Source organism: Magnolia sinica, chromosome 4 (assembly GCF_029962835.1).
Source record: "Magnolia sinica isolate HGM2019 chromosome 4, MsV1, whole genome shotgun sequence".
Classification (NCBI taxonomy): domain Eukaryota; kingdom Viridiplantae; phylum Streptophyta; class Magnoliopsida; order Magnoliales; family Magnoliaceae; genus Magnolia; species Magnolia sinica.
In genome coordinates, this window is record NC_080576.1 from 82,562,270 (window position 1) to 82,634,358 (window position 72,089).

Genomic DNA, 72,089 nt, shown 5'->3' on the forward strand with positions numbered 1-72,089 from the left:
CCTTTGTGATGGACCCCATAGCCTGTGATACTACGTACTATTATCTTGGCTTCACACTCCAACTTGGTCTTTTCATTCACACCATATATTACATTACATACGCGGCATATGGTATTTTAGGTTGCTATGTTTCTGCATTTATAATGTCTAGATATGGCTAACAGTGTTCGTGGACTTGTTAGGATTTGTATATTGCATTGCATCTCAGTATATGATATTTGGCTTACTATATCTCCGCATTACATAGCTGTTTTACATTACTTCCTTAGTATATGATATTGGCTTATTATGTTTTTGCATTGCATAACCTAGATAAGGCTGATGGTATTTATAGACTTACCAATATGTTTCTGCATTGCTCTGATATTGCATACTTTTTACTTACCTTGCGCACACACTTACACCACCCTCTAAGCTTTCTATAAGCTTATGCACGATAGATGCGTGCAGGTGGCGTTAGGTCATAGCAGCATTAAGCTTGGAGCGTGCAGCCATCTTTTGGAGCTTTGATTTTTGATATAGGTATTTCCCTTTCAGAACTGTATTCAAATGTTTATATTAGTGGATATGTGATGATGATGTTGCCTTTGTGATTTGGGTATACTTATGGTTATGCTTCTTATGAGATAAATGTACATTGGAAAATCCTCTTTATAGGTTCCTAGGATCGGAACCTAGTGTATGGGTACTGGGAGCCGAGAATGAAGTACTAAGGAGGTTGTCAACACCGGATTCGGTGATCGAGAATTTTGTGAGCACGCTTTTCGAGTTTGGGGCGTGACACTAGCAACTGGACTAACGTAAGCAAGTTTTGTGGCCCCACTGTGAGGCACGTGTATATCCAAACTGTTCATCCATTGGGCAGCCATGTGAGGCCCACCCCACATGTGATGCACATGCGGGTGGGACCCACCTTGTTGTTTGTTTTCTACATCTACACCGTCCATGGATTGGGACGGTGTTGAAGGGCCAGCATGATGTGTGTGTTTTAAATACAAACCGTCCATTTGATTAGGGTGTGGACCCACCCCACACGTGTGACACGTGTGGGCGGGTGGGACCCACCTTCATGTATCTATTTTATATCCACACCATCCATTTGTCCAAGATGGTGGGACCCCTTGTAATCTATGTGTTTTATACACACCGTTCATCTATCTTGGATGTGGGCCCACCCCATATGTGTGGCACGTATGGGGGTGGAACCCACCTTGCTATATATATTTTATCCCCACACCCTCCATGCATGGGGGGGGGGGGGGCAGGTAGCTGTGATGTATGCGTCTTATACATGCCATCCATCTGCCAGTTGAATGGGACATACCATGAAGTATGTGCACTATTTGCACCGTCCATATGATGGATGGGTAAGGCCCTCCTTGCAATGTGTTCTATATTCACATCGTCCTTCCTCGTGGCCTTGGCATGATGTGCGTATCTTATTAGCATGTCCAGTCCGTGGACCTCACATGGTGATGTTTATGAGGCCTTTGAATGAGGTGCAATGTGATGTATTTATGGCCCATATGTGAGGCCTAATTTGATGTGTATGAGGCCCAGATGTGAGGCCCGATCTAATGTGTGTGAGGCCCGATCTGATGTGTATGAGGCCCATATGTGAGGCCCGATCTGATGTGTTTAAGGCCCATGAGATGTGGCCAATTGTGATGTACTAGTGGCCCATTTGATGAGGCCCAATGTGATGTAATTAGGGCCTAGGCATGAGGCCCAATGAGATGTATTTAAGGCCCAAGTGAGAGGCCCATTGTGATGTATTTAAGGCCCAGATATCAGGCCCCAATGTGATGTATTTAAGGCCCAGATATCAGGCCCCAATGTGATGTATATGCAGCCCATTTAATGAGACCCATTATGATTGTATGAGGCCCGATATGATGTATGAGTGGCCCATATGTGCGGCCCAATGGGATGTGTATGAGGCCCTTATGTGATGCCATGAGCCCACTATATGTTTGGCTCTATGAGGGCCACTCCTTGGGAGCAATGTTGGTTAAATGTCCACATTGATTGGCAGTGATGGTTAAATGTCTATATTATGACTTTCCTTTAAGCCCTTTGTTAGGTTGATTATCGAGGCCGATTATCGATGCTAATTATCGGTGCCGATTATCAATACTGATTATTGAGGCTGATCCTTTTGTTATGGTTTAGATCGGTTGTCCATCTGTGGACCCCACCTTGTATATAGGCCGGTTATTACCGATTATGAGTATGTGACAGCATAACATCATGATACATGCCCATACACATCATCTGCATGTTTGTTATGAGATGTGGTTGACCATTGCATATGCCATATGATAGGTTGTTCATGAGACTCCTTGATAGGTGAAATCGTCCCACATGAGAGCATGATATGCGCAGGATTGATGCATGATTGGACTATGTAACTCATGCATCTTTCATTTTATGATATGGCTATTGTATGCCCTAGCGATATCAGGGTCGTAGCCTCCACAGGCATATCGTGGATGGTTAGATGGGACAACAAAAATAATTAGTTCTAGTAATGTAGGTACATAGGATGTCCTTGGGTGAGAGTTCCAGAATCCTTTGGTACCGAAGGAGACTCCAACGTCTAGACCGAGTGGATACATGAGCGCCTGGGTGCCGAATACCAGTAAACGGCGTCTCCCACTATGTCGTGGTCGGTTGGAAAGGGGTGTGGCCTTATCCGCCCGAGTGAGGGGGTTATAAGTTAGGCTGTGTTTGACCAGCTCTAAATGGGTCTGCTATCAACAAGCTAGGTAGGTATTGGTATACTGCTAGTAAGCAGATAATGTGATCTCTTTAACTCGTCGAGCTATGCGGCTAGGGATGCGGTAGTCAGTGTGGAGTGTACTAGACCCCGGTGATGATCCCATAGATGTACAGTACTGATATGTAGACTTATTGAGTAGGAGTTGCATACTCAACATTTTTCTCATTCATTCATTCATTCACCATCCACTCAGGCTTTTGGTGGGCAAATAATTGTTACTTACCTTCGCAATGGCTAGGATTTCAGTTGTTACTCCGATATTGCTTAGTTGACGCTTACTTATGCATACACTTACACCACTCTTTATGATTTATATAAGCTTATGCACGATAGATGCGTGCAGGTGGCGTTAGGTCACAACACTGTTGAGCTTGGAGTGTGTAGCTATCTTCTGGAGTTTTGATTTTTGATATACATATTTTTCTTTCAGCACTGTATTCAACTGTTTATATTAGTGGATGTGTGATGATGATGTTACCTTTATGATTTGGATAAACTTGTGGTTATACTTCTTACGAGATAAATGTACATGGAAAATCTTCCTCGTAGGATCCCAGGATCTAAATCTGACGTGTGGGCACTGGGAGCCGAGAATGGGGTACTATGGAGGCTGTCGGCACCGAATTCTGTGATCAGGAATTTTGTAAGCCCGGTTTCTGAATTTGGGGCGTGACACAGTTAATTTAGGTATATGGTATCCACATGATACTAATGTTCAATTAGTTGGATACTGAGATGTTGATTGGGTTAGGAATGTTGACGATCGAAAATCCACTAGTGGTGGTTATTTTTATGTTGGGAATTGCTTGGTATCCTGGCATAGAAAGAAACAAAGTGTCGTATCCCTATCCACAGCTGAGAGTGAATATATAACTACTAGAAATGCCTGCACTCAACTTTTGTGGATGAAATGAATGCTGAACGATTACAGAATTGCGTAAGACACAATGATTCTATATTGCGATAACTCTAGCGCAATCAATATTTCTAAGAATCCCATCCAGCATTCACATACCAAACATATTGACATTAGGTATCACTACATTTGGAAATTAGTGGAAGAGAAAATTATTTCTTTAGATTATGTACAAACTGAAAACCAACTTGTCGACATATTCACTAAACCACTTAACAAAAACAGGTTTTCCAAATTAAAATTGGATATTGGTATGTGTAATTCTTCTTGAAATATTCATGATTACATACTTGTACTATTGTGTATTTTTGTGTGATTTTATTTCATTATATATATATATATATATATATATGGAAGAGAAAATTATTTCTTTAGATTATGTACAAACTGAAAACCAACTTTTCGACATATTCACTAAACCACTTAACAAAAACAGGTTTTCCAAATTAAAATTGGATATTGGTATGTGTAATTCTTCTTGAAATATTCACGATTACATACTTGTACTATTGTGTATTTTTGTGTGATTTTATTTCATTTTAATATATATATATATATATATATATATATATATATATACACATATATATACATTTTGTACTCTCACGACCGGTAGAGAACATACTCGACCAGTCGTGGTGCATGGGCCAAACCCCTTTTAGGGTGAAAAATAGTTTTTTCTCCAAAATCTTCTTCTTCTTCTCTAGCCCCTTCTCCGACCCGTCGAACCCACCTTCGATTCTTGCAAGTAAGTGGTCCATTTTCGATTTCCTTTTGGATTTAAGATCTTTTGGTCTCATCTTGCTTGAATCTTACTTTTATTTCAAATTTTATTATGGTTGGTTGGGTTTTCTTCCTAAAAATCTATTGGGTTTGAAATCCTTAAATCATTTCTTGCATTTTCTTGTTTACTCTTGCAATGAAAGGTAGATCGAAGAAGAAACTTACTCGAGCATCTTCTTCTCATTCCATTTCGGTACGTACTCTTCGACCACCCGAAGAGGACCCAGAATATGTGTGGGATATCCATCTCCACAACATTATTGTTGAGTGGACCGTCAATGCTAACCATCTTGTTCAATTCGATATTATTCCCCACCTTGTTGCCGTAAGATGGGATAACATTCTGAATTGGGGTGGACCGGCATATCGCTCCATTACACAAGCTATGTATGAGTGCATAAATGATGTATCTATTGAAGAATTGACCTTCACTATCATGTTTAGAGAAGGCTCATATAAAGTTGATCGTCACTTAATTTCTGGGTTGATGGACATTCTAGTGAATGATGAAGGAATTCCTATTCCAACGTTGGCTGAAAAATTGTATGAGTCAGAAAGATGTTTATTAACCGAAAATTTATATAACGTGGACTTGGAATGGAGTTCCGGGAATACGCTTTAGGCTAATTAGATGTTGCCCAAATACAGAGTTTTACATCGCATTTTCATTTTCAATGTATACCCTAGATCTAGTAATAAGGCTGAACTGACTACCTTCATGGTGCGTATTTTGCATCCAGTTGTATCTAACATTCCAGTGTGTCTTCCTTCATTAATCTGCTATTTTATTATCCAATTTCGACTTCATCCAAGGCATAGTGATATTCCTTTTGTTTTTTTGATGACCACTCATGTTTTACATTGTTCTATGGTCATGACACTTGGAGAAGCTCCTACTTCTCATTTACCTTTCAACAACTCAAATATCAACAAAATGAACTTGAAGTCAGCACCTAGTCAAATTGAAAGGGATGCTGGAGAAGTTAGAGAAGAAGTTAGAGAGGAAGATGTGCTACTAACTAAAGCTAATATGGAAGATATTTTTAATGAATTAGAATCTGATGATGTTGAAGCTGATCCTGATTTTTAACCTTCTGGTTTTGATGAGTGCCTTCGCTCACTAGAAGAGAAGGTGGATAACTGAAATTTTCCCAAGATAAACAAATGAAGTATACGCCTAAATATTTTAGATGCATAAATAAGGGATTACACTATATTGATCCATCCATTCCACCTCCCTCTTCATCTAGTTCTGATTAGTTTGTTTACTTTTGTTAGCCTTGTAATACTTAACTTCACTTTACTATGCTTGGTGACTCTGAATTTTGGACATGTTTAAGTTTGTTTGATGTTGATACTCCTTTTATTATGGTTTACATTACTAACTCTTTCTTTCTCTCTTCCCTTGTTAGCTACCACATTCACATATTTTTATCTTTTCTTCCTTTGTCATTTTGTGACAAAAAGGGGGAGAAATTGGGTATTTGATTGCTTATACTGTTTATACCATTTTATGATAATGTGATTATTTAAATGAGATGTAGAGATGTGAATAAGCATGTATTGTGTGGAAAAATAGATTTATTTTTTATTGTTTTGGAAATGTGTATGTATCTCTTAATACAAGTCTCTACTAAGCTTAAGTTGAAGGGGAGTTGATTGAGGGGGAGTTTTGTGGTTGTTAGATTTTGTTTGAACTGAGTGAACCTGTGTATTAGAATAGGTTAATCTTCTATAAGTTGGTTTTGTCACAATTTGACAAAGTGGGAGATTGTTAGTGCTAAGTTGTAAGTCTAGCATCCTGAGTTGTCAAATTTTGTTGTGCCAAAACACTTCAGTATGGTTGACTTGTTTTGATAAATGGATAGTTCACCTTCAAGTTCAAATTGATGGAAAGTTCACCTTCATCTGAAGATGGGCATGGTGTTATCTACATCAACGTTATATATGCTACAAGTATGCATGTTCAACTACTACAACAAGTTGAAGTTCATCAAGTCTCTAATTTAAGCTCAAGTACACTACTTCAAGCTCAAGTCACAAGAACAAGCTCATGTACTTTTGCTCAAGTCTCAAGACACAAGTTCGAGACAAATTCAATAATTCAAGGTCAAGCTTCATGTGCTTCAAAGTGCCTTATCTACCGAAGCGACCAATGGTTCAATTTCAATACTCACATCTAAGGTATACATGACCCTAGAAAGACCTTAGTTTTAGGTCATTATCATTGCTATTTACTTTGGGTTATTGTACTTAATTTATGCTTTACTTCGACTAGTCCTTATCTTGATTCGACTAGTCCAGGCACTGGCTCGACCAGTCCAGATTTAAATTCAAATTTTCAAAATTTTCTGTTAGCTCCTCAACCAGTCAAGTAACCTACTCGATTGGTCATGGAGACTATTTTGACTAATCGAGTGTGACTCGACTCGAACTCCAATAACACAATTTTTATTCACTCGACTAATTGAGGGTTTATTTTATCTGATCGCACCAGAAAAATTTTAAATGTCATTCGGCTAGGACCAGTTGAGCCGAACCCAAGACCAGTTGAGTGAACTGATTTGCAGCCTATAAATTGAGGACATTTCTTAGAGATTTCAACTCATTCCATTCCAAATCAAGCAATCACTCTGAGAGATAAGTCCCCACTATTGTGAAGCTATTGGTCGGTGATTTTAGATTCTTTTATTGCTTTTCTATTTGATTTTATTGATCTCCTTATTCAAATCTATTCTATTAAAAGGGAACTTTACTTTAGCATTTGAGATCTAAAATCAAATTCAAGCTAGCCTTAGGTTGATTTAATTTAAAATTTATCTAGACCTAGAACCCTTCCACTTGTGAGATTGAACATTGAACATCTACATCTACAAGGAATCAGTTCTATCAGGCTATAATAAAGAAGAATTTTTAAATAAGTATTATTTCAATTTTCTGTATTTTTGATTTGTGAGATTCAGTCAGGAAAATCTCACCTTTTGGTTTTATTTGAGATTAGTCAGGAAATCTCAGAGTGGGTTTTTTTTTTTGTAATTGTGCAAGCCCATTTGAAAAACATAATTGTGAAGGTTTCAAGGTGAACCTTGAAAAACCTTATTTCATAGTGAAAGCCAACATCCTATGGTGGTGAATATTGGGAGTGGAGTAGTTGTGTGGCTGTTTTCGAACAATTGGTGTACACACATGAACCACTATAATTTCTGGAGTTGTGGTGGATGATTGTATTTTTTTATGTGTGAATGCTGTAATTTATTTTATGCTTTGTGGTGAATGTTGTAATAACTAGGATTATTTCTTTTGCCTCTGTTTAAGTTTAAGTTTTTGATACTCATAGACGTGTTAGAAATTAGGTTGTCCTACCATAAGTCATTGATTTTTGGTATAAGGTTGTCCTTAGAACAACGTTTGTATCAACCTCTCAATACTTGTGCATTTGAGGTTGCTTTATATTTCTGCTATCTGTGTTATATTCCTGCACTTTATTTTTATTTAGCATAGTCCTGTTCACCCCCCCCCCCCCCTCCCTCTCTAGGACTTGGAGCTCGCCCTTTTCATGAGTTGCATGCAATATAGATTAAGCATACCTTGGGGAATTTGTTCCTCTAAGCATGAAGGGTGATTGGCTAGAAAGTCAGCTATGGCACGACCCTTTATTGCTTTTTATAGGATGTAATCAAGATCAAATTAAGATAAAGCCAAAACCCATTTACCAATTTAGCCATTCAAAATTGGCTGGTTCAGCATATATTTCACTAAATCGGTCACTGCTAATACATTTACTCTCTCGGCCAACAAGTAATGTCTCAACTTGGTGGCCGTAAAATACAATGACAAGCATAATTTTTTCATGGCCAAATACCGTCTTTCGGCATCGAGCAGTGTCCTACTCAGATAGTAGATTGTGCACTCCTTTCTATTGTCATCATCTTGTGCTAGAAGGGCACCGATCGACTCTGCCAGGCTACAACATATTGCATGAGTAGTCAACCTTAAATTGGTGGCATGAGCATGGGTGGCTTCATTAGATATTCTTTAATCTTTTCAAAAGTCAACTGGTGTTTCGCCTCCCAAATGAATTCAGACCCCTACTTCAATTTTATTAATAGAGAAAAAATGTTAGTTTTACCTGCACAGTTAGATATGAATCTCCTCAAGAAATTAAGGTGGCCTAAGAATTTTTGTAGCCCAACCTTGCTTCTTGGTGGGTGAGCATTAATCATAGCTAGAGCATTGTTCTGATCGACTTCGATCCCTCTTTGGTGTACAAGGAAACCCAAGAAGTTACTAGACAATAACTCCAAAAGCGATTTCAAGGGGTTAATCTTCAATTTATAGAGCCACATTAGTTCAAAGGACTTGCACATGTGGGCCAGATGTTCAATCACATCAGTCAATTTCACAACTACATTATCCACGTAAATTTTCATGAAGCAGTCGATCATATCATGGAAGATAGAGTTCATTGCCCTTTAGTTTGTGGCCCCAGCATTTTTTAATCCGAAGGGCATCACTACTTAGCAGTAGGTTCCCAATGGCCCCGGACACCTGAATGTCATTTTTAGTACATCATCTAATGCAATGTAGATTTGATTATATCCAGAACGTTTGTCCATGAAGGATACAATCCAATGTCCAGCAGCCTGATTGATGAGCTGATCAGCCATTGACATGGGATATTCATCCGTAGGAGTGGCCACGTTTTATTCCTAAAGTCAATACATACCTTCAACTTATCATTCTTTTTCATCATCGTGATCACATTTGACATCTATTCAACATATTTGATCGTTCGGATAAAATCGGGCTTCAAGAGTTGTTTGATTTGTTCCCTGATCTTGCGAGTGACTTCAGCCGTGATTCGCCTAGGCGACTGCTTATATGGCCGATAGCCTTCCTTTGTAGGAAATTTATGTTCAACCAAGGATCGATCAAGCCCTAGCATTTTATGATAATCCCAAGCAAAATAGTCAGCGAATTTAGAGAGTATCTTTATCAACTGCTCCCTTTTCGAAGGCTATAACAAACTGATTATTAATGTGTGTCTTAGGTCTTGTTCCGTTCCTAGATTGATTTCGACTAGTGGGTCCTAAATCTACGGTCAAAAGTCTTCTAACTTTTCTGACACTGGCTCAAACCTATTGTTGTCTTCATCAGCTGACTCTTTTAACTCTGCCAGATTCACAAAATAGCCATTACCTATTTCCTTAAGGCTTTCTTCGAGCCTCTTTATTTTGGCCGTTAAATCAGCCCAGTTCACTTCTTCCCTTGACATTTTAATCATGGTACCTCTTCAATAGTGCAGAGGGAGACAGACCAACAAGGGATGGTATCACTCAACCGGGCGTCATTGGCTTGAATGATCCCCAGGATAGCCTGCACAATACTATCCGGGTCCTTTTTAACTGTAATCCCCGTAGGGCGGCCAAACTTATTTCTCTTAGTGAATCTAATGGGTCCAACTTCTTCACTGCAGTAGTAAGGCTCATTGGCATTTGAAGTGCCCAAGAATGTCTTATTGTCGGCCAAGAAAAGCTCAACTTTATTTTGGTTACAAAAAATTACAAACTAGTGCTATGAGGATGGAATACATGCAAATGAGTGGATCTAATCCCTCCTCAATAGCGTGTTATAGCTTGAGGAGGTGTCGATTACAAAAAATGGTGCTAAAATTGTTTTGGTGCCTACAGTCAGATCGATCGGCAAGACACCATGCGCATTTGTAACATGGCTCGTAAAATTGCTTCCAGTCAGTTTTGATGGAATTATATCAGTCGTGGTCTTTCCCAACTTAGCCATCACCTCCATGGCAACAAATTCATGGTGGCTCCATTGTCAACCAAAATCCTTGTCACAAGGCACCTCTCCAAATGGGCCGATATATACAACGGCTTGAGATGTTGTGTCATGTCACTGGTAGGCTCGTCGATGATTACCCTTTTGGATACATCCCTAGCCGCAACAGTAACTGTGCTAACATGTGGTACTTTGTTATCCTTAAACTTGCTTCTATTGCCCCCCTCGAATGGGAAAGAGGCATGTTGTATGATCATCGGGGAAGTATATTCTTCTACATTCCTGACCATCGTATTTGGTTGTGTCAGCCTGGCCTTAAAGCTGGATGGTAAAGTGAAAACCATGTTGCGGTGAAATGTTACTGGTGGCAATGTCCCAAATGCAATATCATTATTCGAACATTGCCCCTAAGTGTTTCAAATACCATCTTTTTTACTTGATTAGAGGATTTGTTGGCTAGGGGATCGACCACATCGTCAGCCTATGAGGTGATTCTCAATGTATCTACAGTTGATGTCAATTCATAGTTTAGCCATTCATCTACTGGGAAACATTCCTCACTAAGATAATCCGATAGATTACCATAGTTGCCTTCCTCTTTGGGATTCGTCGACTGATTTGGATAGTCAATAACCACTGACCCCTCTTCCTGTATTGCAATGGGTAGAATTGCTTTGACTATGTTTATTGCTAATTATTCGTCAGGCATGTGGATCCTCCAAAAAGGCCACTGCAACTTTGTTTCTGATTGAGGAAGCTTTACCTTCTCTTTTGTCACTCTTCTTGCAATGGTTCGTTGTCTCTGCGAGTGTCCCTTTTGATTTCTTCTCAAATTTTATGGTATTTCTGGAAACTTTGGGTGAGTGACCCATTTACATACCTTCATGTGTAATAGGAGGTTTAACCATCCTTGGCAGGAGTGCCCCCATCGTGAACGACGACTAGGAATCGACTGCGATGACTAGAGGCGATCGAGGCCATTATTAGGCCATTTACTCATATAGTGATGCTCCTATCCATTATCTGGAGTGTCCTTCGACCGAGATCGAGTTTCTCGAGCTCATTGGTCGTAGAGTTGAGGACTTATGTGAGCCCTCCCTATGACAACTGATTGATCATTTCTCCGGTAAGGGACCCGTCGATGCCCTTGCATGGGTCAACCATGCATTCTTAGCTGACCATCTGAGCTAAGGTCGATCTTTGGTCACGAATGGTCCCTCAAATCTTTGATGACCATGTTCACTTCGATATTGGATAGGAATGGCTCAGTTTCGTATAGAATTTCCTTCTTAAATTTTTTCAGGAATTTCAATAGTCCACGATCAATATGATCTTAAATGATGTTCCTGAATACAATGCACTTGTTAGTCGAATATGATTGAGTTCCGTGCCACTAACGGTACTCGATCTTTCGTAATTCATCAACCAAAGGTATCTTATGATTCATGGGAACTTTAATGAATTTTTCAGCCAATAGAATGTCAAATATTTGGTCAGCTTGTGTGATATTAAAGGTATATATCTTCCGAGCCTTTTGTGCGATTGAAGCGGTTGACTCCGCGTTGAACAATGCTGAACAAACTAATGGCTTTTTACCCCCTACTTCAATAATTGCAATCTCATAATTGAAGTCATTGTAATATGTCCCTACTAACGAGTTTTTCTGCCTAGCCCCTAAAAGTGCCCTTATTTGTCAATTAGCATGAATTCTAAGTTTTAGAGTCAAGTGAGACCCCAAGAAGAATTAAGACTGAAGACTCTATAGGTTGGCAGCCTCGAGTACAAGTTAAGATAAACTAGCCTTACAAACCTAGCCAAACTCCACACTTAAAACTCTCAAAACATAGCCCATACTTGAGCAAATACATCTAGGCAAAACCCTTGTTAAGTATGCAAAATGTTTAGGTAAGTGGATATTGGAGTTAAAAGTTCAATATGAAAATCAGCCATGTTCGATGGCATCGAGGTGTCATCGAACTTTCTTCGATGTTATTGAAGATAGCTCGATGACATCGAATGTGAGCCTAATCTGTCTAGCAACCAAACTCATATTTTCTGGAAAATTTTGATGACATCGAACCCAGTTTGATGACATCGAAGAACATGCTGATATTACTCCAACAAGCTTTCAAGTAAATCCATATAAACTTTGATGACATTAAACTTGGATTTGATGAGATCGTAAAAGTGAAGAACCAGTCCAGCAAGTTAAAGCCATATATTGTGACTTGCCCGATGACATCGTAAAAGTGAAGAATCAATCTAGTAAGTTAAAGCCATATATTATGACTTGCCCGATGACATCGAACCACACTTCAATGACATTGAAGGACCCCTTTGATTACATCGAAGGTCAGTTTGATGTCATCGTAATACAACCCAAATTGTCAAGCAACCCCAGGTCTTCTCTACGAAAAATCTCGATGACATCAAAGCTCCCCTTCAATGACATTGAAGGACACTCGATGGCATCGACAGAAACTGTCCAGCAACTATTTGAAAATCCGGTTGCTATGGTTCGATGGAATCAAAGAAGGTTCAATGGATCAAAGACCCTTTGATGATATCGAACCTGACTATTTTCTACCCATTTTTTTACTGTTGGGAATTCGTATTATATAAGTTATGAGGTTGCTCATTGGCAAATTAGTGAGTATTGAAGAGATCTTTAAGAGAGTTATTGCAGAGTAAATACCCATACTCTCAAGCCCTCTTTCCTCATAGGATTTCATCATTCAATCTGCGTCTTAATGGCAATCATTTTGATATTCATAGCTTGGATTGAACTATGAACTCCGGCATTCATTGATGATCCAACAACCCTTCTTAAAGGCAAATCTATTGGCTAGATACATTGAATGTTTAGCTTTGGGAATTCCTTCTAACTCATAAATACCCATCATTACCTAGATAAATTTACCCAAAACCCTTGACCTACCAACCTCGGCATCAACATTGGAGCATCAACAATAGGTTGCGGTTCAAGGGAGTTAAAGACTCTTTAACAACTTAGAAGATCTTCACCAAATATGCTTAATGGGGCTCACTCACTTGTAGGCAAGTACACGAGTCCAATTTGTGTCTAAAAACCTTTCCTTATGTAGGATTGGCATTTAAAGTTTGCTTTACCTCAAACTCACTAAGTCCTTACGTAGGCCTCTGGTGTGTCCTTGTTTAGGACGATTTAAGTTCTTATGTAGGCCTTGTTAGTTATTATGTAGGACTTGTCAGTGCCTTATGTAGGAAAAATTAGGAACCTTGTGTAGGTTGTGAAGGTTTATGGTTGACCTCATTTAACACCATTTGATAGTGAAATTCGGCACACTTTAGGAGAGTGGGTCTGTCGGGAGTGGAGTAGTCACGTAGTCAAACCACTATATATCGTTGTATTTTGTGGAGATTGATTTACTTCATGTTATATGTTAATTGATTGTTCTCTATGCGTTATTCATTTCCTGCACAATATACATTTAATAAAATGCAGCAATGATATATATCACTGTCTTAATTTTATTTGCGCTTTTTCGTGCTTATATATATATATATATATATATATATATCTTTACTTAATTTATTAGAAGTAAGTGCATGCAAAAAGAGTAATTGAATTTTGAAAAGTCATATTTATCCCCCTCTAGAATAATTAGATATATCTCCAAGCTTTGCTTGTTGTGGTTTAGCCACAATTTCAATTGGTATTAGAGCGGGTTCCTCTTAAAGGGTTTATTACCAAGAAGGATGATGGCTAAGTTGGGAAAGACTAATGTCTATCTGATCTCATTAGAAGTGACCGTTAGCAACTTTGTTGGCCATGTCACCAACACACACAATGTTTTACCGGTCGATTTGACCATAGGTACTAAGATAGTGATGGCACCATTTTGCATAGTGGACACCTCATCAAGTTATAATGCATTGTTAGGAAGGGATTGGATTCATTTCTTTACATGTATCCCATCTTCCCTCCATCAGTTAGTGATTTTTTGGAAGCTGGACAAGGTGGAGTTGGTCTTGGTCGATATTAACCCTTCGTGGGCACATCAAATGCCAATGAAGCTTATTATTATGGTGAAGAAGTGGGACTCATCATATTCACTGGGTGGAGCAAGCTCGACCGTCCCACTGGAGTCACAGTGAAAAAGAATCCAGATAGTATTGTATAAGTTATCCCAGAAATGACCCGAACTAGTGATGCCCAGTCAAAGGATATCATCCCTTATTGGTTGGCTGCTTGCTATGTCATTGAGGCGATACCATGATCGAGACATCAAAGAGTGAAGTCCATGGGGTAGACTTCGCGGCCAGAATAAAGAGGCTTGATGAGAGCCTGAAGGAAACTGATGACTTATATAGAACGAATTGGTCGAAGAAGATAGTTTTAAGCTCGAAGACTTCTTAAAAGAGAAAGAAGATAGTTGGCCACAGGTCCAGGACCTTTTGGTCGAAATTAACTTAGGAACGAGTCAGGAGCCGAAACCAACTTTCATAAGTAACATGTTACAACTGCCCGAAAAGGAGATGCTAATTAGTATGCTCTTAGTGTCCATTGACTATTTTACGTGCGATTATCATGATAAGTCATAAGTTTCCCACAAAAGAAGGGTATCGGCCATATAAGCAACCGCCAAGGCGGATGACAGTCGAAACCACTCTCAAGATCAAGGAGGAGATCAAGCGACTCCTGAAGGTCGAGTTCATCCGACCTATCAAATATGCAGAGTGGATGTGAAATGTAGTTTCGGTGATGAAGAAGAGTAGTAAGTTAAGAGTGTGCATTGACTTCAAAGTTTTGAATATGACGACACCAAAGGATGAATATCCCATTCTTGTTGTCGATCGACTTATCAATCAAAGTGTTATGTAAGGCCTGTATCCTAGACCGTACCGTTCCGTAGACTTTCGTGATCCTCCGTTGAATTCTGGTGACCCACAACCTATAATTGCCATTTGTGCGCAACCCTAAGTTTCATCTCGTATATCAGAGTCCGCTCGACCCAAGACTTGTACCCTAGCGACCGCGCCGTCACCACGGTTCCAATGTCGCATCTCGCGCGATGATGCGATACCCAAGCCAGGAGTTGTGTGCCCGCATTTATTTCGAGAAAAATGTCACGTGTTGCAAATCCCAATAGAATCTCTACCACCTTTTACATCAATCAATCAATCACAAGTCAAGTACACAACCCATCCCTCTCTTACACAAGCCTTACCCAAAGTCAACTCTCTCTCTCCCCACCCATCCCTCTCTCATCCAAAAATCAACTAAGCCCATACCCTCTATGTCATCTCTCCTTACAACATCCATTCCTCTCTCCCATCTCTCACCCATTCCATCTTATCTCCCTCCATTTCCCAAGCAACCATGAGAGAAAAATCCTAAGGACAGAAAAGAAGCTAAGAGAGGACCCATCTTTCTACCATTAAATCTTCCCATCTAACCATTAAAATTTCATCATCAACCCTTAAAGAGAGAGCTTAGGGACCAAGGATTCCAAGGAGCTAAAGAAGGAGTGATATAGTTGGGTGATCTTAGGATTTCCACCATTAATCTTGATGATTTGAGGGTCTACACGTGGTGGGACCCATTTGATGCATGTAATGAGGGGCCCGTAGTGGCAGGGTCCCTTCACCACTCGATTCTCTCTCTCTCTATCTCTTCCCTTGATTGATGGCCCACCTATGATGTATGTATCTTAATCCATGTCGTCCACCACATGGGATGTATCGCTATCCAAGCGGGGCCCACCTTGCTGCCATGTCCGAGGCCCACCATTGCTATCTATTTTGGGCTAGCCCAGACCATAAAGGAAACACAAATATTAGTTTGATCCAAAATAGGTGGGCCACACTGACGTGGACCCCACCCTGATGGCATGCTGCATTCAATGCATGGGACTCCCATGTTGTGGAAGTGGATTGGCTAGTGTGCCTTACAACAGCTATATAGCTGCAGTACTGACGTCCACAAGACTTGGGGTCTGATCATGAGGTGTGTGTGTACCATCCAACTAATGGACATAAGACCCACCTATGATGGACGTGTTTTATCCATAACGTCCCACATGTGGTGGGACCCTTGATGTATTTGTTTTAAACCCATCCACATGGAATCCACTGTGATGCAGGTGTTTCATCAACACCGTTCATCTGGTGGGACTCCACCTGTTGTATGGGTCTTACCCACCTTACCCGCCCGTTTTAAGGGCGTGGAACCCACCCCAAATGTGTTGCACATGTGGGGGTGGGCTCACCTTAATGTAAGTGTTGTATATTTCACACTATCCATCTTTGGATGGTGTACCGTGTGGGGCCTCTCGTGATATATGTGTCATATCCCAACCGTCCATCTGATGGTGGGTACCACCCAACAACATAGTTGTTGTTTTAGCGTCAGCAAAGTTCTGTGGGACTGAGCACGGGTATGTGTTATATCCAAACTGTCCATCTATGTGGACCCCACCAACAGTTGTTGTTGCTGCATCAATGCTGGCAAGTTATGTGGGCCTGATCATGTGGTATGTTATGCCCATGCCGTCCATCCCTTTTCTGGACAGTGAGAACGACCCACACATGCTACACGTGTGGGGTGGGGCCCTACCTTGATGCATGTATTCTCTATCTACACCATCCAGATTTGGACGGTGCTGTGTGGGTTGACCATGATGTATAAGTCTGATCCACACCCTCCAGCACTCTGGACGATGGGACCCACCTTATATATGTGTTGTATACCCAGTCCATCCATCCCAGCTGGACGTGGGACCCCCCACCTTTGATGTATGTATTTCAGCCACGTCGCCAGTTTATTGGACGAGTGGGGCCCACCTTATGATGTGTTGTATATTCACACCATCATCCACGTGGCCCCCACATGGTGTATGTATTTAATCCAAGTTGTCCATGTGGTGGGGCCCATTTGGAATGTGCAGGGCCCACCCCAATGTGATGTATTTGTGGCCCATATGATGAGGCCCATCATAATGAATATGTGGCCCATTTGGTGAGGCCTAATGTGATGCATGTGAGGCCCATGGATGTGACCCATTGTGATGTATATTAGGCTCGTGTGAGTGGCCCATTATGATGTATTTGTGGCCTAGATATGAGGCCCTTTGTGATATGTTGGAGGCCCATGAGTTGTGGCCCATTGTGATGTATTCGAGGCCCATGGGACGTGGCCCATTATGATGTATTTAAGGCCCAGATATGAGGCCCTTTGTAATATGTTGGAGGCCCATGGGTTGTGGCCCATTGTGATGTATTCAAGGCCCATGGGACGTGGCCCATTATGATGTATTTGAGGCCCAGATATGAGGCCCATTGTGATGTGTTGAGGCCCATGGGCTGTGGCCCATTGTGATGAATTCGAGGCCCATGGGACGTGGCCCATTTGATATATTTGAGGCCCATGGGATGTGGCCCAATGCAATGTATATGAGGCCCAATGTGATTCATGTGAGGCCCATGAGTGAGGCCTAATGCAATGTATGTGAGGCCCTTGTGTTAGGCCCAAAGCGATGTATATGAGGACCAATGTGATGTGTGATTCCACTATGATATATATAATGATGTTTATGATGGGCCATGCCTTGGGAGCAATGATGGCTTGATGTCCACATTGTAACTCTCCCTAGGGCTTATTGTTAGGCCCATTCTCACCTCCCCTTAGTGGGCTAACCCAAACCATTGCCCCACCCCCCAATGATTGTTAGGCTCATTCTTGATATGGGTAGGTTGTCTAGGCCCATCCTTAATATGAGGAGAGTACATCATCATCATATAACATGCTTAGTATATCTTCACGATCCATGCCCATGCACTTCATATGTTATGCTTGATATGAGGAGTGATTGATCATAGCACATGCCATTGGGCGGATTATTATAGGACTCCCCGATAGGAGGAGTTTTCCATATAAGCGCGTGGTATGCGCGGGATTACTGCATGAATGGATAGTATGATTCATGCATCTCGTATTTATATGATATGATTTCTGTACGCCCTAGCGACATCAGGGTCATAGTCTCCACAAGCATATTATGGATAGTAGGATTGGACACCAGAAATATTGTTGCTAGGATTGGGGCATCATAGATGTCCCTGGGTGAAAATCTCTAAACCCGATGGTACCAGAGGATGACTCCAACGTCGAGACCGAGTAGATACATGAGCTCACGAGGGCCTTATACTAGTAGGCCGCATCTCCCACTGTGTCGTGGTTGGTTGAAAGGGGTGTGACCTTACCCACCTGAGTGAGAGGGAAATATCTAGGTTGAGTTTGACTAGATTGAGGAATGGGTCCGTTATCGATGAGCTAGGCCCGATATTGACAGGCGAATAGTGAGGTCTCTTCCACTTACTCAGTTGTGCGCTCGGATAGGGGCAGCAAGCTGGCATAAAGTGTACTAGACCCTGGTGATTATCCAGAGTGAGATCTGTACTGATATTTGATGATCTAGTGATGAGATGCATTGAAATGTGGATTCGGATGAGGATTGGTATGCTTGAGTTACATCTCGCATCACATGGCCTTGGTATGGCTGACATCATTCACGCCTTGCATTGCATAGCCTTGATATGATCGATAACATTTATGCCTTGCATTGCATAGCTTTGGTACGGCTGATAGTATTCATGGTTCGCCATTATATTCTGCATTACTCTGATATTACATTCTAAGCATGTTTATATTGCGCACACACTCTCACCACCATCTAAGCTTTCTATAAGCTTATGCAGATTGACGTGTGTAGGTGACGCCAGGACACAGCCGTAGCTTAATAGGAGCAGGAGTGTGCAGTCAAGCTTAAGGAAATTCTGTTATTATTATCATTGTATTTCCCGTTATGCGTATTGTACCTTAAATTTTTTTATAATAGTGGATTTGTGATGGTGTTCTGGTTATTGTAGTGGGTTATGCTTGTGGTTATTCTCATTATAAAACAAATTCATGTTAAAAATTCTCCTTGTAGGATCCCAGAATCAGAACCTGGTATATGAGTGCTGGAAGCCGAGAATGAGGTACTATAGAGGCTATCGGCGTCAGATTCGGCTATCGGGAATTCTGTGAGCCGGATTCCAAGTTTGGGGCGTGACATGCTAGACACAGAATTTTATCCTTCTTGGACAGACATTCCAGATATAAACAAATCTATATAACGTTGGATGATGTTGCAAAAATGATGTTCAGATATACAGGACCTTTGGGGACATATTATTAGGTAGTAATGCCCTTCGTGTTGAAGAATGTAGGGGCTACATACTAAAGGGCAATGAATGCTATTTTTCATGACATGATCGGTCGCTTTATGGGAGTTTACGTAGATGATGTGGTAGTCATGTTGATTGAAGTAAACAAACACCTGGCCCATTTGCACAAATCCTTTAAGTGGATGAGGCTTAACAAATTAAAAATGAACCCCTTGAAATGTGCTTTTGGAGTCTCAGCGGATAATTTCTCGGATAATTTCTTAGGGTTCTTGGTGCATCAAAGAGGAATTGAAGTCGACCAGAACAAGGCCCAAGCTATGATTAAAGCATGTCCACCAGGGAATAAGGCCAAACTATAAAAGTTCTTAGGCCATGTTAATTTCTTAAGGTGTTTTATATCTAATTGTGCGGGTAAGACTAACATCTTTTCTCCATTGTTGAAGTTAAAACGAGGGACTAAATTCACGTGGGAAGAAGAGCATCAGCTGGCTTTTGAAAAAAATCAAGAAATATCTAATGAAGTCACCGGTGTTAATACCTCTAATCAAGAATCGACTGCTCAAGTTGTATGTCGCAGCTTTAGCAGAGTCGATCGGAGCTCTTCTAGCACATGATAATTATATGTGAAAGGAAAGGGTAGTCTATTAGTTGAGTTGAATGTTGCTTGATGCAGAAATGAGGTATTCGGCTATAGAGAAATTGTATTTGCCATTATACTTCTCGGCCACTAAGGTGAGTCATTATTGAAATGGCCAAGCTATATGTCCTAGAGGGGGGGTGAATAGGACTATGCCAAATTAAAAATAAATACAGCGGAATATGAAACAAGGAATAGATAGCACTATACACCAATCACAGTATAGGAATGGAAAGCAACCTAATATAGAGAAATATAAACAAAAATTATTCTAAGGACAACCTTACACCAAAAACCAAAGTTTATGGTAGGACAACCTTATTTCTAGAACAAATAGAGAAACTGAAGCTCAACATAATAATAAAGAGATATCAAAAATATAATGCTGAAATGTAAATCTAAATTATTACAACATTCCCCACTGTGTTTGAAATGAAATGATTACAACATTCACATTCACACATACATTCCACAATTCTGAATGATAAAAGATAGGAAATATAAATCACACATCCATAACACAGAATTATAGTGGTTCGCCCGTGTGTTCACCAACTGTTAAACAACAGCCACACAGAATGCTACTCCACTCCTAATATCCTCACACAGGGGATATTAGCATTCACTATCAAATAGGTTTTCACAGGTTCACCCAAAACCTTCACAATTGTGTCTTTTTCAAAGGGCTTACACAATTCAAAAACCCTCACTTTTGAGTTTTCTGGCTCTCTTCAGATAACCAACAACTTTGAGATTTTTCTGGTTTAACCTCAAATAAAACCAAACAATGTAAATTACACAAATTGTAAAATACCTGATTTTCTCCTTTGTTGTAGTAGCCCAGAACAACAAGTCGAAGTAGAGATTTGAATGTCAAAGTTCAATATCCAATACTCACTTTATAATGGTTTTAGGTTCTAATAGATTTTAAATTAAAACAAAAGGGCTAGCACTAATTGATTTTGATTCCAGAAAAAGGAAAACAACAATTCCTCTTTTCAGATTAGATTGGAATGCAAGAAACAAAATCAATTAACAAAGCTAAAGAAAGACAATATTAAATATGCACACTTAGCTTAAATGGAGCACCGACTTATCTCTCAGAAGACCAAATTAAATTAACTTACAATCTCCCCCTTTGTCAAATTAGTGACAAAACACACTTTCAAGATATGTTACATAACACAGAATATCTGATTAAAGAATCATGCACCAGTTGTTATATCTGATTAAAGAATCATGCACCAGTTGTTATCAACCGGCATCCTGCAGACTTGTAAATCAATATTCAGTCCACCTCTGCACACCTCTGCTCATACTCTCCCTGAGTAACATACTCATAAAACACCATACAATACAATGCTACTCCTTCTCATGACAACATCCATATCGAATACTCCCCCTTTTTGTCACAATAGGACAAAGGAAGCACAAAATAGATGACTGAGGAGAAATAATCAATGAGAAATATGAGACGTAACTAGTCAAGATATAAGAACATTATATAAGCAACACACATAATTCATAAACTGAGCTAAGTTAAAACACTCAGAAATAGTTAGGAGTAATAAAGTTATTACAAACCAGTAATCTTTAAAATACTAATTTGACCCAGATGAAGGAGCAGGAATAGAAGGATCAAGTTGATGCAAGCCTTTGTTCAAGCGCCTAAGATATTTGCGCATATATTTGAACTGTAAATCATGGGCAACAGACATGTTTTCCATCTTAGCATTTAGACCTCAACTTTATCTTCCAATGCACTCAAACGTGCATCAAATGAAGAAAGCTCATAATCTAGATCATTTGTAGAATCGGACTCAAACTCTTCAAATATATCATCCATGTTAATATCATCAGGAGGAAGATCACCAGCTTCTTCCTCATGTACAACTTCAGCACCGCCAGCACCATCACCTTGGCCAGGAAGGTAATCCAGTTTCATCTTATTAATATTGGAATTGTTAAATATCAGATGATGGATAGGGGCCTCTCCAACTGGCATGTCGATTGACATATGTGTAGCTAACACAGTCATCAAATATCCAAAAGGAATGTCACTATGACCAGGATGGAGACAAAATGATGAAATAACAAATCAAGGATGGTAAACAAATGTTAACACCTCTAAAAACAGAATGAAGAATACGAACCATGAAGGACATCAATTCAGATTTTTTACCTGATCGAGGATATAACTTAGACACAAAGATTTTATGAAGAATTCTGTATTTGGGTAAAAAATATCTTGAGGGAAGCACATTCCCTTTATGCGTCCATTGTACATCCAAATTGCATAAGTCATTATTCAGCATACGTTTTTCAGCAACAAAGGGTTTATCATATAAAGTATGGATAGGAATACCCTCATCATGCACTAGAATATCCATAAGGGCTGAAATCAAATGTCAATCAACTTCAAATGGCCCTTCTCTTGTGGAGATAGAAAAAGTTAAATTTTCTAGTGAGAAAGCACATATGCATGCAAACATGGATTGGGCAATGGACCGGTATGTTGGCCCACCCCAAAGCAATAAGTTATTCCAACCTACAGATTGGAGCATAGGAAAAATATCAAATGAAACAACATGATTAATATCTACTGGATGTTCAACAATAACATTATGCAATCTTATGTCCTGAACATAAGATGGATCGTCCTCAGGAGACCTAAGATGACACTTAGTGATAGGGGCTGATCTGGAAGAAGAAGACGGATCACGGGACGTTGATTTTCTTCCTTTAGAAGCCATATGCAACAAAGATTTTAAGAATATAGATAGTTGCAATGGATTGAGAAATGGGTTTTCACAAATTAAATTTTTAAAAGAAAATCCTCAAATCTCAACTAAATTCGAAATAAACAACTTCAAGAGAGAAATAGAGGCAATCTAGATACAAATCTACAAGCAAAATGCAAATGGAGCACTAACCTTTAAGATTTTGGAAGATGGGTTTGACTAGTTGTGAGTCGGCTCGTTGGAGAGAGAAGTTGAAATGAAGAAGAAAGTGATTTCCCCTAAATTTTAAGTGACTCCATGCGATTCATGACTGGTCGTGGATATACACGACATGTCGTAATACAATTAGTCATGGATACTCACGACTGGTCGAGTACAGGCCAAAAAATCTGATTTTTGTAAATTTTTCAAGATTTGAAAACTAAACTAGCAAATATATACAATATGATACAAATAGGCATGATTAATCATTTTAAAATGCACATGCCAAGATCAAATTTCATTTTATTAAACCTTCTTTTGTCAAGCGGTTTATTGAAAATATCAGCACGTTAATTCTCGGTAGGAATATATTCCCGAATGTAATGAAATCTAATATCAATGTGCTTAGTACAAGAATGTTGAATTGGATTTTTCGAAATATTTATGGCACTGGAATTATCATAATATAACAACATAGAATCCTATTTAATTTCATAATCAGTTAACATACGTTTCATCCAAACAAGCTGTGTACACGCATTACCAGCTGCGATATATTCAGCTTCAGCCGTTGAAAGTGATATAGAACTTTGTTTCTTGCTAAACCAAGAAACTAAACAGTTTCTGATATAAAAACAACCACCACCGGTTGATTTTCGATCATCAAGATTATCATCCCAGTCAGCATTCGAGTACCCAGCTAATTGAACACTAGTCTCATGTGGATACTAGAGACCGAGATTAACAGTACTTACGACATATCATATAATCCGCTTGACAGCAGTTAAGTGTGATTCTTTAGGATCAGATTGATATCTAGTGCAAATACCAACACTTAAAGTGATATCAGGTCTACTAGCAGTTAAATATAATAGACCACCAATCATACTCTGATATAATTTCGGATCCACATTTTTACCTGCAGAATCTTTTGAGAGTTTCAAAGTTGTACTCATAAGAGTATCAAAGTTCTTACCATTCTCAAATCCAAATCTCTTAATCAAGTTCATAGTATATTTAGATTGAGAAATGAACATTCCATCAGGTTTTTATTTTACTTGCAACCTAAGGAAATAATTCAATTCCCCAACCAAGCTCATTTCAAACTGAGATTTCATCAAATCTGCAAACTTAATAGTCATGTCAGTACAGGTAGATCCATAAATGATATCATCAACATAGATTTGTACTAATAAGATGTGATCCTTATGTTTTTTAATAAACAGAGTTTTATCAACACATCCCATTTGAAAATTATGACTTAATAGAAACTTTGTTAGTTTCTCGTATCATGCCCTAGGAGCATGTTTTAAACCATAAAGTAATTTTTTAAGACGATACACATGATCACTACGAATCTTACTGACTTGAGAACATTTTTCAGTTTGAATCCTTTTGAAAACCTTTTTTACTTCTTCAAGGGTTTCTGAATTGTCCCTTAAGAAGAAAACCCATGTATATCTGGTAAAGTCATCTACTATTACCAAGATATATTTTTTGCCATCACGAATTTCCATCCTGGTAGGTCCTACTAGGTCCATATGGAGAAGCTTGAGTGGTCTTGATATGGTATTGGAATTCACCTTTTTGTGTGAGTTCCTTGTTTGTTTGTCAATCTAGTATTCACCACATATTTTATCTAATTTTTACAGTTTGGGTAAACCTCTTATAAGTTCCCATTTGCTCAATCTATATAGATTTTGGTAGTCTACATGTCCAAGACATTTGTGCCATAAGTCAGTCTCGTTTGTATGGACCATGTAACACGATTGATTAGATGAACTGGATTTGCTAACAATGTAGCAGTTTTCAGACGTTCTACGTCTAGTTAGTATTATTGAACCCTTGTTGCTTAGAATCTCACAACTTTGATTAGAGAACTGTACACTATGGTTATTGTCGCATATTTGAGATATGCTAAGCAAGTTATATTTAAGACCTTCAACATATAAAACATTTTTAAATAAAGGAAGGTTATAGAGTTGAACAGTACCTTTGCCCATAATCTTGCAGTTGCTGCCATCACCAAATGTGACTGAACCATCAGTCATGTCTTTGAGATCGGTGAATAAACCTTTATCACCAGTCATATACGTTGAGCATCCACTGTCTAGGTACCACTTTGAATGGCTTGTTGCTTTGAAAGTGGTGTGAGCAACCAAGTAGGCAACTTTAGGAACCCATTTCAGAACTATTTTAGGTTTAGGAGTATAGTTGGTCTTCTTCTGACTGATGTTGTAAGAATGACCTACTGAGTTAGATTTTAAGAGCTCCTTGAGTAAATCTACTATCTTTTTAGCAAGAGGGTTTCGATTCTGATTTTTAAAGTTGACATGGTTGCTTTTAGGTTTTTGAAAAGTTTTTGTATTTTTAGAATAAACTTTGATAAGTACTTTTCCCTTTTGAGTTTGAGGACTCTCCTTTCACAAACTTGGGAGGAGTATACTTTTGATTAGGAGGTGTATTCTTATCATAGCCCAATCCAGATCGATCGCCACTTTTTCTTTATCCGAATAATAATTTTTCTAACTTTGGATCTCCTTGGGCATACCTCTATGTATCCTTTAAACTTAGAAAAGAAGATACTTCATTTTTAAGTATCGCATTTTCAGATTTCAGATTTTCAATCAGCGAGGTTGTGTATTCCAAGTCGCATTTTGATTTTTCAAAACAATCTAAAATTTGAGATTTTTCTAAAACAAGTGATTCAAAACATTCTTTGAGTTTAGAAAACTTTCTTTTTGAAGTTTAAGTTTGACAGTAATTTTACAACTTTCCTTGTATAGGGCATTGTAAGCATCTTGAAGATCATCTTCATTTTCATAATCACTATTCAAATTTTCTTCACTAGTTAAATCATCATGATCTGAAAAGTGAATTTGGCTAGAGTCATAAGGGCTTTAACTTCATTGCCCGACTCGGTTTCAGAATCTTCTGATTCAGAAGAAGCTTCAGAATCAGATGATTCATCCTAAGTAGCCAACATTCCCTTTTTTTTGTCCTTTGTAGGACATTTGTTTGCTAAGTGTTTATACTCTTGACAGTTGTAACATTGGCTATCTTTCAAAGACTTCCAACTTTTAGATCTAGGTTTAGATCTTTTCTTATCATTTGATTTTTGAAAATCTACCCTTTTCTTGCTTTTGAAAATCTTGTAAAATTTCTTCGCTAAAAGAGCTATATTGTCTTCAGAATTTTCTAAATCTGAGTTTTCTTAAGAAATACCTTTAAAAGATTTGAGAGCAATGGATTTACTTTTAGGAGCTTTAAAGTTTAACTCATAGGTTTGTAAAGAACCAACTAGTTCTTCTACCCTCATATTATCTATGTCACAAAGTTCCTGGATCGTGATTACCTTAGAGTTGAACCGTTCAGGAAGTGAGCGTAGTATCTTTGCAAGCACTTCACTTTCTGGGATTTTATCACCAAGACCCCACATTGAGTTTATAATGTCATTTAATTTAGTGTAAAAGTCCATAAACATTTCATTTTCCTCCATATGAATTTCTTCAAATTTGGTTGTGAGGAGTTGGACTTTAGACTTTTTGACAATTGTAGTACCGTCATGTGTCATTTTTAATATATCCCAGGCTTGCTTTGCAGTATCACAGGATATGATTCTTTTGAACTCATCTAGTGATAGTGCGTAAGTAATTACATTTAGTGCTTTTGCATTGGCACTACTCTCATTTTTCCGAAGGGTTGTTCATGAGAAATATGGTGTTACTCTCATTGATTTTGAACCATCGATACCAGTCACTTCAGTGGTAGGTGGGTTCCATTCAGTCATTGTGGCTTGCCACACACTCTCATCTATTGATTTGAGGAAGATCCTCATCCTGGCTTTCCAATAGGCATAATTAGAGCCATCAAAGGGTGGAGGCCTAGTGACTGATAGGCTATTAAAATTTGACATCTTATATATAGCTTAGATCGTTAGCTCAGGAATTAAATCTAAATAAAAAATAATAAGAGCGAGTTATTAGGCTTTGATACCACTTGAAATGGCCAAGCTATATGTCCTAGGGAGGGGGGTGAAGAGGACTATGCCAAATTAAAAATAAATACATCAGAATATTAAATAAGGAATAGATAGCACTATACACCAATCACAGTATAGGAATGGAAAGCAACCTAATATAGAGAAATATAAACAAAAATTGTTCTAAGGACAACCTTACACCAAAAACCAAAGTTTATGGTAGGACAACCTTATTTCTAGAACAAATAGAGAAACTGAAGCTCAACGTAATAATAAAGAGATAGCAAAAATATAATGCTGAAATGTAAATCTAAATTATTACAACATTCCCCACTGTGCTTGAAATGAAATGATTACAACATTCACATTCACACATACATTCCACAATTCTATATGATAAAAGATAGGAAATATAAATCACACATCCACAACCCAAAGAATTATAGTGGTTTGCCTGTGTGTTCACCAACTGTTAAACAACAGCCACACAGAATGCTACTCCACTCCTAATATCCTCACACAGGGGATATTAGCGTTAACTATCAAATAGGTTTTCATAGGTTCACCCAAAACCTTCACAATTGTGTCTTTTTCAAATGGCTTACACAATTCAAAAACCCTCACTTCTGAGTTTTCTGGCTCTCCTTAGATAACCAACAACTTTGAGATTTTTCTGGCTTAACCTCAAATAAAACTAAACAATGTAAATTACACAAATTGTAAAATACCTGATTTTTTCCTTTGTTGTAGTAGCCCAGAAGAACCAAGTCAGAGTGGAGATTTGAATGTCAAAGTTCAATGTCCAATACTCACTTTATAATGGTTCTAGGTTCTAATAGATTATAAATTAAAACAAAAGGGCTAGCTCTAATTGATTTTGATTCTAGAAAAAGGAAACCAACAATTCCTCTTTTCAGATTAGATTGGAATGCAAGAAACAAAATCAATTAACAAAGCTAAAGAAAGAGAATATTAAATATGCACACTTAGCTTAAATGGAGCACCGACTTATCTCTCAGAAGACTGAATTAAATTAACTTGAATTGCCTTTTTTTTATTTTATAATTCTGAGATTCGTGCTCTATTTATAGGTGAGAAAATCACACCTTTGACTGGTCTAAGGACCTCTACGACTGGTCGTAGAACCAACAGATATTTGAAAATTTCAGGCGCGATCAGATTGGCAGTTTTACGAGTGGTCGTAGGTGGTCTACGACTGGTCGTGGGTCTCCTACGACTGGTCGTAGGCTCACACGAGTAGTCGAAGCAAGTCAATTTTGAGCGCTGTACATTGAGTCGTAGCTCTATGACAGGTCGAAGATGCAATTGACACTGTACCTATGACTGGTCGAATAATCCCTAGGACTAGTCGAAGCCTAACAGAAAATTTACAATTTTTGTAACAAACTTACGAATGATCCAGGAAATGTTTAGACAGGTCGAAGCAGTGATAAGACTAGTCGAACAAAGTCCAGGACTAGTTTTAGAATAGACCAAACTCACTTATATAAAACATATGAATTATGTATCCAAAATGGCCTACTCTAAAGGTCAACCTAAGGTCAGTCATACCTCAATAGTGAAGTAAGGACATTGAACATAGGAGACAAGCGACCTTTGAAAGTAGCAAAGCTTGAAGTCTTGATGGAGTTCAAACTTGAAAGCTTCTTGAGATCTTGCGGTTGAACTTGAAAGCTTCTTGAGATCTTGAGGTAGAACTTGAAAGCATCTTGAGATTCTTGACTTGTGAACAGTTCTTGTCAACCTAAGTTGATCTTGAGTAGAGCATTATTCTTCACAGATGCAAGCTTCATAACAGTGTCTTTGGCACCACAAATTTGACAACACAAAGGGCTATAAATTATGGCACTTACAATTATTTACTGGCCAAAAGAGTAAATGTAATAGTTGTAACCGACTTAGTGAAATATATGTTAAACTGGATGATTTTAAGTAGCCAAATTGGTAAATGGGTGTTGGCCTTATTTGAGTTTGATTTGCATTACGTGTTATAGAAAGCAGTAAAGGGTCAGGCCATAGCAGATTTTTTGGTCGATCACCCTTCAGATCTCTAAGACAAAATTCCTCTGGGTATCCTAGATCTATATTATGTGTAGCTCACATGGTGGAAATTAATTTTTGATGAATTGAGGACACATTAGATGTTTGGGGCTCGAATCGTATTAATCGATCCTAACGAGAATCGGCTCAAATCGTTTACATTTAATCTGGACCGTTGGTCTAAGGGGTTGTTTGGCACCAAGGATTTGGGAGAATTTGATGGGTTTTTAAATCCCATGGATGTTTGGTAGTATAAAGTAACGACAGCAGTGATCGCACGGATTACATATAAAATTCTTCCAAGAGTTACATGTGTAACATCTATTACCACACTATTACTCTATTGGGCCATGGCCTACTAATGATATCTTAAAATAATTAGATTATCAATGGCATCACTATAATTACTTTAATACGATGATCAGCACCGTCCAAACATTATCTATGTAAATCAATGGTTAAAAATCATTGGTTAGTCACTCAGACATGATTTTATGCTTGTGGCCCATCTAAGACTTGAAATTTCATCATTTTCAAGCAAAATCATATATTTCATTAGGTTTATTACAACCATTGTGTCAAACATTACATGCTCACTGATTAAAAATATTAAAGTTGATTTAGTAATTAAATTCAAACCATCGTAAATATATCATGCATTGTTACTGTTGGATTAAAGTTGATTCCAAATCGAATTTCAAATCTGGGAGTTCTAAACCAGAGTTCCAAATCCACGCTCCCAAGCAGGCTCTAATCTCTTAAGCATAATCTATTTTGCACATGTTGATGCAGTTTTCCGGTAGACCATCCCTGACGAATCCGCTTAAGCCTGCACAGAGAAGAACAAAAAGCAAAGGAGACCCTGGCTTGTGCAGGGGACCCTCCGATGCTTAAGTCAGGACTTTGGGTCTTTAATAGGGTAGGATCTCTCTTTGAAAAGAGTCACCAATCAAATATTATAGTATAGAAGTGTGTACCTTACATTGGCTGGGAATACCTCTATTTATAGGAGAGGGAAGACGTATGTGGTAGGGAGTCTTCCCAGATACACCGAAGACGAATCCTGTTTCAAAATCCGTTCAGGATTCCTATTGGATCTCAGAGTTTTCAGGATCTAATCTAATCCTCCAAAGATCTTGGGAGAGATCTTCGAGCCGTTGGAGGAATCTTCTGGTTATCGGTTCACGGATAGGTCGTTTACCAAGTTTTCTATGGAATCGGCATTTACCTTCTCTTGGAGGTGATCCCAACCTATAACTGAGCTCTGGTCGAGCCATGATCGAGCTATAGTCGACCTACAATCGACCTATAATCGACCTATAGCCGAGCTATGGTTGACTTATAGGTTAGGTCGACAATTGATCATTCGAGTAGACTTACGGTCGCCTCCTCTTTGAGTGTTCTTACAGTTGCATCATTCCTTTGGGAGGTTGGCCTATTTTTGGATGTAGATGTCCCACAGGGCTGAGGTACTGAAGGGGCCCCTGCTATTTAGTAGAGTTGGTCCATTCCATAAGTCGACCTATCCGACTTAACTATTTTTTCACCCAACAGTAAGCCCCCCTTACTCTTCAAGTCGATATGAAGAAGCTTGAGGAGCAAGCTCAACTCTGTTTGGGTGGGATTTAGGTCAGGTTGTGAAGTCATAAATGCCAAGTATGGTGGCCAGCATCATGCTCGATGCATGTCAATAAATGTACACGACATATCATTTCGTCGTTCGAGCTCACGTGGGGTGTCAGGTCGCCATTTCAGTGACAATCAAATAAGGGCGTAACACATGACCCAGTACTCGATATTAGGGTCAAGCGACGTGTAAGGTCATGCCACATGTCAGTAGGGAGATAGTCAAAGGGACGTTGTACTGCCTACATTGATGGCCGCACTTGAGTAACACCACATGGCCTCCCTATATAAGGGAAGCCCTAGTTATCATTTGTCCCCATTTGCATTTTGCATTTTTCCTCTCAGTCATCTTCCTTTGCAGCAAGGTGATTACCAGCGACTGTACCTACTAGCATTCAGGCGTCCGTTCCATTTTCGGTGAGCCTAAAACACTTGCCCCCTCCTCCTTTTATATTTTTCATTTTAATTGACGGCTCTCAGCGTCTGTAAGGACCAATGTCAGACTCTTTCAGTTCAAAAGAGGGGACCTCCGGCAGTGATAGTGGGTCCAGTAGCCTTTAGGTAATGTCAAATTACCATCGCCATTGGTAATGATGGCGGATGTTGATTTTCTATTTGACCTTCCCAATGAAGATGACCCAAAAGGGTCTGACGATCTGATGATGAAGGTCCAAGGGTCCGGTACCCTTTACCCTCAATGCTAAAGAACTGGCCTAGATAAGGCTCGAGTATCACATCCCCGAGTCTGTAGTTCTTCGGATCCCTTGGTCGGACGAGCTTCTAGACCATCCTCTAGAGGGAGCCATCACAATCTTCCAAGTCACACTCCAGTGCGGCTTGCAGCTGCCCTTACAAGCCCTAGTGAGGCGTTTGCTTACCCACATGAACTTGGCCCAGGGATAGATGATCCCTAATTATTAGAGGGCTCTAATGGGTTGCGCGGTGTTGTGGTATGAGATGGAACAGATTGAGCTGACCTTTGAGAAATTCCTTCACTTATACCAAGTGAAGCCGAACAAACTCCAGCCTAGCTGGTACTATCTCTTCACCTGGCAAGGGACTGGAGGGGGCCTTATAACCGACCCTCCATCATCCAATAAGAACTAGAGGGATAAATGGCTCCGGGCATATGGGTGTTGGGAGGTAGCCAACCTACCTTCGTTCGTGAGTCAAAATTGGGTCCCCACAGCGGTTTTCGACCCAAGTAAGCATTCTTTTGACATAGTAATCTTGCAATTCATCCTTTATAGGTCAGGTTTTATCATATCGAGCTTGTACGTGTATGTCTTCTATTACAATTATCCCCAAGCATGCTCCTTTTCTCGACAGTGAGTCTCTTGCTCGGATTAGGGGGCCCAAAGTGCTACCGATGGAAAAGAGGTTTTGGAGCTTGCTTCTTCAACCCGGGCTACTTCTTCAATCAGGCCTGGATTATGCTCTTACCGGTAAGCCATTGGGTAAGATCTACTGCCAATCTATAGAACTTAGAAAAATCTCACGAAGTTCTCTGACATATTCTCTTCGTGCATTAATGCAGAGATGCTTGAAGCTTGCCCTCTTCTTTGACCTCCCTCCAAACTTTGCACACCTCCTCTGGACGATGTGGCGGCACCGAAGAAGAAGATGATCAAGACCTCCTCCAAGAGTAAGGGGAACATCGGCCCCTCTTATCTAGTCATAATGGAAGTGGAGGGAGAGAACGGAGGTAGAGACCTCCTCTGATGTCGCCAGGGCGGAGGGGACAATTGTCCTAAAAGAAGTTACTCTTGCTAAAGCGCATGGGGCTTACGAGCTTCTTAAAGAAGCTTAGTCTTCAGGGGCAGAGGAGGCCCCTCGCACTAAAGGTCTTTGCTGAACTGTCGAGGAGATTCTCCCTTGTGCAGATCGCCATGTACCAAAGGTGGAGTTCCACGATTTGTTCGATTCGCCTACGAAGTCGGCTTTGACACACGTGACGACGAGCCTCCTCGAGGTATGGCATTTTTTGAAGTTAGGTTGCATTTTTCATTTCTATGTTACTTTTTGGTACTTAACTTTCTTTTCTTTTTATAGTTCACCCCATGCATGCCAAAGGCACGCATTAAGTTCATTCGGATGCATGAACTGATGGGGGAGGCCCATCAAAAGGTTGCTTGGTCGGAAGATCAGGCCTCGACTGCAGAGGTCGAGCTAGGGGCTGTGAAGGTGGCTCTTGAAGTAGCCCTTGCAGAGAAAGTCAAGGTAACAACGAAGCTGGAGGAGGCCTGGGGCTGGTATGGGGAATACTAAGCTAAACTCATGGAGACTAAGGCAAAGCTCGAGGAACTCAAGACAAGGACTCGAGCTGCACTCGCCCTAGCTTGGGAGAAAGCGGTTAAGGAGTTCAAGTCTTCTTAAGCGTATATGGAGGATACAAATGCCCTCTATTGCCAGGTTTACGCCGAATATGTTAAGGCGATGAAGGAGACCTTCCCCAAGTTCGACCTCTCTGCCTTTAATGAGTCTCAGTCCGGCTCCAATGGGTCGGGTGATGAAGCGGCTCCCACGCAGCCCCCCGAGACCGAGGCTTAAAGGTCGACTTTTGCAAAGCAGTATTTCCTTCTCTCTACAATACATCTCCTTGGCTCTAACACGCCTTCCTTGATTTTGCAATGCCTTTCCATTTTTCAACTTTAAGCTAATGTAAACTGATGTAAATGTGCTCTCCCGGGCTATAACTGATGTAATCATGTAATCGTGCCCTTTGGGCTTTTTGTAATGAAAATTCTACTTCTGTGAATTGTCTTGAATTCTGAGTTAAGTAGATCATCTTTGATTTTGTGTTAGTAGACCAAACTCGGACCTTATTGCTCAGACGCAACTTACAGCTAATATTTAAGTTTTAGATTAGGTTCTGAATGAACTTTGATCAGGCCTTTATTAGACCTTGGTCGAATCCGATAGGTCGAAAATAGGTCAGACATTGATTGAGGATAACAATTTATAGAAATCAAAGTGGAGCTTTATTCATGTTGACTTGAATTTGATCAATAGGCAGCAAACTTTGCGCCAATTAATAAGGATAATAGATCTTGAGATGCTCGGCATTCCAGGGATGCAGAAGGAGCTAGCCATTTAGGTCCTCTAATTGGTATAAGCCAGGTCAACTCGTACTCGTTACTACATAAGGACCTTCCCAATTTAGGCCTAAGGTTCCTGACCTTGTTTCCTCACTACCAAAAAAATGATCAAAGGCTACGGACTACGATAGTTTTTGGCTACGGATATAGACCGTAGTTATATTGCTACGGCTTAAATCCGTAGCTAAAAATTATCGAACCGTAGCTAAAAGCTAACACCACCACTCACGCCTACAACCTTAGATGGCCCCATAAGGGACTCTACAATACACATTAAAAAATGTGTGCTCCATCTAGGGCGTCTATTCATTTTGAAAGAGCATTTTTGGGCAAGAGCTCAAAAAAGGAAGTAGTTTGAAGGCTCAAGTGGACCACATGGTAAGAAACTGTGGAGATTAAACACATGATGGATCCCACAAAGCGGCCCGTAAGAGGGTCGTTCGTCCATGACCGTCAAAACTCTAACGGATGTGAGGTAAATGGCTACGGATCGTGGCTTTTAGCTACGGATTAAAACCGTAGCCAAGGCGTAGCATGTGAAAATGCAGAAACTCTTCCCGCGCTGCCCTTTTTCTTTCCCCCCCTTGCACGAAACCCTTCATCTCCCTCCACTCCAAACCCATTCTGCATCCATCTCTCTCTCTCTCTCTCTCTCTCTCTCTCTCTCTCTCTATCTCTATCTCTCGATCTCAATCTCCTGCGCCCCTTTTCTCTCTCTCTCTCTCTCTCGATCTCCCCTCTCACGAACCCCTCTTCTCTCCCTAACCATCCTCTCTCTCTGAATCTCACGAAGACTTCCCTCTCTGACGCCATAATCCGCATCCATTTTAGGTATGCAAGAATGATTTTCTTCTTCTTCTTCTTTTTCTCTCTTTTGAATATTTATATTACTGTCTTTTTTTTTATGGAATTGGATTCAGTTTTTTTTATATATTTTTTATTTTTATTTTATTTTAGGTTTTTTTTCTCTTATGAATGATATAGATGTTTTAATGGCTCTCTTTTCACCCTTCATTTTTCGTGAAAATCCTCTCCCTCCCTCTCTCGTTAGTCCTTGCATCAATGGCATCCGTCTTTGCGACTTCCATCTGGTTCGGATCTTCATTACAGCAAACAAATCGGAGTCAGGTAGCTGGAAGGATTTCCAATTTGAGGTTGGTCTCTGTTGGCAGGGTGAAGAACGTCAGCTTCCCATCTCTGCAGAACTCCCGATTCCAGATCTGTTGTGTGGCCAAAAAGGAGACAGTTGACAAAGTCTGTGAGATTGTGAGGAAGCAACTATGCTTGCCTGCCGAGATAAGTTTTTTTTGGGAAATGTTAATTCGCTTCACAATCTTATAAGCTCAATTGGCCACTCAGAACAGAGGCCACTGCTGCACAAGAGCCAGAATATACAAACATCAGGTATTCAAACCTTCCACTATTTTAACCTTAATTTGTAGCTAACTGTAGTTCAGATCACAGCTTAGATTATTATCAGATTACGCAGCTAGTTTATAGCAGAGTTGTCAGAGGGTCTGATGTAACATGTCACAAATACATTCCTAGCATGGTTGGGCCAAAAGAAGGTCTCTGTATGCTTTTTTCTTACTCTATGTTATTTGACTATTTATGTATTATCTCGATTGTATTTTGAAAGTTTTGAGTTTGTTGTTTATTTCATGCAGGAACCTGCATCAGAGATACAGGACAAGATTTTATTTATGATTAATAATATTTCATCTTCAAATATGGATGTGAAAGCAAAATAATTTACTGATGTCCTGAGAGAGCAGTACTATCCATGGTTTGCTCAGTATATGGTGATGAAAAGGTGAGAGAAATCTTATGAATAACCTTTAGTTCATAAGCTAATTTTTACTTTACTGGGACATTATATTTGCTTAGTATATGGTGATGAAAAGGTGAAAAAAGGTTTCTTCTAGTTAATCACTATCTTTGGATTGTTCAAATTTGAGCATCGATCTATTTAGCTAAGTGTATAGAAACCAACACATGTACATTGATGCATTTGGCCCCAAAGTCCCCCTATCTAGCTAATTAGTATTTGCTTCACTTTTGAGTTTCATCCAACTATTTTCTTTGTGAAGGACCATCAGAATGTGAGATTACTGTGGCATGACTTGAAGAAAGGCGATTTCTATCATCTAATGGCAACTTCAAAGTCTTTGCACTTATCATCTAGGTCTTGCCATCCAACAATATGTACGGTTCATCATGTGCTTTCTCACTTTTAGCTTCCTTTCTCCTTTAAATATGTGAACTCTAGTGTAGCCAATAAATTAAACCTTTGGAATTTGTACTTTCTATATCTGGTGACAAGCTTTGTACCATAACAAAATATTGAATTTTGGAGCATAAAGTGTTACATCTGCTGAGGAAGTTGTGCTCTTGCCCCATGCGAGCTCTAAGTTATTCATTAGTTGGGCCCATCAGTGTTATGTGCTGCAGCATGATCATCAGATGGTCCACATGTGTAGCCATTGATGAGTTTCAAATATCATCATTTTTCCATATATAATGTGGCCCACCTGGTGCTAGGCCTGACCTGATTTTTGGTTCGTGGGTAATTTGCTGGGATCTCCCTGGTGAAAAGCCTGGATCCCGCTTGTAGGTTTGGAAAAGGGGAGCTACCTGTTGTTGGAGCCTGCGCTTGAATTATAGTCAGTGCTCTTGCCATTATATAAACTGGAATAAGAATTCCAACAGTCCTCAACAATAGCAGTTGTTTGTCAGAGAAAAAAGACAGGATCAAAACATTATTATTCAAGGATGAATGCTAACATCGGATGTTATCTACACTTCCATCAGGTGGGTCCCATCACTAACATGCCCTGGCCCAAAAATCAGGCCAGTCAGCTCATCAGGTGGGCCACACATGCAAATTTAATGTGGATTGTTGCTTAACAATGCAGACCCAAATCCATTTCCTAATGTGTTAACAAATAACAATGCAAAAACAGGTTGGCCCCTATCTTTATGGAGACAACAACACAAGGCCCTTCACTTATTGGACTGTAAGTTTATACTTCTTTCATTTTTTAAAATCTTTTATTGCCCTTTATTATGATTCATGTTTCCTTTACAAGTGATGAGCTCTCACAAATGACATGGGTTATTTGTATTTTATTTGTTTCTATTGGAAGTTGGGTCTCAAGTAACATGGATTTTTTGTCTCTCATTTTCTTTTTTGCTCCCTTTTCTTCACTCCCTGTAGTAACATGTGCATGTACTCCTTTTCTCCTTTTTAGAGGTTTTGACTACTCATTTTCCTTTCTATTATGCAACTGTAACACCAATCGGCTTTTCCGTGGTCACAATTCCATTTTCTAAACCTTGCTATGTTAAATTTTTTCCTTCAAATCAGTTAGTGATTTTTTTTATTTTTTTTACCGTGTATTGTAACTCTTTTTGCAAAAAATCAGTAAAGTGATTTGGGTGATCTCTTGTTTTGATTAATATCTGTTAGATTGGCATGTTGTTTGTATGGAAAAAAATAATTTTTTAAACTAAAAATAAAATTGAGTTGAATTCTAAGATTGCAAGTGGCCAAACGGGGCATACTTGGACGCTTAAAATGTAAATCATATGTTTTTTTCTAATCCATTCTATTACTTAGTTTGTTAAACAATTTTCAGCTAAGAAATTATGGGACTAATGTTAAGTCTATGATGATGATGATGATCCCAAATCTAATTCGTGTAAAAATCTTTGTTTGGTTATTTTTGCATAATGGGTGTCAGAGTTCCACTTCTGCATTGTATAAGATTGTTCTGCACTTTCTTTTAGGAAATCAATATTACGCTTACATTTTAAAACCTGGATTGCATTTTGACCTGTTTCCATTGTTAAATTACTTCCAAATGGTTCAACCGCGTGTAAATGATTAAAAAAAAAAAACTTCTGATGTCTAGTTAAATAAACATATAAAATAATCTCTAATTTACTCTCAACTTGTGAAAGAAAAGATGGTGGCAAAGCTATTTTATTTGATAGTATGTGCTGTACTAATGTTCTGCATTTTTGGAGTCATTTCATTTCCAGCAGGCTTATGTTTTTTAATGCTGTAAATTTCAGGTTTTATCATGGTGATCCAGTGCTAAATCCTCTTACACCTTGGGATAGACCTCCATTGAAAAACATTTTCTGTATACATGGGATAGATATGAAGACTGAGGTAATGCTATTTTATTTGAATAATAATCATTTCTAATTTCTTCTTCTTTTTTTAAAAAAAATTCTTTTCATAATTGTGACTTGTGTTATGACTTGTGGTTTCAATTAGACATTATTAATTAAAGTGGTTTGCTTAGAAAGTTGTTGATGTGATCATTATTTGATTTGGCTTATATATGTGAATTTTTCATGCGTCAATTTGTTGCATGCTACTTTTTGACTTTTTTTTTCCTTTGTGCAGGATTTACATCACTTCAGCCTAAATTTAGACCATATAGAGGATTTTTTTTTTTTAATTCAAGACCATTTTCAATTTATTGTAATAAATATTATATTTCTTTTATTGTGTAGTAATATAAATTTTGTTTAATATTCAGTTTTAATTTTATTGCATCATTTTTTATGTTTAAACTAATTATACTGATGTAGCTTATACCCATTATATCTCACAGTTACAACAAAGTGGGTTGCTTAAAGGGGATGATCTCATGGATCGCTTTTTCTGAATCCTCATGGTAAACTTTTTCCGTGGTTTTTATTATGTTTCCATGAGAATCCTCCAGACCCTCACAATTGTTAAGAGTTTTCATTTTCTTTCTACCTATAATTTCAGAAAATTTCTGTGGCAAATTGTTTGGCCACTGACATGATTAATCCAAGCTCATTGTCCCTACAAATGCCACAACAAGTCTAGCATCTCTCATTTGCTGTTATTGATATGTATGCAAAGCTTGTGGTTTTAGTTATTAAGGTAGCAATCTTTTTTTTTTCTTCTGACTGAGCTTCATGCAATGAATGGAAACTAATTTGATGAATGTTTCCATCATAGTTTGGGTATCTATGAACAGTATCAGGAGCAATGGGATGATCTGTTGCAACCCCATGTGTGAGTTCTCTTTCTTTCCCTAAGGAAATACCAAGTTCATCATTATTCTCTTCCCTCAAGCGATCATAATAACCATGCTCTTGTCCTGCAAATCCTAAACCATCACGCCATTTCGACTCATGATAGCTTGCAGGTCTCTCCACTTGATCCTTGTAAAATGGACTGTTGTCATTAGGCAAAGCTGGAGATATGGCGTTTGTCGTATTTAAAGAATCTAGCTCAACGCTCAGGGATGAATTATTTGCTTTACTGTTTGGATCATGACAGGGTAAGAAGGTTGGCCAGCAGCAACACCGTCTCTCTCAGATGTAGCTCCATCTGAATTCTCAAGTTTCAAATTTTCACTTTCTTGTGGCAATTTCTCATTTTGGCTAACATCAGCTGACTGCAATTGGCTAGTGGATGCAGCCTTTTTAGTTCACCCTTCAGCCTTCTTATTGCGGAATTCCTCCAGCTGGAAAAAGAAGCAAATGAAACTTCAGGAAGCAAAGGAGATTCATACCCCAACTGGCCAGAACAATGTTATCAATCAACAAAAATACTGCAAATGCATATCTGAATGCAGAGCTGTTTCACTTACATTTATAGAGGTTTAAGCTATATAGCAAAAATGATTCCATAATTGCAATTATAATGCAGGTGAACAACTAGGATTGGTAGAAGAATAATTCAATTTGCAGTAGAGGCTCCATATTTCCAAAAGACAACAATGATAGTTGTGTTCAATCATATTCACATCACCCTTTGTTCAAACAAATTCACATGAGCAAGGAAAAAATTGTAAGATTTTTTAGCAGTGTCACCGTCCCTCCCTCCCTCTATTGCTTTTTGAGCAACCCGAAAATACCACACTAAAAAATTCCTGCAATATCTGATGTTGCATCAGAAAGACAATCCACTGTATGCAACTACTTGATAATGATTTTGTTTGCAATCTTTCCTAAGAGTAATTTGGGTTTGTTGTATATGATTAAAGAATTCTTTTAGTTGCTTACTTGATTGCTAGTTTAAGTGGTTGTGGTTTTTTCTTGGCAGGTTGTGGGTTTGTTGTATATGAAGTTCAATCAAGAATGGTAACTCCCTCTCCTTTTTGTTGCATTGTAAAAAGAAGTGCATTTGCTTGGTATGCTGGTTGCAGGTGATTTAACTGAAAATCATATCTACTTTGCAAACCATGTCGAGATTTTTGGAGGTAAGTAGGCACGATCATTGTGGATGGAGCATCCTGTAATTGACAACCCGTGCACATTACGATACTAGCCATGTATATAACATGTTCCCCCATTTTAACAATGGAAATGTGGAATTTGTTGCTAGAATTTTTTGTTTGATTCAAATCAAACTCCTTTCATCTCATGACTTAGTTCGGTTTCTTGTGCAGATAGTGGAATATATACATGTCTTTTAATGGATGTTGTGAAATGAGGTTTGTTCATGCATGGATCTATGGAATTAGGTGAAAGCAGATTTGGATTGAGCTTTGTGATTTATTTTTACTTTGGTTTTTTTTTTAAATTTTAATTTTAATTTTTATTTTTTATGTTGATATAGAAGCCTATGGAGTTTCTGAATGTGTTTACCAATGGCAGATCCTGTTTAAGGAATTTAAGAATTGGGTCCAAGTTGGTGGGAAATGTAGGTTTTTTTGGTTAGGCTTTGTTGGAATAAATGAATGTGAGAGCCTTCTGGAATTAGGTGATGTTGATTATCTCAGGATATGTAGCAGATGGAGTGTTATGGTTGAGAATTCTATTTCCTGGGAGGAAGTGGATTATTACATTCTTATTTCTAGCAGTTCATGGAAGAAAGCATCTGATGAAGAAACTCATGAGTTGATCTACCAGGGCATGTACTACAACGGTAAGAGATGCCATAATTATATTTTCTTTATTATTATTTTTTTAAAATAGGCAGTAGCTACGGCTATTAACCGTAGCCGTTTATGGAAACCGTAGCTGTTGCTGATTTCAGCCTATTGCTACAGTTTTCTCCCTACTTTTAGCTATAGATATAATCCGTAGTTGTAGATACTTAAGGCTACGGACGCAATGGCTACGGTTTTAATCTGTACCTATCATTTCTATGGCTATGGATTAAATCCGTAGCCATAACTTTAAGACCTATGGCTATGGTACCAATGGCTACGGTCGTGCTACGGACTATAACCGTAGCTATAGACCTTTAGCTACGGTTTTTATCCGTAGCCTTTACTCAGTTTTCTGGTAGTGCCTTGGTATTTTCGAAGGTCTTCTGAAGAACTAGATCGCCAGCTTGGAATCTTCTAAACTTTACGTGGGTATTGTAGAAACGCGACACTTATTGTTGGTGAACGACAATCCAAATCCGAGCTTGTTCCCTTTGTTCCTCGAGAAGGTCGAGACTTAGGGCCATTAGCTCAGCGTTGACTTGTTAATTGAACCATTCTATTCAGGGCATAGGTAGTCCAATTTCTACGGAAGTAACAGCCTCTACCTCATACGCCAGAGAGAAGGGGGTTTCTCTAGTAGTTGTCAGTAGTCTGGTATGCGCATAGAACTTTAGGGAGTTCCTTGGCCCAAGCTCCTTTAGTGTACTCGAGCTTAGTTCAGAGGTGGTGTTTGATAATTTTATTGACTGCCTTAACTTGCCCATTTTCCTGCGAGTGCCACGGCGATGAGTAAACGTTTCGTATACCGATGTTTTCGCACATCTCTTGATACTATTTGTTGTCAAATTATTTCCCATTGTCGGAGACAATGGTCCAATGAATTCCGAACCTACATATTATATTCTTCCAAACAAAGTCAGTGATCTTTTGCTCTGTTATCTTTGCTAACAGTTCTGCTTTAGTCCATTTCATGAAGTAGTCGACCGCCACAACAACGAACTTGGTCTGACCCTTACCAATAGGGAGCAGACCGATAATGTCGATTCCCCACTGACCAAACGGCCATGGTCCGGCCATGGGAGTAAGCTCCTTAGGCAGCTACCGAGGTATGTTCGTGAAATGCTGGTACTTATCGCATTTCCTAACGAGCTGTCAAGCATCAAGTTGTATGGTCGGCCAGTAGTAACCCCATCAAATCACCTTATGGGCTAATGCTCGTCCTCCGGAATGGTTTCTGCAAATATTCCTTTGTGGATCTCCCTCAGGACTTACTCTGCTTCTTCCAGTCAGAGGCACCTCAAGTAAGGAAGGTAAAATCCTTTCTTGTAAAGTACACCATTTCTTATGGTGTAGCGGGCAACTTTAGTTTTCAGTCATCGTGATTCCATTCGGCCTTCGTGTAGCTCGCCCTCTTTGAGATAATTGATGATCAGATCCATCTAAGTCAGTTCTAAGCTGACTGGAAGAAGAGCGGTGTAGTTAGTTTTATTAATGTTCAGTTTTACTAAGAACTCGATTGGGATAGACCTCGGGATCTCATCTTCCTCTGCTGTAGCGAGCTTCGCCAACATATCAGCTTTTGAATTTACGGCCTGAGGAATCAGGGAGACATTACATTTTTAAAAACTTCTAATCAACTATTTGGCCTTATGAAGATATGCTTTCATACGTTCTTTCTTAGCTGGTATGTTTCAACTATTTTATTGACGACCAACTGTGAATCGCTGAAGACTTCAAGATGTTGAGCCCCCATGTTGGCTGCCAATTTGAGTCCGACAAGTAAGGCTTCATACTCCTCTATATTGTTGGAGGCTTGAAATCTGAATCTTAAGGCATATTACATACATGTAGAGTCCGAGGTCTCTTGGACTATGCCGGCCCTGCTTGCCTTAGAAATGGAGGAGCCATCAACATAAAGCGTCCACTAGGGAGGGTAGGGGTGAGCTTGGGAGTTGGATACTTTGGCAGATTGTTAGTCGGGCACTATATTCGGGCTGAACTCCAGCCTGGGTAGGTCGATGGATTGCTCGGGCGTATGAGTTAGCTCGACGATAAAGTCCACTGCTTGACCTTTAATGGCCGCCCGCGGCTGATACTTGATATCGAACTCACTTAACTCGATTGCCCACTTAGTTAGCCATCCTAAAGCGTCTGGTTTTTTGAGCACCTGGCGTAGTGGTTAATCGATTAAGACGACAATGGTATGAGCTAGGAAATATAGCCTCAGGCATCGAGAGGAGATGACTAAAGCTAAAGCTAACTTTTCTAAGGCAGGGTACCTTGTCTCGACCGAAACTAGGGCTTTGCTAACGTAGAATACTAGAAATTTTTTTCCTTCGTGCTCCCTAATTAAGGTTGAACTAACTATTATATCAGAAATGGCTAGGTAAAGTAGTAGGGATTCACCTTACTCAGGTTTAGAAAGCAAAAGTGGTGACCCTAGGTATTGCTTGAGCTGCTAGAAAGCAGCCTCACAATCTTCTGTCCAGTTTACTACTTGTTTCCTTTTCAACTATTTAAAGAAAGGGAGACACTTGTCTGTAGCTCTAGACACGAAGCGATTGAGGGCAGCAATCCTCTCAGTGAGCCACTAGACGTCTTTGGTCATCTTTGGTGATTACATATTAAGAGCTTTGATTTTCTTAGGATTTGCTTCAAATCCTCGCTGGCTGACCAAGAATCCAAGGAACTTTCTCGAGCTAACTCCAAAGATGCATTTGCTCGGGTTTAACTTCATTCGGTACTTGCGAAGGATGAGAAACATCTCTTCGAGGTCGAGGATAAGGTCTGTAGCGTTAACACTCTTGACGAGCATGTCATCTATATATACCTCCATCGTTTGACATATCTACTGGGCGAACATTCTGTTGACCAACCGCTGGTAAGTTGCACCTGCATTTTTCAATCTAAATAGCATAACTCGATAACAATAAAGACCTTTGTTAGTGTCAAAGGCGGTTTTCATTTTATCATTAGGATGCATTACAATTTGATTATAGTCAGAATATTCCTCCATGAAACATAACAGTTCATGTTCGGCCATGCTATCAACCAGTTGGTCGATTCAAGTAAGAGGGAAACTAACATTGGGGCAGGCTTTATTCAAGTCTGTATAATCCACACAAACCCGCCACTTCCTGGTAGCTTTCTTCACTAGAACTATGTTGGTTATCCAGTTCAAAAAGTACACCCCCTCAATGAACCCAGTCTTAAGGAGTTTGTCAACTTCTTCCCCGATCACTGTGTATCTCTTAGGACCAAGTGCATGTCGCTTCTATCAGATTGGTCAGTGAGAAAGGTCAACATTCAAATGGTGTACTATGACCTTAGAGTCAATGTTAGGTATGTCCTTGTGAGACCATGCGAACACGTCTGCATAACATTGAAGGAGAGCCATTATGTTGTCTCGCAAAGCTATAGTTAAGGACGACCCGATTTGGACAGTTATGGATGGGTCAAACCCATCGAGCGGGATCTGAATGAGGTCTTCCATGGGACGACTTCTTTCCTCGGATTCTTCATGCAGATCTAGGAAGGCGATAGTCATTGGTTGGTGCGGGGTTTTTCAATGTCATCGTGTAGCACTGTTGAGCATCATGTTGATCGCCCTTTACTATACCAATGCCTTACTCGATTAGGAATTTCATGGTCAGATGGTAGGTTGAGACCACTGCTTACAAGAGGTTTAGGGACAGCCGACCAAGAATAGCATTGTAAACCAACAGCATCATAGTGACTTGGTTTTTTCCATCCCTATCTATGAGCAGAAGCTGAAATGCTCCTTTGGGGTATGACCTATGCTCCTGTGAAACCGAGCAATGGATTTTTTATCGTTTAAAGTAGGGATCAACCAACTCCCATCTTGTTGAAGGCTTGGGCGAAGAGTACGTCAGTAGATGACCCGGTATCAACAAGGATCTGAAACACCTTCCAATTAGCTATGGTCAAAGTGACCACCAGTGCATCATCATGTGGGTGATGGATTCCTTGGACATCCTCTTCAGTGAAAATCATGCTATGTTTTTCCAACTTTTGCTCTTTTAGAGGCCTTCTGATTAGCTGGACTTCCTCTTCAGGAAGAGTAATGCTTCTGACATGCACCTTCTGGGCATTTTTCGAGTCGCCTCCGCCCCCATGGCCTCTGAAGATAATTCGGATTTCCCCGGTCGGTTGGTTGTCGATCGGTCATTCATCCGTTACTACAACCTGGACTCCTTTGTAGTTTACGTACTCCCCAAGGTGAATGTTGTAAATGAGTGCTTCGATCTCATGTTTAAGGTCAAAGAAATCGCTTGTATTATGTTCATGGTCTTGATGAAAGAAGCAGTATTTATTCTTACTTCTCTTATCAGGATTGGATTTCAACTTATTTGGCCAATGGAGGAGATGCTTGTCTTTGATCTCCATCAGAACTTGTTCTGGAGTTTTGTTGAGTGGAGTGTAAGTTTTGAACTTACTGTCTGGCCGTTTGTTCAACCTACGGTTGTCCCTCAATTGGTCGTCCTTCCTTTTTCTTCTCGTTCCAAAGAATTTGGCTCTACCTTTGCTTGTTCTTTGGTTGGGGTGACCTTATTTTGGATGGCATCCTTTAAGATTCGGGACTCTCCAGCGTTAGCATATTTCTGAGACCTATTCAGTAGTTCAACCATCATCATAGGAGGGTTTTTGTCCAGTGAGAAGAAGAATCATTTATCCCTCAACCCACTCATAATAGCATTGAGGGCGACCACATATGCCAGAACCAGAATTGGCTTGAAGGTGTGAGGAGGAACCTTGGTGGCTCTCTTGCTGCTCAAGTTGTTCTGGCTACTCGAAGGGCTCCAAGATGCGATCAGGCGCAAGCAGAGTTGTGATTGGAATTGCCACTGAAGGGGATTGAGCCTTCTTCTTTCCCCTTGCCATTGTAGATTATCTGATGTATCTTTGGTAGAGTAAGAACCACTTCAAATGTCGTTTCCCTTAGGCGGCGCCAAACTGTTGATGCAGTTTTCCAATAGACCCTCCCTAGCTAACCCGCTTAAGCCTGCACAGAGAAGAAAAAAAAGCAAAGGAGACCCTAGCTTGTGCAAGGGACCCTTGGATGCTTAAGTCAAGAATTTGGGTCTTTAGTAGGATAGGATTTCTCTTGGAAAAGAGTCACCAGTCAAATATTAGGGTATAGAAGTGTGTACCTTACATTAGTTGGGAATACCTCTATTTATGGGAAAGGGAAGACGTGTGTGGTAGGGAGTCTTCCCTGATACGCTGGAGACAAATCCTGTTTCAAAATCCGTTCAGGATTCCTATTAGATCTCAAAGTTTTTGGGATCCGATCTAATCATCTAAAGATCTTGGGAGAGATCATTAGGCCATTGGAGGGATCTTCTGGTTATCGGTTCGAGGATAGGTCGTTTACCGAGTTTTTTATGGAACCAGCATATACCTTTTCTCGGAGGTCATCCCGACCTATAACTGAGCTCTAGTCGAGCTATGATCGAGCTATGGCCAATCTATAATCGACCTATGGGCAACTTATAATTCACCTATAATCGACCCATAGCCGAGCTATGGCCGACCCATAGGTTAGGTCGGCAATTGGTCATTTAAGTAGACTTACAATTGCCTTCTCTTTGAGTGTCTTTACAGTTGCATCATTCCTCTTGGAGGTTGGCTTGTTTTTGGATATAGATGTCCCCTAGGGCTCAGGTACCAAATGGCACACACTATTTAATAGAGTTGGTCTATTCCATAAGTCGAACTATCCAACATAATTATTTTTTCACCTAGCAGCACACTTGTGGCTCACCTAATGATAAATCCACCTAATTTTCAAACAAAGCATCTACAGTGTCTGATCCCCATATGAAATCCTCTGATCCCTCACACGTGCAGCTCAATATCACATATTCGTTTTCTGACCAAAAAATAACTCCCCCTCAAAAGCAACCCTCCAAAAGGTTCGGCAATTAGTCAGCTAAGTCCGCAATGTGCACTCGCTGTGCAGAAAGCGAGCAGAAGCCCCGCCACTCCAGTCCATTTGTTCTAAAAGAGGGAAGCCGATTACGTGTCGAGTAAATGTTGTGCGGTCCACCATGATTTATGTATTTTATCCACTCCATCCATCTATTTTACTAGATAAAAAAATGAAGCATATCCAAAGCTCAAGTGGACTGCACCACAGGAAACAATGTGAATTGAAGTTCTACCGTTGAAAAATTCATGGGGCCACATAAGTTTTGGATCAAGCTAATATTTATATTTTTCATACATCCATGCCTTATGATCTCATGAACCGGTTGGATGACAAAGCTTTAGCAAGTATTCAACGGTAAAATCATTAATCCCACTGTTTCTTGTGGTGTAGTCCACTTGAGATATAAAATATACTAAAATTTTGTTCTCAACTGCTAAAATGATCTCGAAAAACATATGGATGGTGTGGATAAATAGCGTATATTCAGGGTAGGCCTAACAAAAGCTGATTGGTTGGTGTACCACACACCAACTATATAGCTAGTGTAGATACGTGTCGTGCGAAGATGACCGCCGATGCTCCTCGAGCTCCAAGTTGTACGAACAGTTCAAAGGAGATCAAAGTTACATTGCCTCACAATGATGTAATTATTATATCCACACCGCCAATTCATTTTTTGAGATCATTTTAGAGCGTTAGCCAAAAAAATGAATCATATCTAAATCTCAAATGGACTACACCAAAAATAGTAGTGCGGATAATGATTTTCACTGTTAAAAAATATTTAGAGCCCACCAAAACATTTATTTTCCATCCAATTTGTTCATAAGGTCACAAATACTTGAATGAATATGCAAAACAAATTTCATATTGATCCAAAACTTCTGTGACCCTAAAAAGGGTTTCAATGGTAGACGTTCAATCCCCCACTGCTTTTTGCAATGTGGTCCACTTGATCTTTAGATTTGCCTTATTTTTCGGCTCAAGCTTTAAGAAGATCTCACAAAATGAATGGACAGTTTGGATATAACACATACCTCATGTTGTGACCCACAGAACTTACTAACATCAATACACCAGCTGTATAGCTAGTGTGTGGTACACCAACAAATCCGTTTTCGGGCCTAACATAGGCCTATTTAGGAGTGTGGATTTAGAACCCCTCGATTTGAAATCCTTTTGTTGTGTTTGGCACCCTAGATTGGGAATCAACTTTAATCCAAAAGCAGATATGCATGGTATATTTATAGGGGTTTAAATTTAATTACTAAATCAACTTTAATAACTCTATGCCAATGAGTCACCTATTTATACCTTTTGGGTTGAACGACCGTGTCTGTCATTCCCGGTACAACTTATGCCATTTAGCCTAAACGACGCATGCGCTGAAGTTGGCAGTTACCTTGAGATCGTGCGCCGAGTATTGCTCCATACGTGTGTTATTAGAGTTAAGCTTGAGTGCAATTGTAGGGCATGCTTCCGCCTTAGCCAATCTTATAATCTGAGTCCTTCCTGTGATAATTTAACCATGTTGCCAATGAGCTTCTACTCGGAGTCAGCGGACAAGGTGTGTAATAACCTCATCTGGGTTCCAAGATGATGTGAAAGCTTTACAAAAGAACTTGAACAAAGTAGTGTGGCTCGTCCCAGATTACGGGTTGGCCTGTCTTATTCGGACATCACTCTTCCCCAACGCAGTCAATTGACTGGCCGAGCTGTGCCTGCCCCAATTAGGGTTGGCTTAAATTCTTCCATAACAGCAGCCCCCTACTCTTTGAGTTCGAGCTCGGACTTAGAGAGTAAATGCATAGGGAGATGATACGTCATGCCCACCAATATAAGGACTCAGCAGAATCTAGGCAGAATCATAATCATGATTCTCTATTATTGAGGTGTCATACTATGGAGGTAACTTTTCGACTTCGAGCCTATAGCGGGCAAACACGTGGCGACAGTTAAGGATTCGAATCATTGGACTAAACGAGGAGCTGCTGCGTGGACTTCAGGAAGTGAGAAGACGTTTGCCCCATAGCTCCCATTAAATGCAAACAGCGTGTGGCTTGATGGAAGTGAGTCTGAACCAACGGTGTACTACCATGTACCCCGTAAGGTTCAGCTCGGTGGTGTTCTAGCTTCAAATACAACTGTCTTCCATCATTACAGTCAGCCAATTGAGACTATAAAAGCTGGTTCCTCCCCCTCATTTAAATCTCTCCTCTATTTCTCCTGAAAGACGCTTGCTGCTAGCAAATTCCTGGAGTAGGTGATTTTCTGTGAGTTCTTTCTCTTTCTAGTCCCCTTTTTCTCTTGTTTTCTCCTTTTCCATTCATTCTACGATGTCGAATGGGTCGGGTGGAGCTCGTGAAGTGCATGCGTTTGCGAAAGATTCGGAGCTAGAGATTACAGGCTCTAATGCAAGGCTTCGAAAGGCCCACTGGAAGCGATACCCCTCCGACCTCGTATCAAAAAAGATAAAGGCACTAAAGTTGGTACTCGCTCTAAGGGTTCAAAGAGAATATCATGGGATCCAATGGGAAGGGCGGTTGCTGGACCGTCGGGTAGCTAACCTGTCGAGCTTGTCCCCAGGGGCTTGATCTTAGTGGAGTCTCAGATGGATGAGATCCAAGCAAACTATCAAATTCTGAGCTTAGTGCATATCCGAGCTTCAGCTCCTTTGGATGCCCCTGGAGACCCAGCTGAAGGTGAAGTCGCAATCTTCATCTACGCCCTTTAGTGCGAGCTCCAATTTTCGAGCCATCCCTTCGTGTGCTCTATGACCGCACGTCTAAAGTTGGCTTCAAGCCAGCTCATCCCCAATGCTTGGAGGATACTGGTATTGTCCTACCCGATCTGGCATCGGCTCAAAAATAAAGAGTTGACGCCTGCCGAGCTCATGGTCATTTATCAAGCCAAGCACAACTTCCACGAGCCGTGTTGGTATTGTTTCTCGGCGAGGTCGCAGGATTCTGGCCTCGTCACAATGCTTCCCACTTCCAATAAGGATTGGAAGAACAATGCTTTTGGGCCTCGGGAGAGTGGGAGGCACCCACGGCCGAGCTCAGTGGTCTACGGGTCAAGGGCCCCACCAAAATTTCCACTCCAGGTCAGATTTTTTGAAGTGTCTGCTTTGTCGTCGCCTTTTGCATTATATCATTCTCACCTAATCCTTTATTATTCTTTGGCAGATTATCCGAGGGGCGTTCTTAAGTTCTCCTCCCTCCATCGGGCCCAGGTCGCTAGGGCGTGATTGCTTAACGCTGAGCAATGCGTCTGACATCACGTCATTAATCTGGAGGACCTCTATCAGTCCGGATTTTGCAGATTCAAACCTACCCTATTTGCCTTAGGTCAGTATCACCACATGGTTCATGCATTTTTAATGAAGCCACCTCCTTAAACTGAGCTGTTCTGCGCAGGTACCGGCGAGGTGTCAAGGTCGAGGAAGAGAAAGCCTCCTCATCTTTAGGAGATGCTATGCTTTGACCCTTGAGTGAAGGTAATTGTCTGGAGGAAGGAGACTCCCTGAGCCGAAGTTAATCCAGGCACCTCTACCTAGGCTAGGGTTGCAGCCGCTCCTGCCCCCGCCCCTGAATTGCCCTTGACTACCCCCTAGTCTAACTCGAAGTGGAGAGGGAGGCAGTTAGGGAAGAAGCCATAATCGTCCCCTCCTCTTTCGAGCCCAGAGGGGTGGCTCTGGCAAGTGATGAGAATGTCGTCCTGGTTCCCGCTGAGGTTGAACGCTCATTTGAGGGAGCTCGTTCTCCACCCAGGGATGGGGACGAGCCTATGACGGAGCATCAAACTTTGGCTGCTAGTGGCATCGGTGAGGTCGTGGGGTCTGTACCTCTCCCTAAGGCTGGGTAGTTCCCCCCTAGTTATCACATGTCTCAGCTAGTCGACTGGGCGGCAAAGCATGCTCCTGAGGTGCAGGTAGCTGAGCTTCTCACATAACACCATGAATCCTTCATCAACGATATTGCCTCGGTCTGCTATAAGGTAACTTACCTCCCTTAGCCGTATTTGCCTTTCCCTAGTTTTGACATATCTTTCATTTTTTCTTCTGCGCAGGCAATGCCCATGTTCTTGTCGACCCGCAAAAGGCTGTGGGAGATAAGCAAGAAAGATGAAGAGATCGAGGCTCTTTAGGGGGAGGTAGAGGCTCTCCGAGTAGAGAAGGTTGAGGCGAATACACTCCTAAAGGCGACGGTCAAGGAGCTAGAGGAGCTAAGGGGCCTTATTGCCGAGGGCCAATTGAGGGAAATGACGTTCCAGGGGGAAGTCAATGAGCTCCAATCTCGTCTGGATTCTGCAGATGCCGACCTGGTGAAGGCGAAAGCCTTCCCAAGTACGGTGGAGGATAATAACGCCCGATTGGCAGGCGAGCTAGGGCAAGAGAAGCTTGATGCCATCACTGATGCAGAGGCGGCCATTAAGAAGCATCTTGCCGCTCAGTGTGCCGAGCTTGAGGCCTCGGCCACTTCGATGGCCGCTGCTGCCATCGAGGCTTTTAAGTAGGGGTGTACATCAAGCCGAACCAACTCGAGCTGGCCTCAGCTCACCTTGGCTTGGCCACCAGGCACACCCAGCTAGAACTCTGCTCAGCTCAGTGACTGAGCCAGCATCTCCAGCTCGAGCTCAACTCAATCAGCAATCGGACCAATTCGAGCCGAGTTCGAGCCAATTTCGAGTTGTGCTTTTCTTTTCTTTTCTTTCTTCTTTTTCCCCCACTTCTCTACGCAATCAAACCCTTACTAAGCTTCTTTCAAATGAAACCTGTAATTCCAGCGCATGCATTCTCAAAGCCATAAAAGAAGAAGACATTTTCTAAAGAGAATAAATGCAAAACTTCATTTCCCAATAAATCAATTGATGCTTTCTGATTTTAAGAAAAAATGGGGCTTGAGGAACTAATCGAGTCTTAATGACGACGGGAAAAAAGGTTGTATAAAACTCATTTCAAATATTGTAGCTACCGAAACTAGAGAAACCCGAATAAAGCTGCATCGAGAGAGAGATTTCTTCTCTTTTGTAGAATTCAGATCTCACTGAGATTTCACGGTGTCTCCGTATCTCCCTTATTGGAACAGAAGGGATTGCCATGCCCTTCTGAAATGGAGATGCTTCGAACGACACACGTATGATGCGTATACCAAGTTAACCTGAGTCGATCCGAGTTGATCCGAGTCCAGCCGAGTATCAATCCGAGTCGAGTTGAGCTGGGGCCAACTTGAACTCATTTTCGAGCTGTAAAAAATAGCTTGACTTGGATCAAACTCAGTTTCGAGTCGAGTCGATTCGATTCGAGCTTTTTAAGGGCGAGTCAAGCGAGCTAACCGAGCTAGCTCAGTTTGTGTACACCCCTATTTTTGAGACTTCGGCGGAGCGGGAGGCCGAAGCTGAGAAGGTCTGCTACTATGGTTATAACGCTTGTGTAAAGGACATTAAGAAGCTTTACCCAAACCTCAACATCGTGACCTTAAGCACCAAAGATCCTTCTCCAGATGATCAGCCCCCCAGTGCCGATCCCCCACAGGCCGGCTAAGCCACAACTAATTCTGTTCTTTCTTTTACTTTATCTTTTGTAACTGAATATTATTGTGCCTCGATGCTATTTTGGATTCTACACTTGAAGATTTTTTTATGGATATGGTTGTCGTTGATTGCGTGGATTGTTAAGTGATGAGTTAGCCTCTTTTTGAAGAGTCGGCTCGTTAAAGGGTTCCATCTCTACAAATGAGAGACGGTTATCTTACTCAGTTGACGGTTCGATCACTCTTGTAAGTGGTCGACCCATCATTGTTATCTTCTCCCTTGATGGGGAAGTCTCATGTAGACCACCTAGAATAACTCAGCATTATGTAGAAGATTACATCTTTTATTCAAAATGCCATTGTAACAAGTAGGCTCGACTCTTACATACATTTCAGATGCTTGGCATTCCAAGGATGTCATTGTGGTCGTCCTTCTAGGTCCTAAAGGTGGTAGGATCCAAGTTTAGCTGAGTTGAATACTCGATAGGGTCCCTCCCAATTAGGACCCAAGAACCCTACTCCGGGTTCGACCGTGTTTTAGAACACACGGCGAAGGATGAGGCCTCCCCGTCGAAAATGTCCCATTTTAACCCTGAAATTGTAGAAACAGGCAACCTACTGATGCCGAGCTGCAATCCGTAGTCTCGTGATGTCCCTTAATTCTTCAAGCAGGTCGAGGCCTATCGTAATCTACTCAGCGTTCTGCTCGTCTCGATAGGTACGAACTTGAGCAATGGGAAGTCCTATCTCGACGAGAACGACGACCTTCATGCCGTAAGAAAGGGAGAAGGGGGTCTTTTCTATCACTGACCGAGCCGTAGTTCTGTACGCCCACAAAACGAATGTTAGTTCCTTTGCCCAATTTTCCTTGGCTTTCTCTAACTTAGTCTTGAGGTGATTCTTGATGATTTTATTCACAATCTCCACCTGGCCACTGATTGAGGGTGGTGAGGTGACGAGTAGGCGTTGATGATGCCAAGCCTTTTACACATACCCCTGAATCTATCATTATTGAACTGCTTCCCATTGTCCGACACAATGGTGTGTGGGATACCGAACTGACAGATAATGTTTTTCCACAAAAAATCCGTTATTTTCTGCTCAGTGATTTTTGTAACATGCTCGGCCTCGGCCCATTTGGTGAAATAATCCACCGCCATGGTCGCGTACTTGGTTTATCCCTTACCCTAGGGCAAGGGCCCAATGATGTCGATCCCCCACTAAGAAAATGGCCATGGTCTGCTCATGGGAGTCAACTCTTTCGCTAGCTGCCTTGGGACAGTGGCAAACCTCTGGTATTTATCACATCTTCGGATGAAATCTCTAGAGTCTTCTTAGATCATTTGCCAAAAGTATCCTTGATGGCAGTCCTCAGCTGATACTCGATGTTAAATTCTCCGAGCTCTATGGCCCACTTAGTTAAGCGCCCCGATACTTTAGGCTTCTGAAGTACCTGCCGAAGTGGTTGGTCAGTAAGGACGACTATCGAATGTGCTTGAAAGTATGGGTGTAATCATCACGCAGACACGACCAGTGCTAAGGCAAGCTTCTCCATGCTCAGATATCTTGTTTCAGTTGGAACCAACGCCTTACTGGTATAGTAAACTGGATGTCGTTTTCCTCCAGACTCTTTAATGAGGGCCGAACTGATGGCTAATGTCGAGACAGCCAAGTAGAGGAAAAGAGGCTCCCCTTTCTCTAGTTTAGATAGCAACGGGGGCGACCCTAGATACTGCTTCAACTACTGGAAAGCCTGCTCACAATCTGAGGTCCATTCCACCTTCTTATGACCCTTCGGCTGCTGAAAGAAGGGGAGACACTTATCAGTAGCCCTGAAGATGAACCATCTGACCGCAGTGACTCTTCCAGTGAGACAAAGGATTTCCTTTGTCGTCCGAGGTGAGCTCATATTAAGGAGGGCTCTGATCTTGTCAAGGTTTGCCTTGATGCCTCTATGGCTCACCTGAAAGACGAGAAATTTACCAGAGCCCACGCTAAACACACACTTAGTTGGGTTTAACCTCATCTGTTACTCCTGTAGGATAGAAAAGGTTTCCCTAAAGTCTGATATATGGTCGGCTGCCCTGATACTCTTTACAAACATGTCGTTGACATACACCTCTATGGTTCAGCCAATCTGCTGGGCAAACATCTTGTTTACTAGCCTTTGATATGTAACTCCTGCATTCTTCAGGTCGAAGAGCATCACCCGGTAACTATAAAGCCCCTTATCTGTGACGAACGTCATCTTCTGCTTGTCTGGAGGGTGCATCGCGACCTGATTGTAACCAGAGTACGCATCCATGAAAGTGAGGAGCTCGTGCCCGATAATGCTATCGACCAACTGGTCAATTCTTGGAAGGGGAAAGCTGTCAATCAGACAGGCTTTGTTCATATCCAAGTAGTCCACCCAGACTCTCCATTTTTCGTTGGCCTTCTTTACAAGCATAACATTTGCAATCCAGTCTAGATAAAGAACCTCCTCAATGAAACCTCCATTGATGAGCTTAGTAACCTTGTCAACAATTGCGGCATACCTCTCGGGCTCGAAGGCTCCTTTTCTATTTGACTGGCTTATGTTCCGGGTTCACGTTTAGCCTATGGACCATCACCTCGGGAGCAATACCTAGCATGTCATGATAAGACCAGGCGAAAACATCTCAATGCTGCCATAGGAACTCCAGCATCTGTTTTTGTTAATCAGCGATTAATGACGATCCGAGCTGGACTGTTCTGACCGGATCGGTGTCATCGAGTGTGATGGTCAAGAGATCGTCCATGGAGGAATTTCTCTCCAAGGGGTCTTCTCTAGGGTCGAGCATGTCGCCCGCAAGGGCTTGTTTTGTCAAGCCCTTTCTAACCTCTACGACATAACAGCATCTAGCCTCTCTTCGATCTCCGCGGAGGTAGTCGATCATTCCAATCGCAGGAAACTTCATCATCAGATGGTATGTGGATACAACTACCCTCATGGCGTTAAGGGATGGTCGTCCGAGGGTGACATTATATGCCAATGATGTGTTTAGCACTAGAAAGTCCACCAATAGGGTGACTTGGTTCTGTCCTTCTCCTGTTGTGACCGGGAGAGAGATCGCCCTTTCCGAGATAACTTTATCACCTGCAAAGCCATGCAACGAGGTCCGAACAGGTCGGAGGCATGACCTGTCAATGCCCATCTTGTTAAAAGCCTTGGAGTACAGTATGTCGGCTGAGCTCCTAGTATCGACAAGGATGCGGTACACCTTATGATTGGCTATTATCATTGTAACCACCAAGGCATCGTCATGAGGATGTTGAATTCCGTGCGCATCATCCTCTGTAAACATAAGACTGCATGGGCTCACCCGGAGTTCCTTTTTCGGACTGTCTACTAAATGGATGTAGTGCTCGGGGTCGGTGCTTCGAGCATGAGCTTTTCGGGCTTGGTTTGAGTCATTGCCTCTAAATGGACCTCCGTATATCGTTCAGATCTCAGTACCATCGTCCCTAGCTCTGCTTGGCTGCTCGTCCTTCCGAGCTTCTCTCTCTTCTTTCACGTATTGATGCAAGTGACCCTTGCGGATGAGGGTCTCATTTCCTCCTTCAAGTCAACACAATCACTGGTGTTATGCTCGTGATCACGATGAAAGCGACAATATCTGCGCTTATCTCATTGGCCTACTTCCGTCTTCATGCAGCTCGGCTAGTGTAATAGTCTCTTATCTCGAATATTCAAGAGGATCTACTCGGGGGATGTATTGAGAGGAGTGTACAAGCTGAATCGACTCTCGGGTTTCCTACTCAGTCATTTGCTGCAGGATCCATCCTCATCTGACCTCTTCTTGTTCGCGTTCTACTAGAAAGGGGCATCCTTGCGCTTTTTGTCTTCGGAAGAGCTCCCTGCATGATGAGTCCCTTTTCGGGAGCTGAAGAAGTCAGCGTTTGAATATTTTTCTGCTCGATTCATAAAGTCTCCCATTGAGTTCGGAAGATTCTTCCCAATTGAAAATAGGAACTTTCCTTCCTTAAGGCCGGAGATTATTGCAGCCAGAGCCATCTTATCCGAGTAATTGTTGACTTGCATTGCTTCTCCATTGAATTAGAGGATGTAGTCCTTTAGAGCCTCCTCGTCTTTCTGCTTGATGGTGAGCAGATGTGCAAAGGGTTTCCTTCGTTACTTCCCTACGATGAACTGAGTGAGGAATGCCTTACTTAGCTTGGCGAACGAGCCGATAGACCTCGGTTTCAGTTGTCGATACCAGCCTCATGCGGTTCCAGTAAGTGTTATTGAGAATGCTCGGCACATGATGGGTCCGGAGGCTGACTAGAGACGAACGATAAGATTCCACGTGCTCGATTGGATCCCTAGAGCCCGAGTAGGGCGTGATAGGAGGCATTCGAAACCTTGGTGGCATCACCACGTTCATGATTTCGGCAGTGAATGAAGGTTCGGTTTCCTCCATCATTGCATCCACGGCGGTCAGAACTTGAGTTTGGTACGTCTGACGCATCGTGTTAATCTGGCCTCACAATTCTTCAAGCCGAGTTTCCCAGGGATCTTCGTTCTCAGCCACCGCTTCCTGAACCTGGTGAGGTTCAAGAGTCCTTTTGCGTCTTCTTCATTCCAATTCATGGCGGAGGTTAGTCAATACCAATGTCGATGTCTTAGAGACATGCGTTGGGGCTCGGTTCGATGGCTCTCGCGGCAGCATCGGGACCCGAGTTGATGCCCCTCGCGAGGCGTCTCGAGACACTACTGGGGCTTGACATTCTGCGATTATTAAAGCATTTACCTCCTAGTTCGGAGTTGGATGTTGCCTGTTCATCTGCTGCCTCATCTAGCTGACCTCATTGACCAACATCTCCAATTGGTGTTGTAATGCTTGGTATCTACTCCCTCAATTCCTGGATTGCTGAATAGGTTCTGTTGGCGTAGACTCTATCTGTAATCTAGAAGTTGAATTGCGGGCCCTAGATGGCTCGGGATCAACTGCGACAGTTGGAGTAAGCATTTTCTTCTTTCCTCTTGCCGTTTTCTCTTAGTGTAGTAAAAGTGGCTTTTTGTTCGAGTTTCCCTCAGACGACGCCAAAATGTTGATGCAGAAATCTGACTCACCCCCTCCGAGCTCTAAGCAGTTGCGCTGAGCCCCGTACGCCTACACAGGAGGAAGACAAAGGAGACCCTAGCTAGAGCAGGGGACCCTCCGATGCTAAATTTAGGCTATGAATCCGAGTTTAAGTAGTGTAGATGGAGGTTTGGGCAAGAGAGTTTGCATACCTATCTATACCAATGAGTCACCTATTTATACCTTTTGGGTTGAATGACCGTGTCCGTCATTCTCGGCACAACTTATGCCATTTAGCGTGAACAACGCATGTGCTGAAGTTAGGGGTTACATAGAGATCGTGCGCCGAATATTGTTCCATATGTGCTTTATTAGAGTTAAGCTTGAGTGTGATTGTAGGGAATGCTTATGTCCGTGCCGATTTTATAACCTGAGTCCTTCTCGTGATAATTTAACCATGTTGTCGATGATCTTCTACTCAGAGTCGGCGGATGACGTGTGTAATGACCTCATCTAGGTTCCAAGATGACATGAAAGCTTTACAAAAGAACTTGAACCGATTAGTATTGATAGCCCCAGATTATAGGTCGACTTGTTTTGTTCGAATATCCCTCTTCCCCGATGCGGCCACTTGATAGGCCGAGCTGTGCCTGCCCCAATTAGGGTCCATTCAAATTCTCCTGTAACAATGTATATAAATTTTAGTAAATTTTACGTTACTGCGTATCATCCATCCCACTCCAGTTGAGTATCAAAAACTTTTTTTTCCTTTCTAAAAAGAAGAAGAAGAAGAAGAAGAAGCAATCCCTCTCCACTTATCGATCTACCACAGTTTGACACGTGTCAACCTATCGATCCAGTCCTAGCCCAGTCGCATTAAACGCGCATGTGCTGGGTTCGTCAAGCAACCGCGGACGTGGATCACCAAGCTCTATGGAGTCCACCATGATGTATGTGTTGTATCCATACCATCCAACCATTTGTAGAGATCATTTTATCGCATGAGAAAAAGAGTGAGGTAGATCTAAAGTTCAAGTGGACCCACCACAGAAAACCGTGGGATCAGACACATAACCATTGAAACATTTATAGGGCCCACCATGATGTATTTTTTAGATCCAGTATATTCATAAGTTAACATAAAGATAAATGAAGTAAAAAAAATAAAATTATATATATATATATATATATATATATATATATATATATATATATATATATATGGGAAAAGGTACTATGCGCTCGACCTCACAAGTCCGTCCCATAAGGTGGAGCTGTGTGGGCCCCACCGTGATGCATTTTGAACATCTACCCCATCAGTCAGATGCACCATTCCATCGTGGGCCTAGGTCTCAAAAATCAAGTCAATCCAGGACTTGTGTGGGCCACACCACATACAGAAGTGGGGAGGGGCCGTGCACCATTAAAACATTCATAACATTTTTTGGGCCCACCGAGATGTGGTTTGAAAATCCAGCCCATCCATTATGTGTGTCCCACTTGGATGAGGGTTAAGACCAAGTTTCAGCAGCATTCAAAACTCAGGTGGGCCCCACCAAGTACTTTTATATATTTTAACGGTGTCTTCACATGATTTTAGATGGTATGGCCCACCTGAGTTCCTTATACGGCTGATTTTTGTAATATCTCATAATTTAGAGGGGACCCATCAAATGCATGGTGTTGATGGTCGACACGTGTGACGGTGGGGTCCACACAGCTCGACCTCACGGGAGCTTACCGTGAGGTCTAGCGCATAGTACCTTTTCCCTCTGTATATATATAAAAGCCTGATAAGCAACTTCTGTGTCCCTGAGAAATTTTGAGGTGTGGATGTCATGTCCACACTGCTTTTTATAACTTTAGATCTATCTTATTCTTTTCTCATGCTATAAAACCATCTCTCCAACTGGATGGACGGCAGGTATACAACACAAGCATCATCGCAGGGTCCACGGATATTGATGACGTCACTTCAGTAGCGATTTGGCTACTGACATTATCAGTATCTAATCCGCGCTACCTCCGGCTCTGATGGGACAGACCCAACCTGCGGGGCCCGACATTGCCATGAAAAGCAACGGGCCCTACTTATCGACGTGGCTTTCCGAGGTGGACGTGACCTGCAGAATATTTAAAAAGAAATTTCCCATCAAGATTAAACGGCCGACTGTCTGGAGACGGATGCGGGAGACCAGGTGACCCGATTCTGTAGGGTCCACCATGATGTATGTGTTTTATCCACGCCGTCCATCCATATTTATGGATGGTTTTAGTGCATGGGATGAACCAGATCCAAAGGCCAAATGGACCACACAACAGGAAACAATGGGGACTGAAATCCTACCGTTCAAAATTTCTTATGTGCTACAAAGTTGTAGGTAACTGATATTTGTGTTTTTTCATCATCCGGTGGGCCGTACAAAGGTTTCAACGGTGGCTGTCACTATCTCCATTTTTTGGGTGGTGTAGTCCACTCGAGCTGTGGATAGGCTACTTTTTCGGTCTCACTGTCGAAATTGATGAGCAAAAACAGATGGTAAAGAGCGGATAAAACACACGCATCAAGGTGGGCCCCACAGAGTCGGGTTACCGGATATACCTGGTGACCGGGGAATCCTCGTCAAAAGCGGCGTGATGAAGCGAGGTGGATAAGAGACGGTCCTCTGCGGGCCCACCATATGATGTATGTATTTTATCCACGCCGTCCATCTATTTATCCAGATCATTATAGTGCATGATCCAAAAAAACGAGGCAGTTCCAAATATTAGGTGGACCACACCACAGGAAAACAGTGGCGATTGAACAGCCACCGTTAAAAACCTCCTAAGGCCAACTGTAATTTTTATTTTCCATCCAGGCTGTTGATTAGGTCATACAGACCTGATGAAGGGAAAACACGGATGTCAGCTTCATCTAATGGCTCCGGGATGTTTTTAAGGGTGGGCGTTCAATCACCCCCGTTTCCGGTGGTGCGGTCCACATCAGATTTGGATCTCTCTAATTATTGAGCTCATGCACCAAAATTATCTAAAAAATTGGATGGACGGGGTGTATAAAACACATACATCATAGTGGGCCCACAGAGCACCATCCAGTAGCCCATTGCTTCTGGCAGTGGCAGTAGGAAGCAGATTGTCGGTGAACATCACCAACAGGGCGCAGTTTCGGAGATGCACCGGGGTAGACTGTGGGCCCACCCTGATGTATTTGGCTTGCTTCCACACCGTCCATCCTTTCTTATAGCTCATTTTAGAATATGATTAGGTAAATTCCTATTGCGCTCGCCCTCACTTCCTTGACCTCGGTATTGATTTTATGGTGTACCTAGAGTATGGTATTTACTCGGTATAAAGATGTATTTTGTTCGGAATCGCCACTAGTAAAATGAAGTTCAAAATTTATGGCCGGCTAGAAACGGTAGAATCACTTAATAATCAAAGAATCTTACGATTCCTTAACTCAAGTGACTCCCGCAGTTGGTCTGCAATTATAGATTCCGAGTAAAGGCCTCGGTGATTGAAAATGAAGGGATTAGGCACATTTTTCCGCCTGCACAATATGCAGTCTTTACTTCACAAGATTTTACGATTTTCGGAGATCCAACAAAATTTCAGTATTTTTATTTTTGGTTATATTTTGCATAATCCATAAGAGCCGAATAGGCGAAAATAAGAAAAAGAAGCTATTTAGCCTTATATCGTAGAACAAAGTAGACCTATGTTAAAAAAAAATAAAAAATGAAGTGAATAAAATGAAATACAAACTAGCCTTACTTCGTGGAGATAAATAGTACCAGACAAGCAAATAAAGTAAAATTACAGTAAATAAGATAAAGTATAAACTAGCCTTACTTCACATAATTTAAGATCATGGGTAGGCAAATAAAGTAAAAGAAAATAGAAGAGGCAGAATAATGCGGAATGAGATAGAAGGAAATGTGAATGTAGCTGATGTACTTGGAATGTGTGGAGTAGAATGCGACTTAAACGGATGTAAACAAATTCCTAGCTTCAGTGACTTCTTTAATGGCCTTTTTTTTCCTCTCTTATATTGGACAAAATGTCAGTATATTAGAAATCTTTAAGGTATCTCGAGCAGTACCTCCGGGTGAACTTCAATGCTCAAACCCTCTTCGTAATTCCCTATCTCTCTTTCTGCTCTTTATTTGTATCTCTCTCGCTCTCTCTCTCTCTATCTCACTTTCCTTTGTTTGTCTTGTTTCCCCTCTCTTTTTTTCTTTTTTTTTTCTCTTACGAATGGCAAATGTCTCTATTTATAGATCTTGTAGTTGCAATCATAGACGACTCTCGCATGTTGAAAGTGGTAATTTTTTAGGGCTCTTGTAGACGTAGAAGGTTAATAATATTTTCTTCCCTCACTACTGACATCTCTTCATGTAATGATTATTATTATTATTATTATTTATTATTATTATTATTATTATTATTATTATTATATATATTAGTTTTTATATTTTTCTACAAATTGTCTAAATGTTTGTATCTTTTCCATTGTCCGTCCATTTTCGATAATCTTAGTCTCATTAGAAATATAATCGCATAAGTTTCATAACAAGACTAGAATCACTTCGATCAAACCCCGTTTAACCTATTGAAAATATGACAATTCAATATATGAAATCACTTGTTTGCAATTTGACCGATTATCTGTTTTCGATGATCTTAAGCTCATTGAAAATATCACATGATAAGTTTTTCAATTGAATTGAAATTACTTCCATCGGATCCCGTTTGATTAGTCTAAAGTGCGGCTAGAGGTTTTATGGCTTTTGGCGCTCAGTAATGCGTTGTTTTGCTAAAAGGACCAGATATTCCTCATCATAACCCGGATTGGATGAAACTTAAGTTCGTTAGGAAGATTATTTGACCACCTTTCTTATGAAGCATAAATTATCTTGATTAGAAAAAAATTACTTTTAATAACACCATGGCCACTTTGTGTACAAGAACGATTGTACTTTCCTCAATCTTGGAACGATTATACTTTCCTCAATCTTGAAGACGTAACCTTTTGTGCCTCACCGAGATGACTAAATAGTATAAGGAGTGATCCTTAGGTAAAGAGAGTTCATTTTATATTTTTTCGCACATCAGTTGCTTTGTATAAGAGTTCCCGAGGTTTTGGAATTCGGATGCATGGTTGTGACCGAATCGTTACTGGATTTGGCACTAGCTGACCAGGTCCATTGGTTGTCTCTTTGACGTGTCAAGTGTGCTCTTAATTCAACCTGTTTAGAGCTTTAATAATTTCTTAGTCATTAGGAGATAATTTATTGAAGTCAAGATAAAACTCAAAGAGTAGCTTATCCTTGTTTTAGGTGAATGTTCACAAATGCCCCTATTTGATAGAGGTTGCGAGCAGCCAAATTCCAAAGCAAGTGGAAACCCCCACCTTCCGGAGTAGGTGTAGATGTGGTATTATTCGCCGTTGTTTTGACGATCCTCTCAGTAGTACGGGTGATAAGTGCGTGGGAGCGCCAGAATTGGGATTACGGTTCCAATTCAAATAGAACAACAATGACCCTGAGAGTGAAGTAGGTAAACACTGGATATGACCGAGATCTGAGGATATCAGTCGCCTATTCATCCGCTTACTCAAAGTGTAAATGGATCAAGCAATAGTTAGAGGGTAGGGTTCTTCCTCTGATGATGGGTTTCTTTTTGCCTTCCGTACGAAAGACTTTCTTAATGCAGGAAAAGTAGAACAAGAAAGGGAAATTAAGATCAACTGCTATCAACCGCTAGGAAGTGCCTTGATTACAGCTACAATTATCGACTGTTGCATTTACACTATGAATTAAGTTAAAGAAAGCAAGTAGTAAAAAGAGGAAAGTAAATAATTACGCTAAGGGATAGAATTTACTTGATAAAAGAAGCGATTACACTAAGGAATGTAAATTTGACAGGATAACTGAAAAATAATTGAAGATAATTGATTTGTAGGTTTATTTGGGTTGGTGTGAGATGACTTCCTAAACTTGTTTAACCTTCCGTTTATACTGATTCTTTTCCATTCCAGATGCTTCCCACGATTTGACGATTATTGTAAGTGCTTCGTCCCTCTCTTTATTCTAGATTCGTCCCACGATTTTGTATTCTCTAAATTCTTGACATCTGTAAGCATTCATACGAACTTAACAATTGGCTAACTATTTACTTAGTTGCTCGAACTCGGTCGCACCTTCACCAATTACTTATAATGCACTCGATGTCTAATGGCCTTCTTTTGAAATTCAGGCATATATACTTAAAACAACCTTGTGACCGTTAAGCACATGCACATGTAATTCACACGAATCTGACCCCAAATAACTGAAAACAGGACCCGGTCGGATATGGTATAAACATTGCCCCCCACGTCATTGTCCTTTCAAAGAAAGAGGCTACAACATTTGATTTTATTTTATTTTATTGCATTAAAGACACACATATTGCCTAATATCTTCGACCACTATTGCCATTATCAATTATACTGATTTGAAATGGTGGATGAAACCTAAATAGACACATGTCTCAAAAAAGAGCAGTTCTGCTATGAAGAGGTGTGCTCCCTAATTAATGATGCTTCTAATATATATATATATATATATATATATATATATATATATATATATGCGACATTGTTTTTGCATCCTCTTATAATTCGTTATTTTCCTTATTTCTTTTTCTTATCTCAGTTTCCCTTGTAATGAATCAGCCTGGGGCTCAATGTCATCCTTACTATCAGGGAGGTCATCTGATCTTATGTAATCGTGTGGTTTAAAACCAATAGAGTAATGAATCGGGTTGGACATCGATACCATCCTTACTATCAGGGAGGTCTTTCAATCTTATGTAATCATGCAGTTTAAAACCAACAAAGTAATGAAATGATATGATCTTGACCAGTTGAAACCTTTTCATCCTTACGTGTGTGTGTGTGCGTGCACGCGTGCCTTATAGCCATGAGGATGAAATTATCACACCTAGTCCTCTCACAACTTGGCCTGATTAATAGAATGATCGGTCGTTGTTATGATAGATGTATCTATTTTAATCGAAGGCCTGTGGCTCTGCTTGTTTAGATTGGATGCCAACCCTTAAGGAAATCATGTTTCCTAAGTTAAAACCATTTATCTTAATTGCACATTGCCACCGACTTTGCGCTACTCACATTTGGCATTTTGAGTCATGGGCGCAACACTTAAAGCGTTTCAGCACTTGAGCCATTATTTCCAAATAAGGATACGCCTATTCAACTATCCTCCACTACTCTGGGATAAACTCCTTTATTATTGAGAACCTAATCGTCACTTAGTTAATCGTGCGCATTAATTGTCGCTTTTAAACTCAATCTATAAAAGGAAGACTTAAGAGTTAAATGGACTAACCTTAATCAACCCTTTTACAAGAGGGACTATATCTTCAATGGATCATTTTAAGCTCTTGGATGAAGTTGTCGACTAAGGTATAGAGACTTTCTTACGCTCCTCCTTGACATATGAAAGGTTCTCTTTTCTCCGGGACATTAACAAGGTCCCTAAGTAGGAGTGGCCTTCTCAGGAGATTTTGAATATCTTCTTAGAACTCTAGTGCCTCAGACATGTGTTTGTTGAAGAAAAAGCTGAATTTGAACGCTGCATGACCACCCTAAGATGACTATCGACTCTCAACAGAGAATGTTGTGATTTTCCGAGTTACCACCATGAAGCTTAGAAGGACCAACTGCATTGGACTCGTAAAGACGAGTTCAACCAAAAGAAGTTGAGTTTGAAATGCTCACTTGCCTGGCTTCTCAATGACCTGGTCGATACTAGCGGAATCTTTCCTCACCGCGATCGGCTAGAGAATATAGAGTTGATAGCATTTATAGAGGCCCATATATCTTTCTACGAAGGGTGCGTTGAAGTTTTCGAAGGTAAGAAGCGCTCAGCTGACTTAGAGATGGCTGACATCGACTATCGTCTGAACTACATCAAACATGTTACGGAAACATTGGTGAGTCGGGAAGCGTCCAGGAGCGAGAGAAAAAATTGGGTGAATGAAGTAAAGGTTGCTGCTGCTCAAGCCTTCGCTCACACTAAGTGGGCTATGGGGTGACCCCCATCATTCGACCTTTTCTTCTTCTTCTTTTTTATTTTATAATTCCTCCTACCCCTTCTGTGGGGAAAACTTATGGCCTTTAGGCCTTTATTTTAAGTAGATTAAATAGGCCCCATTAAGGTTTTTATTTAACTGCAATTGTACCTTCTTTACTAAACTGATTTGGCCCGATTTCTAACAGCCTCCCATAATGGAGGGAAGTACTACTTTAAAAATCGGTCGTTTATAGGTGATGGAGCAACATTACCATTTAGATATCTAAGAGATAAGCTCTTGCCTTTTGAACTTGCTCGATAATATATGGTCCGTCCCACATATGAGACCACTTTCCCAATGATCGGTCCTTTTGACCAATAGGAAGGACCATTTTCCAAACTGTGTCCCCATCCTTAAAGGCTTTTCCTTTAACTCTCTCATTGTATGCTCGAGCTACGATCACTTTATTGGCCACAATAGAATTTAACGCCTTGATGTAAGTCTTATCGAGCCCTTCAAGCTTGGCCAACATTCCTTTCGTAAATTTAGGTGGACTCAACTAAGATTGATGGGCAACTTGCATTAAGGGTACCATGATTTTCAGAGGCAAGACTGCTTCATGCCTGTAAGTTAGCATGAATGGACCAATCCATGTACTAGTGCAAGGTGACGCCCTGCAGGCCCGTAGAGCTTCAAATAGCTTAAGGTGTCATTCTCATGGGTTTCCTCATATCATTTTCCTCAAGATATTTTTTATCGCTTTGTTATTGGCTTCAACCTGACCATTAGCCTGAGCATAATATAGGGTTGAGTGAAGAATCTTTATCTCATATCGATTGGCCATAGCCCGGGTTTCCTTGGCCGTAAATGCCGCACCTTGGTCCATAGTAATGGACTCTAGAATACAAAAGTGATGAATGATATTGGTTTCTATAAAACTAATAATATCTTCTTGACCAACCTCATGCATAGGTTTTGTCTCGACCCATTTTGTAAAGTAGTTGGTCGCTACAATAATAAATGTGTCCAACTTAGTTAAAGGTGGATGGATTTGCCCAACCAAGTTGATCGCCCATCCTCGAAATGGCTGAGGCTTTATGATAAGATGCAATTTGGCCATGGGTACATGTTGAACTGGCCTATTCCTTTGGCAAGCCTCACAACCTTTTTGCATATCGAACACAATCAGCCATCATTTCCAACAAATAATATCCTTAACACTTAAGCATAAGTCGCATCTTCCTTCCTGCTTGGTGAGCTCCACAAACATCTTCATGGACACCTTCCATGACAGCCATTGCTTCATTTTTCGACAAACAACGAAGTAGAACCCCGTCGACCCCTTTACGATATAATTCATCATTAATCATGACATAATTTATGGCCAACCTTCTCGTACTTCTGTTACCCTTAGTTCGAGGGCTTTGCAAATAACCCATAAGAGGGTTTCTCCAATCATTTTCCTCCACATCGATTAAACAGACTTTCGCTATACTTCCCCTTTGAAAGATAAAAGGCAGCGATCTCTTCTGAACTACGATTGACCATCCAGCTGATTTCTTCCATATTTTCAGCCCTGCTGCAGTTGCACAATTTCATTGGCATCTACATTGTAATTTCAAGTAACATGCATCAGTTGGACGTCATTGAATCGTTCTAATAATTGGATGGCCATCGTGTAATATGGTAGTAAGGATGGGTTAGTGCACTTAAACAAACTAGCCATCTGATTTATCACCGGTTGAGAATCCCCGATGATCATCATGTTATTCACTTGTAATTCTAACAATATTTCCAGGCTGATTATCATAGCCTCGTATTTAGCCTAATTGTTAGTGCACTCAAATTCCAATTGAAACACTAATTCTTACTGATTTTCATTAGGGGCAACTAACACTATACTGCCCCAGATGTCTCGTGGGTCCTTGACCCATCAAAAATTAATTTCCAAGGCGTGATTTGCACAACATACAAATCCATATTACCAAGGGGAATATGTTCTTCTAGGTCTAACGGGTGGTTGGCCAAAAATTCCATTATGGCCATACCCTTCACCACTTTCTGTGGTTCATAATGTAAAACAAATTCGGATAATGCCAATACCCATTTACCAATTTGGCTACTTAGAATATGCCGATTTAACATGTATTTCATTAGATCAGTAATTAAATTACATTAACTCTTTCGGCTAACAAATAATACCTTTACTTAGTATATGCGAAGAATAAAGACAAACACAATTTTTCTACAGTCGAATACCGAGTTTCTGCATCAAGTAATACTCAGCTTACATAGTAGATTGATCTATTTTTTCGCGAATCATCATCTTGTGCTAGGAGGGCTCTGATGGATCCTGCAGAGGCCAACTTAAGTAGTCAACCTTTAATAGGAGGCATCAGCATAGGTGGCTTCATCAAATACTCCTTGATTCGGTCGAAAGCTAGCTAATGTTCTGCTCCCCATAGAAATTGGGCCCCCTGTTTTAGTTTCAACAATGGAGAAAAGATGTTAGTCTTACATGCATAATTAGATATGAACCGCTGTAAGAAATTAAGGTGGCCTAAAAACCTGTGTAACTCGACTTTGCATCGATCATGGCCTGAGCTTTATTTTGATTGATTTCAATTCCTCTCTAATGTACAAGGAATCATAGGAAATTACTGGCTGACACCCCAAAAACACATTTCATTTGGTTCATTTTTAATTTACAGACCCGCATCCGCTTGAAAGACTTACGTAAATCAGCTAAATGCTCTTCCGCATCAGTCGACTTGACCACCATGTCGTCAATATAGACCTCCATAAATCGGTCAATCATATCAAGAAAGATATCATTCATTGCTCTTTGGTATGTCACCCCAACATTTTTAGGCCGAAGGACATTACCAATCAGCAATAAGTCCCCAAGGATCCTGGACACCTAAACGTGGTTTTTGGTATGTCATTCAAGCTATATATATCTGATTATACCCTGAATGCCCGTCCAAAAATGACACAATCTCATGCCCAACAGCTTGATCGATTATCTAGTCGACCATAGGCATAGGATCTCATCTTTCGAAGTGGTTAAAATCTACACACACTCTTATCTTACCAGTTTCTTCATTACTGGGACTACATTTAACATCCATTCCACGTATTTGTTCAGTCGGATAAACCCGACTTTCAAAATTCGTTCGATCTCTTTTTTGACTTTAAGAGTAGCCTCAACTGTCATCCTTCTTGGAGTCTGTTTATGCGCCTGATATCCTTCTTTGGTCGGTAACCTGTGCTCAACCAAATATATGTCCAGTCCTGGCATGTCCTAATAATCCCATGTGAAATAGTCCGCGAATTCTTGCAATAACTTTATTATTTTATCCCGCTCGGGTGGTCGTAAAAGGTTCCTTATGAACACGGGCCTCGGATCCTGATTCATCCCTAGATTTACTCCATGTAGCGGATCTTGGACCTGCGGTCGACGTTCCTCCACTTCCTCTAGTAAATCTTCTATTTCAAAACTGTCTTCTTCGGCCAATTCATCTAACTTGGCCATGTTCACAAAAACACCTTCACCACTTCCTTTTAGGCTTTATTCGAGCCTCTTTATCCTGGCCATAAAATCAGCTAGGCACACTGCACCTTCAGCAGTCACGATCATGATATTTTTTCAATAATGCAACTTGCATCTGACCGATAAAGGGCTAAGCCCTTCAGCTGGGTTTCGTTTTCCTGGATCGGCATAGCTTGGATTATGCTATCTAGGTTCTTTTTCACATAAATATTGGTCGGTCATCCATACTTATTCCTTTTGGTGAACTTGATGATCCTTATTTCCTCACCATAATAATAGGCTTTGTTAGCATTTGATGCAGCTAAAAAGGGCTTGTTATTGGCCAAAACGAGTTTGACCCTGTTCTGATTCCAAAAGATGATGAACTGGTGGAGAGAAGAAGGGATGCGTACAAAAGAATGAATCCAATCTCTCCCCAATAGGGCATTGTAGCTTGACGAAGTGTCAACTACAAAGACGGTGCTAAAACAAACTTAGTGCCTATCGTAAGGTCGATCGGTAAAACACCATGCGTATTGGTAACGTGGGCAGAAAAATTGCTAATAGTTACTTCAGACAAGATCAAATCAGTTGTGGTTTTCCCTAGCTTGGCCATCATTCTCTTTAGTAGTAAATTTACTACAATCCCATTGTCCACAAGGATTCTAGTAAACGACATCCATCTAAATGGGCTAAAATATACAACGGCTTAAGGTGTTATGTCATGTTAGTAGTGGGTCTATCGATAATCACTTTATCGGTAGTACCATCAGTCGCTACAGTGACCGTGTCGGCATGTAATTCCTTATCTTGTTTCCCTTCATCATAAGGGAAAGAAGCATGCTGAATAGCAACTAGAGAAGCATGTTCTTCTACATCTCCAGGCATTGTGTTTGGTTGAGTAGCTCTTGCTCGAAAATTGGACAATAAAGTGAGTACCATATTGTAATGAAATATCGTCGGTAGGAATGAACCAAACACAATACTATTACCGAAACATTGCCCCTAGTGTATCAGACTCAATCCCATTAGTTTGATTAGGGGCTCTGTTCACTGTGGGGTCAATTGGCGATTAGGCCATTACATCTCTTAGCCTATCCACAATAGGTGTGAATTCACCAGGTAGCCACTCTTCTACAGGGAGGCCGTCCTCACTAAAATAATCTGACAAGTTGCCAGTACTGTCGTCTTCTTTAAAATTGATTGACATCTCGGTGCTCTTGAGAATTGCTTTGCTCTTCTAATCAGTAGTCAAAGCAATAACTTTGATTGTGTTTACTGCCACATGTTCCTCTGGTGATGGAACTTTTCAGAACAGATGTGGTAACTTGGGTTCCGGCCGAGGAAGAGCTTCGTCCTCCTTTCTCTCTCGTCTCATTGCGACCCTATTTCTCTGCCAATGGCATTTTTGAGTTCTGGTCAGATTCTCCGGTATCACCAGGAACTTTGAATGCGCAAGTCATTTCCATACCCCTTCTCTTGTAACAGGAGGTTTAACTAGTTGAGGGTGTCCCCCAATGCGATTGACGATCAAATGTTGTTTGCCTTGGCCGCTGACGATCTTGACTATTGGTGGAATTGTAATTTTTTTTGGTCCGAGATGGTCTTTAGGTTGCCAAAGGATCTCTCGGGTGCATCGATCACATAACTGATGATTCCTTTGTCAACATATGTCCTGATATTTGGGATGCCCACCGCTATCTGGGAGAGTATTGACCGTTCGTTCTATGTAGACCTCCTGAACCAAGTTCAATTTTTGGTCGTGGTCGATCCCTTAAGTCGACAGTAACCATGTTTATCTCCATGCTAGTTGGGAATGGATCAATATCAATCAACATGGCTTCTTTTTCCTTTTTCAGAAATTTCAATAATCTGTGGTTATTCTTGAATGAGATTCCTGAAAATAACGCATGTGTTAGTAGAATGGGAAATAGATCCGTGCCATTTATAATAGTCAACCTTCTTTAGTTTCTCGGTCAAAGATATCTGTTGATTAATAGGAACTTTGCAAAAATTCGTCTCTAACATGAAGTCAAAAATTTCCTCAGCCTGAGTAATATAAAAGGTATATACTTTTTGGGTCTTCTGGGTTGTTGGGGTGGCCATCTCTACTTTGACTAACACCAAGTAGACTAATGGTTTCTTAGCCACTACTTTGAACATCGCAATTTCATAATTAGGATTGTTATAATACGTTCCGATTAACGAATTTTCTTGCCTAGCCCCCTCTTGAAGCAACTCTTTATAACGAGAGACCTTCTTGGTGAGGTCGTATAAATCGTCAAACTCCATGCTTACGAACTTTTTATGGAGATTTTATTCCAAACCATCTTATGCGAGTTGCACAAATTTAGCTTCGGTCATGACCACCTTACAGTGGCTCTTTTCCCACTTAAATCACATAATATAGCTTTCACAAGATTCGCCAGGTAACTGCTGGAATTGTGTGAGGTCAGTCATAGTTATATCCCTATTTTTGGGAAAAAAAAAATGAGCATGAAACCTTTCTTCCAATTCTTGCCAGCTATGTATTGAATCTGGCAACAAATTGGAATACCATGCGAAGGCCACGACGGTTAATGAGTGACCGAATAATTGTAATTTATAATAATCATTATTAGCTAATTTGCCACATCGCATAGTGAATCGGCCAACATGTTCGATAGATGATTAACCGTGTTCGAGAATAAGGCGAAATCTGATCGATAATTTCTCAACAATGGGTATTGTCGATCCACCCACACTGGGTATGGTTTATGGTACGTAGGAATATCATTGCGGCCCAACACCTGGCCTGCAACTTCTTGCACGAGTTACAATATCTGGTTGTGATTGATCTATGGAGGTTCCATAGCCAGTGGATGATTTGGACCAAATTTATTAAAATTCTCTTGAAACCTAGGACCTTATAGAGGGTAAAATCCCATTGGTGGTCCTTGATTTATATTATCATAATTCCTAGCCTCATGTTCAAGTCACCTGACCTCTGCAAGAGGTGGCACGTTCCTAACCTCTGGGGGAGGAATATGTTGTGTATTATGCTGCACTGGTGGTATCGTTGGGAAAGGGATAAGATTACCAACCAAACTACCACTATTTTGTTGCGTAGGTTATGTTCGTACTGTAACATCCCGAATTTCCATGGCCAAATTTTGTACTCGTGCTCGAGGGAATTCGGTGTTAA

General features: G+C 40.7%; 1 protein-coding gene and 2 long non-coding RNA genes across 6 annotated transcripts; 2 read left to right on the plus strand and 1 right to left on the minus strand.

Annotated features, from left to right (window-relative positions):
• Positions 1-35,139: 35,139 nt before the first annotated feature.
• On the plus strand, positions 35,140-37,718 carry LOC131243287 (uncharacterized). Of its 3 annotated transcripts, XR_009169994.1 has the most exons (5): positions 35,140-35,237; positions 35,501-35,646; positions 35,924-36,038; positions 36,645-36,700; positions 36,797-37,718. It is a non-coding gene; the product is annotated as an uncharacterized LOC131243287 (long non-coding RNA). The 3 variants fall into 3 exon arrangements; XR_009169992.1 differs by having other exon boundaries at positions 35,147-35,646; XR_009169993.1 differs by lacking the exon at positions 36,645-36,700 and having other exon boundaries at positions 35,147-35,646.
• Positions 37,719-37,810: 92 nt separating this feature from the next.
• LOC131244573 (uncharacterized) lies at positions 37,811-40,401 on the plus strand. 2 transcript variants are annotated; one of them, XR_009170399.1, is made up of 6 exons: positions 37,811-37,828; positions 37,911-38,010; positions 38,462-38,524; positions 38,623-38,760; positions 38,839-38,895; positions 39,163-40,401. It is a non-coding gene; the product is annotated as an uncharacterized LOC131244573 (long non-coding RNA). The 2 variants fall into 2 exon arrangements; XR_009170398.1 differs by lacking the exon at positions 37,811-37,828 and having other exon boundaries at positions 37,839-38,010.
• Positions 40,402-54,374: 13,973 nt separating this feature from the next.
• LOC131244195 (uncharacterized) lies at positions 54,375-55,509 on the minus strand. The gene is made up of 2 exons (XM_058243840.1): positions 54,985-55,509; positions 54,375-54,815 (listed from the first exon to the last, which is right to left on the minus strand). Exons 1-2 carry the CDS (start codon positions 55,507-55,509, stop codon positions 54,375-54,377), a joined length of 966 nt encoding a protein of 321 aa, XP_058099823.1.
• Positions 55,510-72,089: the final 16,580 nt, after the last annotated feature.

What these genes read in the sequence shown, in the direction of transcription:
- LOC131244195 (XM_058243840.1), bottom strand. Translation starts at nt 55,509, where the DNA reads ATGATAATAGCCAATCATAAGGTGTACCGCATCCTTGTCGATACTAGG. An exon ending in CACTCGATGACACCGATCCG is followed by an intron (nt 54,816 to 54,984) that starts GTCAGAACAGTC and finishes AACATAAGCCAG; the next exon opens with TCAAATAGAAAAGGAGCCTT.